Raw genomic sequence first — 72,089 nt, 5'->3', positions numbered from 1 at the left:
GTGTCAACGGTGACGAAGCCGAAATGGCACATATACTTACTCTAGTGACTCGTACTCGGAGGAGAAGTCCACATGAACACTATTTCCTCTCAGCTCCAATGGGTTGGAAGCATAATGATTCACCAGAGCTTCTGCATCGGCTTCATTGACCATCTCTACATAAGCCTACGGAGGAATTGGTATATCAGTGAGTGTTTTATCCACTAGAGGAAATATGCCATCTGATGCTGTTAGTGGGTAATAATACACTGCTAGTGATGTATTTATTACCCGAGACGGCAAAAGCAGTGTGTTCTTCAAGGGGCCGAATACTTTTGCGGCAGCATTAAGCTCCTTGGTAAGTCCACCTCCAGAGGGCAAAGGCGATAAACACACCACCTTGGAACTCTAAAATGAACGCATGATGGACATTCATTCAACTGCTTACTTGACAAAACAGGATATTGATTGAAAAATAAAACAAGTTAAAAAAATGATATTACCTTAAGGAACTTAAACGCGTCAGATACAGAGAAGACAACCTGGCTCCGCTCCACTTCCAATGGATTTGAAGTGAAGTATTTCACAATGTCTCCAGCTTGATCCTTAGAGCCCATTTCCACAAATGCCTACGTTGAGGAAATCCACACGGAAAAATCAGGGTCCAGTTGGTCTTTCACGGTTGCAGGCAATCATTATAAACAACAGGAAAACTGTTTTGTCTTACATACAACCTTGGCTAAGCACAACCCAACCACCGTCTACTGTTGATTCTACTTTCAAACCCACAAGGCCAAAGAGAACACACAGACCCAACCCAGTGTCCGCTCATGTAACGCCATGTAATATATATATATATATTTGTATAAAATACTAATGCAGATGGTTCCGTGAGACTGGTCACCTTATCAGTGCTCACTTATATCATTCTGCTGACTGCTCAGGCATTCTAATGCCTTTGGAGACGTGAGATGCTCTTACTCTGCCACCAAGTTAGGCGGGGACTCACAATGACCAGCGGCAGGACCGGCAGAAGCACCACATTCTGTTGTTTGCTATGCAGAGTTGACACCCATTAACACTGACATTTTCACACTGAACACACTGAAAACTTTTCCAGGATTTTTCACAGACCCTTAATGGAAATTCCATGACATTTCACAACCTACAAGCCCACAACATTGCCAAGCTTACTTCATTATTGTTGTCATGGCATCATATACTTCATCATTATTGAATGAAAACATCAACCTTTGCCTTTCCTTTTCTAATAGAATAATTAAGCTATGGCTCAATAAAAGAGGATACTGTATGACACGGCAAAAATGATATGACTTCCAAAACTTTCATTGAATTTACTGAAAGTCATGACTTTTCCTGGAATATGAACTTGAACTTGGTTCAACTTTCTGAGCGTTACACAAAGCTCATCAATGTCAGTTTAACATGTCGGGAACATTTCAGGCATTCTGACATATCGAAGCAGTAAGATTCTTTATGGGGTAGGAGGACGGTCTGTTGTAGAAAAATTAGTACTTCATATCTTTTAGGAACAAAACAGAACTTTGTTTAAACTAAATGGTATTATTATGGTTTAAATGTTTCGTTGCGCTTTGCCGCGTCGTTCTTTTCAGTGTGATCCCTGCCTGACAGTGTTATAGACTGTTTAATGTGAGAACAAGTGACATATTACTGGTGGCATTCGACGTTTCAGCAGTGATGGGTGTTGATGAAGAACAAGCACTGCTTACCAGTGATGGGAAGAATATAATTTTGATGATTGCCCCAAACTGTCCCAGGAGCCTCCTCAGATAGTCCTCATCTATACTTTTGGCAGTGAATTTTACAGAAATAACTTTGCCGCCATTCTAAGAAGAGAAATAATATATTATGACATGTATTACCATTACAGTAAGTGTAAGTACATAGTGAGGTGGATTTCTGAAACTTACCATAGGTTTGTCTGGAACTTTTTTCAGGTTGGGTCTTTTTTTATTATTTGAGGGTCCTTCTACAGGGAAATAAAACACAAGAGATCAGATATTAACACGGAATAATGATGATGCATTCAATCTCAAAGGACTCTTTCTGCTACATTCATGGGCACTTAATGGTGCACATCCAACATATACGTCTGTAGGCAGCCATGGTGAAATGGGGACTTAATGTGGGTAGGAATGATTACAGCATTTAAGGTAAGTTATCCTACACTCAGAGAAAGACAGTTGAAGGAGCTGTGTACTGGGGCATCTGGTAGTTCCACAACTTAGGTGTTGCAGCCAAGAGCGCCATCTCCTGTTAGCTGCCTGACACAGCAGAAGAAAAGTCTAATTTAAGGCCAAGCACTTTTACCCATGGGCTGGCTAGATCTCTTCTGTGGTTTTGCCGGTCTCGCATGATCAGAGGCAGCGGGTCTCTCCGGAGGATGGTCATCACCCCTTCAAAATGCTCAGAATTAGACAACATTATAAACAAACTATTACCAAAAACATCTGCATAATAAGCAACGTCCTACCTTCTGACTGAATTGATGTGGCAGTCCCATGCTGGATACCTTTGTGAATGCATAAAAACAAGTCATTGAGCCTTAATGTTGCCATTTCTCTCACCGTGAAATGTCTTGGTGGTCTCTGACACAATTTAAATTAGGTTAAATATACAAACCAACCTCTGCAAAAGTTTGAGCTGACTGTCAGCATGATGACCAGAATTTACGTGTTGATTCCAGTCCTTTATAAAAAAAATACAAACACTTTTAGCCACTTACATGCAATGTTAACACTTCCCATTATAAAACGTCTGGACATATATAAAGACACCAGGTTGAAACATGCCAGCTCTTCTATGCTACCTGCTTCTCCTAAGGCCATCCACGGGAACGGATAAACACAACGAAGATCACGGAGAGAGGGAGAGCACGAATGAAAGTGACACTACTTACCTTGTTAGAAAGTACAACAATGTTGCAGAGTTGGCAGGCATATGGGAAAAACGGTGGAGTTTTGCCATGGAAATCAGACGCCTCCTTCCTCAACGGCAATGTGTGGGGTGTGTCCTTCTTTGTGATATGCGGTGGCTCACGATTATCAATCACTGGTTTGTTGCGGTAGTCAACATCTCGCCGGGAGGACGATGAAATGTGGCTCTGTCGTGGTTCTGAGCTGTAGACTGGAGCATGGTCATCATAATGCAAATCCTCATGTCTGGGCTGACCATACTCTACCGCATAGCTGGGAGCGCCCCTTTGCCGAGGATGGTGAGGAGAAGTGGTGGTATGCCTCTGGTCAATGTTGTGATCTTGCCGAGTCTCTCCAAAGTCATGTGAGCTGGCAGGAGTGGGATGAGATGAACGATCTGACCGGTACTCTGCGGGATGAGAAAGTCTCTTCCTCTCGTAGGCTGGCGCTGGAGCACTGGTGGTGAAATGAGAGGTAGAGGCAGGAGGTGCAAGCCTCTGCTCCTTACTGTCCCTGATCTTCTTCAGCAGATGGGGTAGGGTATCAACAGTGATGAGGTCCTCTGGAAGTTCAGCAAGAAGAGAGAGATCACTGGGCTCCAGCCCACAGCTGTCAAGGATGTTTATGACATCAGGTCTCATGGATGGATGGGGGTCTGGAGCATGGCTGCTGGAAGGTGGGTAACTTGGGGCGGGAGAAAAATCTCGAGGTGTTTGGTAAACATCCCTTTGTCCAGTGTACTGTGAACCGGAATCTTCATAGAAGTCGTCTGGACATCTGTATCCCGTCCGGGAACTTCTATATGGATGGTTCTGAGACATGTCGTAATGCCTTACCTTGCGTTAGGGATCTGTGCGTTAATATGTCCACAGTTAAGGTAGGTTGTAATTCACTCCCTAAGCATTCATTTAACGTCATCTGAACTTCGCTTCACTTCGCTTGTAACCTGACGTTTGTAAAAATTAAAGAAGAGCTATGTGGAAATTGCATTCTTGAGCGCCTGAACTGACATGATGTTTTGAAGAGGAAGTGTTCTCAAAATCCCGAAGACATCCAGAAAAAGTTCCTGAACAAATTGAGGTTGAAATAACAACTACTACAAATTTGACGATGTGAATTTATAGCTAACTAACAGGCTCTAGGCTAGTACAGTAGATAGCTAACGTTGCGAGCCAAGTCACTCTTCACGGTAGCTTTGCAAACTATCCCAACAAGTAAAACAAGAGCAACTTAACATGCATTGGTAAACTGTTGATGATAACTTAATGCGCCGTACTAAATCTTAACATTATGTATCGTTACCCAGCTAACCAGCTACTTCGCCAATGCTACGTGAAAAACGGCACTAAATAGAAAAAAAAACGTAGCTTAACTTGAGCATTATGCGGTTACCCTAGAGTTGTAGACAGGGACGATGTCAAGTCGTGGTAGAAGCATGTCGCTGATTGTAGCCCCTGATCAGTAACCTTAACTTGAATTGTATGTTTACTGTTAGCTAGTATGCAGCTCTCAGTTACAGGATAGTAACGCTATCCGAAGATATAGGTCTATAGCCTCAATCTTTAGCCTGCTTGCTTGCTCAAAGGCACACAGCGCAGATATCTGATGTGATTTAAAATAAATGTTCTTACCTTTCGTGAACAAATCACGATTTCTTCAGAACATGTTGGATCACTTCTTGATTCTGAACGACGACAAAGCGGTTTGTCGTAACGTAACTTTCAGCAGCTCTGAATACACACCGCCACCAACTGGGCTGGAGCTGCAATCACCAAAGCAGTTAGGTTTGTTGTGTCAGAGGTTTCTGAATGTAGAGCAGTGATCTGTCCTGTGATTGTATCCTGTGGGTTCACATCACCACAGAACTGAGAGGCAGTGTGTGAATTTTCATAGTATGTGCATTTGGGCATCTTGTTGTCTTGTTTCATGATTTATATGTGTGTTATGTGCTTGTATTTGTAGCAGTCATATTCACAATCATAAGGCCCTAATACATGTGCCAATGTGATCAGAACAGTTTATCGTATCGTATTCGCGTGTAGGTGTGAAAATTTTCAAGGGAAACGGCTCTTGTCGTTACGTGTTTACATGTGCAAAATGTAAAGCGTTTACATTGCCTCGGGCATGCGCAAAGACCACGGAGATGTGCTCCCACCTGGTTTGTTTACTAACAACATCAACGTGGATCCGCATCGTGCACAGGCAGTGTAGTGGCTTAAAGTTCCCTTATTTCTATCAGCATATAGTTCTTAATATTTTCTTTGAATAACCACTCTCAGATGGAAAGAAAATGAGTCTACGCGTGGATGTGTTTCAACAACGGTAGAAAACTGTGTTTGCTCCGTCTTTTACTGAACTCATAATTATATGACAGTGGTAGGCTATTAGTTACAGTTGAGACACCCGAAATAACTTGCATGCGCAGCAATCCTGAGACGTGATTTTTAGTTTGCACATGAATACTAACGTCTTCTTTGATCCCAGGAAATTTGAGCACACAACCCATCTCCCTTACGGAGATATTGGCGAAAGTTGTTTTACCTACTTCATTGCAAACGTCTAGTTTTGCAAACGTGTCTAGTTTTTGTGCAGTAGTGAATAGAGTCTCAGTCTACTACACCATACATAGCATATCATGTTTGTAGAAAATGATTAAGGTGCAACAAATGGCAATAAGCATATTTAAATTAAAAGATCACATTGCAAGCAAAATGGTGCGGCTGGAGCAGATACAGGGAGAGACAACGGTGACGCAGTTTGGATGTAGCAACAAACGTTTATGTGCTGTAACAAACACTAGCGTAACCAGTAGGCCTATGTGAGTAACGTGGGTTTTATCAAAACATAGCGTGTGTAATGTGTAGCTATTTCATTCCGTTTATTAACCTTTCCGGCTGTCTGTATGTATTTACTAGACAGCAGTAGACGTAAAGGAAAGGGAATTAACCCCGGCAGCGGAGCATTTTGCGGAGTATTTTACTCCCCCGCATTCTCTCTACAAACTTCCATATAGACGCGGGATCAGCAGAGGAAAATCTTTGTTTCGTTTAGGCTATTAGTTATATTTGAAAACAGCCAGTCATTGTAGCCTACCACTCGTGGAATAAGGAATTTCAAAGAGATGATGGAGTGATTTGACTCAGAAGTGACATTGGGCATTGGCAGCGCGATATGTTCAGAACAACTTAAACTTCTAGCTCAGTAACATCAACACCTAAGAAAGAAGGTAAGAAAAATAGTCGGAAAACTTTGATTTGCAAGGGAAGCAGGCAAGTGTTGGGGTTGTTACAGTATATAGCCTACAATGTGGTGAAATTTCGGAATTAATAGGCTCGTGGCGTTCCTAAATATGCTTTCTTTCATTTTGCAAAAAACAGTAGGCTATATTACCATATTAAAATGGTGTACCAAATTGCGTTTTATTACTGATAAAAAATTGTAGGCCTACTAGCCTATTGGATCAGTCTCCTTTCAAGAACTGGCAAGAACTTTCTAGCCTCGAACTTTCTAGCCTCCTGTCACCGTCTCCCCCCAGTCACGCAACAACTCCCCCATGACACATCGGCCTGATTTGACACGCCCTTTTCTGAGCCGAACGATCGTGGTAAACCACCTCTCTCGAAAGGCTCAGACGATCGGCGGAAAAACGAACAGTTCACATCTAGACCCCTTATACATGAGGCAATTGTAACACGTTCGCGAGTTTCTATCGGTGCAGACGCGATGTAACAGCTTTACATTGACGCATGTATAAGGGGCTAGTGACTCATAAATATACTGACCTAATCACATAGCCTGTGAATAGCAGGTTGTAAAATCACGTTCACTTCTGTTAAGCCTATCACATTTCAGGAAAAGACCCATTAAAGAGCAAATTAAATGGTGTGTGACTCTTTTGCTCTGTGCAAAAAAAAAAAAGAAACGGGATCTCCATGCCTTTGCTAAATGTGACTTTCTCCTACCTGGAGATGCGCTTGAACAGAACGACACGGTTGTTTGGCACCACCTTGTTCATTCTGCAGACGGTGAATCACTTCATTTCACTCCCCTACTCTGAACTTACACATGCTTTAGCAGAGGGGTTCACCCTCAGTTGCTCATAATTTCCACTCAACATACTCAAGGTACCCACACACCCTCTCTCTCCCTCCCCGTCAAATGACCACACTCTCTGTTTCTCCCCCTCAAACACACACACACACACACACACACACACACACACACACACACACACACACACACACACACAAACACACTCTCTCCCTCAAACCCACACACACACACACACACACACACTTTAGGACAAGTGACTAGATAGCCTACTAACTGGCTAGCCTGCTAACTAGCTCACTAGTCCAGTCTGTTTTGCTATGTCCATACGCTACACCACTCCCACTGTATATATAGTACAACAATTATTGGCACCCCTAGTGAATATGGGCAAACAAACAGTCTATGAAAAATATGTCTTTGATGTTTATCCTCTTGGTCTTTCACTAAAAATATTCACAAGTACAATTATTTAAAAAAAAAACGAAATAAATATTTTCCCCAAAAAAACATGTGTGCTTAAATTATTGGTACCCCCTAGAAAAATTATAATTAAAATCTAAGTGAAGTATATTTCTAGTCACGTTTTACATTTTTAAGTTCACCTGTTTGATTATGAACTACGGGAAATAGTATGGTAAAAAATGTGTAAATAAATAGAAAAATAAAAGGAGGAAGAAATTAATTTGGGAATTAATGTAAGCGTAAATAAATGTAGCAGTAAATAAAAAGGACTCATTTTCTATTTCAATTCACATAACTGCATGATATATTTTTTCTAATGCTTTTCTGTGGTGCATTTTTAGTCATTTTATTTATTTATGACTCACATTTTGACATATGTATTTATTTTTAATTATGTCATTTTTGGCTTTCCATAGTTTGATTATGAACTTCTAAGAGGTCAACCATGACTTCCGGTTCCACTGGCGTACAAATATGAGGTGACACTCCACATTTCATTAGTCATTCATCATTCTATGGGAAAGACCCAAGAACACAGTGACGATGTAGGATGAAAAGTTGTTGAGCTGCACAAATCAAGAAATAGACACAAGAAAATCTCTAAGCAGTTGGAAATACCCATTTCCACTATCATGGAAATAATCAAGAAGTTTAAGGTGGCAGGAGATGTTAAGAATCAGCCTGGAAGAGGAAATGTGTGTACATTGACCCCACGCACCGTGAGGAGGATGGTTCGACTGGCAAAATAATCTCCCAGGATCACAGCTGGAGAATTGTAGACATAGTTTAGTCTTGGTGTCAGAAACTCTCCAAAACAATCAATTATTTTACCTCAATGAAAATGTAAGATTTGTATGAATATTTGGAGTGGAAGACAATAGTTAGATTAGTTTCATAATTCACAAACAAACGAAACGCGATTCAAACAAACGAAACGGGTCCGTGTAACGCTTTGCAGTGCATTGCAAGACCAATTTCTAGATACCAATGCTGAACCTGAACTACCAAGCTACTGCCACACAATTTAATTATTTTGACATGCCACACAATTTAACCATGTAAGATAGTACCTTGCTAGAGAGAAAACGAATGCAGCAAGTGAAGCTCTATCCATTTTAGCATGGCCAAGGACAAGGTTATGTTAGACATTGACTAGCTAGCTTGCTAAACGTTAGCCTAGGAAACACTTTACTAAACATGGATCCTGCCACGCTTTGCAGTACATTGCTCCGCTTGCTCCACCCTCTGACACAAATCGATAATTGAGTTGAATTTCAATTTTTCATTTTTTCCTGGTGTACTCTGCAAGTGATTCGTTTTTTTTAATGTTTGTTAATTTATAGTCGTACTTCTTCCGAAGGAAAATGCCTTCATAAGAAATTGGTAAAATGTATTTTTTGAATTTTAAATGTGTGCCTGGACTGGTCCATTGCCAACGAAGGGAAGGCTTGGATGAGGTGGGGCGGGGTTGGGTGGTCATGAGCAGACCGATTGTATTGACCGATTGGAAACCGTGACCCGCCAGGGGAGGCACCCTGTCACTGCGACAGGTCCCACCTCCCCACCACCACGGGTCAGCCTCTAGGCCAGGGACGCCGAGGGCTCCACGGAGCTCTCTGTCACCGCGCCGAACCCCTCTCTAGCGAGACCCAGACGCCCCGTCTGCCCGAGCCGTCCGAAGCAGGTGGCCGTGGCGGGAAAGGCGGTGTTGGCTCCGGCTATCACCGCCCCAACCCCCCGGCTCTCCTTGAAACGCACTCTCCGAGTCCTCCCGGTACCCTCTCTGCCCAGAGTTGGTCATCAACTCTCTGCTCGCACAACACTCCCACGGGGGTGGCGACTTCCCTTCGGGGAGGTCACCGCTCTGCTCCGGTTGTCGCAGCTACCTGGTTCATCCTGCCAGTAACATACTTGTCTCAAATATTAAGCCATGCAGGCCCTGGCGGAGCGCCGAGAAGACGATCAAACTTGACTATCTAGAGGAAGTAAAAGTCGTAACAAGGTTTCCGTAGGTGAACCTGCGGAAGGATCATTAACGGTATTCGACGATGAGGCGTCTCGCACTCGGGCTGCCACCAAGCCGAGGGCGGCCGGGCAAGGTAAGGCGCGGAGGGACTTCGGTCCCTGCCAGACCTGCCGGACCCGTCGCTCTCTGTGCTTTGTTTTTTTTCTCCTCTCCAGCAGAGAAATCAACACCTCCGGGAAACACTCAGAGCTTCACAGACTCCGGTCTGTGTGAGCAGACCGAGTACCAACTCCGTCGCGGCGGGTCTCGGCCTGTCTGCGGCGGGTGGCTTAATAAAAGCCTCCCCTTCGTTGGCAATGGACCAGTCCAGGCACACATTTAAAATTCAAAAAATACAATTTACCAATTTCTTATAAAGGCATTTTCCTTCAGAAGAAGTACGACTATAAATGTACAAACATTAAAAAAATTCAACTAATCACTTGCAGAGTACACCAGGAAAAATTAAAAATTGAAATGTCAACTCAATTATCGATTTGTGTCAGAGGGTGGAGCAAGCGGAGCAATGTACTGCAAAGCGTGGCAGGATCCATGTTTAGTAAAGTGTTTCCTAGGCTAACGTTTAGCAAGCTAGCTAGTCAATGTCTAACATAACCTTGTCCTTGGCCATGCTAAAATGGATAGAGCTTCACTTGCTGCATTCGTTTTCTCTCTAGCAAGGTACTATCTTACATGGTTAAATTGTGTGGCATGTCAAAATAATTAAATTGTGTGGCAGTAGCTTGGTAGTTCAGGTTCAGCATTGGTATCTAGAAATTGGTATTTCCATGCCCAATGTAAAGTATAGCAGACATCTGAATGCTGGGATGGTCCACTCAGTTGAATTAAGGCTAATATTCAGTCGAATTCTAAAGCACCTTATGTGTTTCTGTACACTGTGTATTTACAGTTGTTTTACAATTGCTAAAACACATTTCTTGAAACTAATTTTCTCTAAACTCTAAACACAAAACCTCATCTTCAAGCACTATTTACAAAACCTCTGAATCCTCTTGCAAAATGAATCTTGCGCCTCAAAACTGTTTTACCTGTGCTCAAAATCAAACACTGCTCTCAAATCATAAACAAAGTGATCAAAATGATATACACTTTCAAGCAGTCAGTAAACAATACACCAAAAAATTGAAAACACATTGTTCAAAACATATAGTTATCAGGGAGAAGTAGCCTACTTTTTGTATTTATCTCAAAACAAATTTCATATTTATCTATCATTGTCTTTTGATGAATGAAAACATGTTCTCTCATAGTAGCTATACAAATGTATCAGAAATTACTACTCTGCTTTGCTCTAATTTGTGTTGGTTCTTTCTTCTGCTTGTACCCCTATAGTACTGTACCCTGCATCTCACTACTCACAACTCACTCTTGTTCTTTGTTGGTATGAACCTGCAACCAGTCAAAATCTATTGAGCAATCAATACTGTTACTGTACCAAATAAAAAGCACAATGTTCAGGGCCATACAACTTTTTTATTGTACATTATACAGCCTACAATGCACTGTAGGCCTACTGCAGTACACACTACTACAGTAAAAGGGACAAAAATCGGGAGTCAACGTGGTGTTCACTTGTCCTCGTCCTCTCACATTGTTTCTTCTATCCATTCTCAGACTTTCTCCTTCCAACCTTCAACAACCTGTTTGCTCTCTAAACTGGCTTATATTGGATGTGTCACATCATTTGATACAAGTTTTAAATCAATTTTGAGTGGTTGTGTTTAATCAATGACATTTGTTCTCTATTTGTATTTGATTGTTGCCACTTGTGTTTACTAGTATGGATGACATGTGCATTAGAGTGCAGAATGTGTGTTTTGAGACTGAGAATGTGTTTAGAGTTTTGCTGAAAAATGTAAGTGAGACCTGCAAATTGTGTTTTACCGTGTGAAATAGTTTAAGGTATTGACAACAGACTGCACAATTAGCTTCATGAGTTCAGGCAACTGAGAACTTTGTTCAGCTGATGGGTTTAAGTGTTTTAGCAATCGTAAAAAACTGTATTATCTTCTCATAGCCTGTCTCACTAGTATTGTCGGCATTGGTGGCATTAGAGGGGCCATAGCTACAACCCCAACTATGCTCTCTGCTGCTCGGCTCTCTGGCATTGGGGAAATATTCCTAGCCATGCACGGCGGCAGGATTTTTTCTCTCCCGGTGCTAAGGGGGGGCTTGACCGATACGTGGGGTAGCTAAGAAAATAATTTATTTTCATGACGTCACTTACTTTATTAAGAGGTTCTTGTTTTTTTTTCAATAAAAGCAGCTATGATACACAGCACGAGAATGTAATACAAGCGGCAATGGCGGAAATGTTTCACGTGCGTGCAAAGGTGACATTCAGCTCCGGACAGCGACCATGCGCCTGCCCATAACTAGACAATACATCCAACATGCAACAAGTATTTATTCCATATGCTTATTATACGGCTCTTCAGAATGTTCCAAAAAGTACCGTTGATTTGAATGGGCCATCCCTACGTCATACCCATACATTAATTCCTGCTAACAGACCTCTGCGAAAGATAATCACCGCTGTCATTGGCAACGGGTTTTGTACTTCTAATTCACATCTTTCATATCATTCCGCCAGAAGTCCAGTCATTTTAACGCAACAGTAGAGAGTAATTTGAAGTCAGCAAGTAATGGGTTGCTATGCAACACCTGAAACTTCAAAGTTCTATTTGCTTGAAGAACTATTTATTTCTAAACGGGACACATGAAACGGCACCTAAATCATTAAAAAGAGATATGTTGGAGGAATGTCTTCTATCGTTTTTGGCAAGTACCCGTATAATAAGCGGGATAATGTATTGTCCGTCAGTCATTCTACAAAAATAATTCCCTTCGGTACAAAACAACACCCTCCGCTGCGCGTCGGGGTGTTGTTCGCCCCGTCGGGAATTATTTTTGTAGAATGACCTCCGGACAATACATTATCCCTTACATAATAAATGAAAACAAACAACTATGCATTGACAATATTGTCTCGGATCACAACATCATAACTTACATTAATAGTAAATCTCCAACGCTACAAAGTGCAGCCGCAACTAGAAGTGCGAACAGCTTGTTTGAATGATTCCAAAAAAAAATAAAAATAAATAAATCACCAGAGTTGTTTTACAGTAGGACAATGCGTCTGTTGCTGTGGTTAAGTGCAAATGAGTCCATGATCTTCTGGATCTTCTGGACATCCAGAATCGTATTACGCTCTGAAGTTCTGCATAAAACAAAGACGTATCAACAATCGACTGGAACTTCAGCGACGAACTTTTTTTTGGTAGGTTAGCAGGACTCCTTCTTATTTATGAGCTAAAGATTGTGTAGATGCCAGACAGTGGAACGGGTTGAAACGAAAACAGTGTTCACCTTATGGCCTACTCCCCCCTCTTGTCCCCTCTCTCTCTCTCACACACACACAGCACAGGGTAAACGGGGTACAGGCGCAGTACAAACATGCAAGCATGGATTGTATTGGAACAGAATGCATACGTTACGTATGAACCTTTATAGTTTTTCTCAGTCGCTTTGGTACATTTCTCAAATCATCCTCGACATTTGCAAAACAGTGCTTAAATGCTAGAGGGGCTTAACTGGGGCTACACATTTTTTTTGCCGGGGCTATAGCACGAGCTAAGGTCTTGTCTGCGAATGGGTACATTTCGCATGTGCGAGAGTCGCCATTCGCTTGGCACAATTCGCTTCACGCGAGAGTCGCCACTTTGTGAATTAAGCGCGCTTCACTTAGGACGCGAACTACAAACAAATAGCTACACGTAACCTATAAACGTTGTTGAGACTTTTATTAAAGATAACAATAACAAAACAGAGACAAATAGCCACACGGTCAAGCAATGTCATTTATTACGTTCTACGAATCCAACTGATACAAACATGTAGTCTACTGTTCGGGTAGTAATCTACAGCAACTCTTGACTTCTATTGAAAGAGATTTTGAAATCCTCAAAACCTGGTTTGATGTTAATAGATTGTCACTCAATAGAAAAATAAAAAACTAATTCATGGTCTTTGGAAATCGAAAAGGAAATAGGTAAGGACATTCAATTAAAAATAAGTGATGCTGAACGAGTGACCGAGATAACATTTCTAGGAGTGGTCATTGACCATAAATTAACATGGAAACCACATGTTTATTATATCAAAGGAAAGATCTCTAAGATGATAGCAATTTTGTACAAATCAAGAAGCATGTTAAACTATAAGGCCTTACATATTATTTACTGTTCACTTATACTTCCCTACATATCATATTGTGTGGAAGTCTGGGGATTGACATATAAAACAACTGTCAATGAAATCATTATTTTACAAAAACGAGCCATAAGGATAATAAATAAGGTTGATTATTATGCACCCACTAACCCATTGTTTATGAAATCATTTGTTATGAAATTTAATGATCTGGTATATTATAAAATAATGCAAATAATGTATCGAGCTAAATCAAACCAACTCCCAGTCAGCATACAAAGGTTTTTTTCATTTCAAGAGACAAAATATAATCTCAGAGATGTCTGTAAATTTAGTGTACCAAATGCCAAAAAATTAATTAAAAGGAGATGTATATCTGTTGTTGGAATTTCATTATGGAATGATGCTAACATAATCTTAAGAAAGTGTAAGACATTTTTTGTTTTCAAAGGGATGGTAGCTAAAGCAATTTTTGAGGGCTACAAGTGTCCATAATGTATGCAGGATTTTGTGCTGTTTATTTGAGATCTTGCTTCATTGCTCTTCTTGTGACTAACTTTTTGGAGGCAATTCTTTTGTTTGTTTTTTTATTTCCATTACATGTATTACTTGTAAAAAATAAAATAAAAATGCATATGTTGATGGGTAGCTTAAATTGGTCAAACAGGACAGGCTTAAATACAAGCATTATTCTTCAGCTTGTGCCTTTTCAGTCACTTTGAATGTATTATTATTTGTGTTGAACTTGTTTGTTGTTACTGTGTGTGACTGAATAAAAACATAATCAATATAAACTTACATTACCACTGCACACTCACAACCTTACAGATAATGTATTGTATAGCATTTGTATTCAGTATGATATGGCAGCGCAAGATATATGGGGTATGAGTAGTTGTAACATTGGCAGCAATAGTTGGTCATTAGCGCAGATATGATACAGGTACAAGTCAAGTCAAGTCAAGTCAACTCTTTTATTGTCAGATACACAGAACAACAGAGTTGGACTGGGCACTGAAATGCTTAAGACAGGACACCATACCACACTACCATAGATACTAAACATAAATACACATATTAAACAGATACTAAACAGATAAACAACCTACATGAGCTAAACTGAACATGAGCTGGACTGAGAAAGTAGTGCAAACAGCAGTAAAAGTGAGCCAGTGAAGAGTAAAGTGGCAAGTGTAAAGTGAGGAGTGCATTATTGTTCATTTAGGAGTCTGATGGCCTTAGGGTAGAAACTGTTCTCCAGTCTGCGGGTGCGAGACCGGACACTTCGGAACCGCCTACCAGAAGGCAGCAGGGTGAACAGTCTGAAGGATGGGTGATGACAGTCTTTTAGGATCCTGCCAGCTCTTCGGAGGCATCTTTTAAGGTAGATGTCCTGAAGGGATGGGAGTTTCCTGCCGATGATGAACTCAACGGATCTGACCACACTGCGTAGGGCCTTACGGTCCATGGCTGTGCAGCTTCCAAACCACACTGAGATGCTAACAGTCAAGATGCTTTCTATAGTGCATCTATAGAAGTTGGTGAGGATGTCTGGATTCATGCCAAACTTCCTGAGTCTCCTCAGGAAGAAGAGGCGTTTTCGGGCAGCTTTGACCACCTTGTCAGTGTGGGCAGACCAGGTGAGATCATTGCTGTCTGATGTTGATATGATATAAGTACAATGCAACGGAATCTAACCAAAGGAACCATAGCAGAAGAGTGCAGAGTATTCTGCATAGTGGTAATATAAAAATAAATGGATGGGATGTATACAGTATGATATGACAGTACAAGATATATGGGGTATGAGCAGTAGTAACATTGGCAGCAATAGTTGGTCATTAGTGCAGATATGATACAGGTACAGGTGAAGGTAGCAATAGAGGTTATGAATGAGGTAAGACATGATAAGATATATAAGTACAATGAATATGAGGTAAGAGTCATGAGGCATGATATGACATAAATAGATATGAATACACTATAGAATGTTAAGTGGCTGAACAAAAAAAATACCAATTCAACACCCACAAGCTAGTTTACACAGCACCAGGTTACAACCATCAAGGCGGCTCCTGGCCTATTGTTTAGGTTGATGGGCCATCAGACCTGGTTCCTGGCTTTTTTGTGTCTTGGAACCAGAGCTCTTACACTCTGATTGTTTGTTTTTGAAATAAATGACATGAAATGACATTGCTTGAACGTGTACCTATTTGTCTCTGTTTTGTTACCGACTTTCAACCACGAGAACGAGTAAAATCTTTAATAAGAGTCTCAACAACGTTTATAGGCTACGTGTAGCTATTTGTTTTGTCTTTGTGAGTCAACAACGTATATGTCTCATATGCGCCCGTCTCTGTGCAATTCTGTACCGACTTTCAACCACGAGAATGAGTAAAATCTTTAATAAGAGTCTCAACGTCTCATATGCGCCCAAAGTGTCGACTCTCGCCCACTCGAATTGTGCCTGATTCGCGTGAAGCGAATGGCGACTCTCGCACATGCGAATTGTACCAATTCTGAAGCGAATGGCGACTCTCGCACATGCGAATTGTACCAATTCCCAGCTTTGGCCTTACCTGATAGCACCCCTTAGCCCCGGTGTAGCGCCGTCGCTGTTCCTAGCTAGGGCTTGCACAAGTACTTGCTGTTGACTCCACTTGACTTGACAGCCCCTGCTTTGGAGAAAATCGTTTTAAAGATCTGTTCACTAAAGACCCATGTAAGATGTTACCTGGCTAGAGAGAAAACTAATGCAGCAAGTAAGGGTCTATCCATTTTAGCATGGCCAAAGTTATGTTAGACATTGACTAGCTCGCTTGCTAAACGTTAGCCTAGGAAACGCTGACTAAACATGGATCCTTTCTCTGGTCATCGCGCCTCCTTTTCCCGACAGATCCTGCCATTTTCAAGGATATTCAGCCACGTATGATAATCGTTTTAATAAGATTAACAAGCTATATTTCACTAACATTTGGTGGCAGAAGCCATTGCTCGTGATCTCAGGCAGGACTGAGAATGTCCGTCTTATAATACCGTTGTTGTAGTCCACATAGACACGATAACGTGATTGGCTGAAATTAGAAGAGCTCTGATAGGCTGCAGAGAATATCTTTTAGAAAAAAATGCATTTGTGAAACTATGTGCGTTAGAAAAGTTCCAAAAATCCACACGAACGAACTCGTGTTCGTCAGGTTGCAAACTAAATGTCATGGTGTCATTTATTTGTGAATCACAATATACATTTGTGAAACATGAAATACATTTGTGAATCGCGTTTCGTTTGTTTGTGACTCGCGTTTCGTTTGTTTGTGAATTATGAAACTAATCTAACTCCATAGAAGACCAAGAGGATAAACAGCAGACATATTTTTAACATTTTTTTTTACCCTCATAGCACCTGCAGAAAAAAATGGAAGTAGATTAATGTCTGGATTTTCTTGTGTGAATCATTCCTCCTTCAACTGGCTGGTCATCGGAGGGAAGCCTTCATGCTGTTACGTATTCCTAGCTGTGTGACAACGGGGCCGGGTCTTTAACGTGCGAACGTGTTTTAACCACATCTGAATAAGTAGGCTATAGCCTACGCGAAGAAAAGCGGCAGATGTGTGGTCAGTCGCAAAAAAAAAAAAAATGATTGGATAAGAAGGAGCCAAAGTATTAAGTGAGCTTATTGTCTGGATTTTCCTGTGTTGAAGAATTCCTGGATGAGTCAGCGATCGAGTAACGAAGCTAAATTCTCCTTACTGTTCAATGGATTAGATGAAAAATGTCAAACTTCAGCTATGAGAGCATCCAAATAGGTGAGATCAAGAAATCTTAAAGTAACAGTTTGCACTTTAAGGCACTACAGTTTGCCATTTTTGATAGGCAACTAGTTTTGGTATCATCCTCAAATTCATTTAGATGATATTATCATGTAAGCCTAATGGACAGATAAACATACATGTCGTACCCGCTAGCCAAGCTAAGCTCCACTTATGTTGAAATGTAAGGTTTTTGCATACACCTGCTAAAATGGAACCGTAACAGGAACCACATTGACAATTGTTTAGTTAACTGCGAGTTAATTTGTCTGATATGTTGATGTTCATAGGTAACTAAGAAATCTGAAATGGAATGCTATTTTGAATTTGCATCAGTACATCTGAAATAATATCCTGAATTGGAATTTTTTAATTGACAGAAGCATAATTTATGAAAACGGCTCATTATATATTCTTTAATGTCTCCTAAATGCCACAATGCATACATTGATGACTATTATGCTAAAGTCGATAACCGACAGATGATTTACTTAAATGGTTTAAAAAATACTTCAGCCTATGTGCCATATACTGGATTATGATCTCATTATTTTGTCGGATTTAACACACCTCAATTATGATTAGTTTACATGGAAGACAGAGCCTTGTAGTAGGCTAGGCCTAGTCAAACATCACATTTAGTAATAATCTCGTTTAATTAGTAATTTATAAGCCTAGCCTATATTAATTGTAGGCTATATTAGGCGTGAGAGAAACTATTTAACATTTCACCGTCATTTGTTGTAATTTCTCTCGTGTCCTTGTTTGTTGACGTGTGTTGAAAAACACAACTGTGTCCTGCATTGGCCCGCATTGGTTGTTTGAAAGAAAGTGTGCTATTATTACATTATTAAATGATCGTGCTCCTGCAGGCTGCTGTGTTTTCAAAAGGTGAATTTTTAAGAGATATTTTAATAATAATTGAAACCATCACACATTTACAGTATTTCTACAAATAAATATATAAATAATATCCGTGGAAACTGGTCACAGATTGCATTTGAAGGGTGAATTCAAAGAATCTTTCTCTGGTAAAACAGCACCATTTATGATTATAATCTTTGATATGGTTACAGAGTGACAGAGACAAACTCACTCACAAAAACATCAGACCGAATATAGACCACAAGCATTACTTTAAGATGGGAACTTAACACTGTTGTGAGCACAGCTGTGAGCACATCTGAAGGGTTCTCTAGTTCTCCCCATGACAGCCCACATTCCCCTGGCAACCATTGTCAGACTGTGTCATGTGAGGAGTCCCCTTATGCATGTGATGGCTGAATGCAGAGATCTTAAAGAGGATGCTGTCGGCAGAGGAGCTAGTTATCATGTATGGTGGCTGGGGGCATGGTAATGGAGCTGGGGGTTATGGGTACATTAAAAAAACCTAATGGCCTCCCTGCTATTATATCTTACTTACCAGTTCCAATTATCCACCTCTCACTGAATAAATTGGGTCGTCATAAAGGCAATTAAAAGTGCAGGTGTGATCTCTGAGAAGGGTCTTTCTTCTTCTGATCTGGGCTCCCAGAGAAGCTTTCATAGTAACTTTTTCAGCCCACAGAAAGTTCTTCTCGGGCATCGGGAGACCAACTCCAAAAAGACCTACTCCGCCACTTCAGACAAGCTCATCTTCAGAATCAGCCATTTGTAGTTTTTTTTTTTTTACATTTTATTTTTACATAATAATAATAATAATTCATATTTCTATAGCGCTTTTCTAATACTCAAAGACGCTTTACATATGGCAAGCAAACAAGACAATAGAAAAATAAGAAAGACAACAGATCAAACAAAAAAAATAACAGACAAAACAAGTTCGAAAAAAGAAAACTGAACATAAGAGTCTTAAAGTGGAGGGGAGGGAGCAGGGGAAATCAGGTGAAGGCGAGGTTGAAAAGGTGTTTAAAAAGATGGGAGCCTGACAGATGTGGATGGGGAGGTCGTTCCAGAGGGAGGGAGCAGCAGCCGAGAAGGCCCTGTCACCCCAGGTCCGGCGCTTAGTCCTGATGGTCTTGAGAGTGGTTGCGCTGGCGGACCTGAGGCAACGGGTAGGGGCGTAGAGGGGGAGGAGGTCAGAAAGGTAGGGAGGGGCCAGGTTATTTAGGACTTTGAAGGTGGTGAGCAGTATTTTGAAATTGATCCTGTGTTTGACCGGGAGCCAGTGAAGGTTTCGGAGGACCGGGGTGATGTGTTCATAACGGCGGGTGGAGGTGAGCAGACGAGCGGCAGAGTTCTGAACATATTGAAGTTTATTGAGGACAGTGGTTGGGGAGCCGTATAGGATGCTTTTGCAGTAGTCCAGTCTGGAGGTTATGAGGGCATGAATAAGAGTTTGGGTGGTGGCAAAGGACAGGGATGGCCAGAGGCGTGCAATGTTCTTGAGGTGGAAGAAGGCGGTTTTGGCGATGTGATTGGCGTGGGGCAAGAAAAAGAGGGTGGGATTTAGGATGACACCAAGGTAACGGACCTGTGTGGAGGGCAGTGTTGGGAGTAACACGTTACAAAAGTAACAAATTACTGTAATGCATTGCTTTTTGCGGTAACGCGGTAATGTCAGGCGTTACAGAAAAAAAATTGGTAATATTTACCTCGGTACAAATGTCAGTAACGCACGTTACAATGCATTTTTAACCTGGAATGAAGTGTTTTATTTTCCTTCATCCAAATTCGCCAAAATCACCGCGAGATCAGCAGAGGTGAAACGTTGGCGCAAAATGTTTCACTTCCTTTTCCTTAAGGCTAGTCGATGCTGCTTTCAACGGTGGAATCGCCAGCTTTCCGAAAAATTGGCAGCAAGATCCCTGTGTGGCCATTAGCAGCAATGATAACAAGGTTAGGCTAAAACGTTCAGATATGGTATCCTTGCAGATATGATACCCACACTACCATTGCGTCAACATGTTGCAACAAGGCCGAATTATGCTCTGTTTTAGACGTAACGCGTAAGCACGTAAGATACACAACCCCCCCTTGCGCGGTAAAATACCCCCCCTTACGTGCTTAAGTGCGTCGCCCAAAATTCCTGACTATGCGACTAAAACACTACGGCCCTACACAGCTCGCAAAGGCTGTGATTGGCCGGCTACCACAGCCTTTCACACAGAGTCTCACGTTTCCGGGTTAATAGCATACAGTCTTTTTTAGACCCAGACATTTTTTTAAATCATGAATACCCTGCAGACCGTCTCACAAGCCTTTTCTTATGGATTAGGAACAAACATAACAGAAGAGGTCCGAAGACATGAACTCCTTTACAAATCCTCTTTAAACACATATAAGGACGCTCAAATTACCGCGAATATCCCATTCTCACCCGCGATTGTTTGGAGAGAATGTGGTCATTCACGAACAAATAGGTACTTTCATATTCATTTTCCGCCACTTGTGAATCATGGTGATATCTTTCATTGAGTTCATATTGACGTGAATCCATCAATTGCACCAGCGAGTTTGATAGAATGAGCCCGCCTGCTCATACAAAAGTTAACAGTAACCTGCCGTTACCTTGTGGCCAGCACCATTGTAGTTACAAGCATTGACAACATGATGAGATTCTCTCGCCGTTTACCACCTCATCTTTGAATAATGTAACTCATAAACACATCGTTTTAAAGCCTGTCGCAGTCATTTATCCTTTGTCCTGCTGCAATAAATAGGCTTACTTAACTAAAAAAAAAATCTACAGTTCTGGCGTCAATTTGCTTTGCAACACGCAACACGGCTCACAAGCCTTGCAACACGGCTCTGCGTCTAAAACTAACCTTAAATCAAAACTTGTCTAAAACAAGTTCCTTGTGTAATTTACGTGCTTACGCGTTACGTCTAAAACAGAGCATAATTCGGCCTTTACTGGGCTAAGGTAACTTTCCTTCTGAAGCCATGTCACAATTAAATTAAATGTGGTTTGGAGCCACAAATTCATTGGTTCTAACAGACATGAATGAAAATGTACTTTTCCATTCTCAGAATATAGCTTAAAAAATGAATCACAAACGATTAAATATGTGGCCATCAACATGATCAGACAAGTTCAGAGAATTAACGTTAGCCTAATTTAGCACCAAGGTTCTCCCTCCTAGGCTAGGCTATGTGATGTTACTTCACCCGCCACTGTGGCTGTATCGTTTGACTTAAGACTCTTATCAAAGCAAACAAATGTATTGACAGTCTCTAGTTCCGCTACATATCTAACTGAACACAGGGATTTTGTTTCATATCAAAAATACGCCTAAAAGCCCACCTCTTCACTGAATAACCCGCTAGCTTGTTAGCTGAAAATACTAGGTAACGTTACTAACTTAGCTCTTTTACCAAACAGTGTACATGTAGGATAAAGCGTCTTTCTGTTAAAGTGCACTTTACCTACAAATCATTAAACACTAGTTTAGCCCAGAGCCATAGAATCTTTCTATCTTTCTAGAATCCTTCTATGTATCTGGTTTAACCTACATGATAGTTCTAGATCAGAACAGATACATAACGTAATTGTGAACCACGTCAATGTATTAAGATGAAACGTAGGGGCGTGCTGAACATGAACATTGAAACATTGGGGTGCACTAGCCTGTGCTACCTGTCCCATAGAAAAAAATATTTTGACACACATTCATTTTTCAATGTAAATGTTCTCATGGGGCACCCAAATATTTCAATCTTCATGTTCAGCACAGCCATACCTTACAAAAATAGTTGGTTTCATTTGGGTTGTACATTGTAAGGCCCCTTTATATGTAGTGTTTATATCTTAGACTCTTGAATTTGAAATCTGGCTATTTTCTTTTATTTTCAGCATGTACTTCAAAACCGAAAAACCTTCACAAAGGACTTGGATGCCCAGGTGCTATGTGTACTGCCACCCCACCATAGGTGTACAGCCCATACACTTATCCAGTTGCAAACAATTTTTGATTTTTTTATGACGCATAAACTATGCTTAATGCTGTGAAGTTGGAAATAATAAAGGCATAGAAATGCTAATTTTGTATCCTGTCATATGTTAAGACATTACAATACAGTCCAATTATTGTTAATATGAATAGGCCTAAAGTTACAGTATTTCTATCACAATTTGCCAGACTTTGACCTTTTGTCTGTTCTTGCGATGATTGTTCTTTGTATTGTGCCATGAGCCATCACTGTGGCTATTATGTTCTACTGTTCACCATAAGTACAGATACCACATCTCCTTCCACTGGATGTGTGATTCACTAATTGAGCGTCTTGAGCTTCATTACAGTAAGATTGCCAAATCCATACTTCCAGTGATTTTGGTGCGAGTAACTTACAAGTAATACAATAGTAGTGTAATGCCTTACATTTTAAAAACAGTAATATTGTAATGTAACGAATTACTTTAAAATGACAGTAACAAGTAATAAATAATGCATTCCAGTTTTGAAGTAACTTGCCCAACACTGGTGGAGGGGGTGATGGTGGAGCCGTCAATGTTGACATACATCGGTCATTTGTTGAATAGTCTAAATTTGTTTGCTGAACTTAATTCGAATAGGTAAAGAGTCTTTATTTATTTATTAATTTATGTATGCTACCCTCAGCCTTGTCATTAATTGACAATTGATAAATAAATATACTTTTACAATATTAGGTTTCTTAAGGGACAAATAAGGTACCGGATCCAAAAATGTTTCCGTATTCAGGCAATCCAGGCTCTGTGTGGACGTAGCCTCCGAGGCCTATTTTCATGAGGGGGTAGGGGTATAAGGAATACAAAGACACTTTGAAAACACTCAAGCAGCAGGGCTTATTTGTTGCAGGTCTCTAGGCTCCTGTAGAATTATCAAGGCATCTCATCTAACAGGATATTCAACCAGAGACTCGTACATTTAACCTAGGTTCAACTAAAATGGAAACAAATACAAATGAATATAAGATTCATTGGATTATTGATGATAGTCATTCATTAATTTATCTGGTCCTTAATTCTGATTTTGCAACTCCTTCACCTCCTCTCCAGCTACGTAGTCAATGTAATTTTACCCTATGCTTTCTAACTGTCAACTAGTCCAAACCCTGCTCTTCCACTCTGTACATGTCCAAAGATATCCCTATGCTGTAATGCGCCTTTTTAATGTTTAACCGCTTCTTGCTGATTCCACGTCTTCCCTGTTTTTACCCTTGGAGCAGTGTTAATGACTACTGGAAGTCATCCCTTAGCTGGTCTAAGCACATTTGAACTCCTCACCATCATTATAAATCCTCTCTTCCACCAGTTTCCCCTTACTGATAGAAACACTTCTACATTTGCTAGGTTTCACTTTCATCCTTGCCCATTTCATCCAATGTCATTCAACTTGGTTAACAGCCGATGGGTACATGGAGCAGTTGTTAGCAGTGTCATCATGGCATCCGTATAAGCTGAGGCACAAGCCCAGGAGCATACAGGCCCTAAAAACCAGCAACAAATAAGCCCTGTTGCTTAATAGTGGATCATTGACACCCCCTAAAATGCCCCTAGCAAAACACAAAGGGATACATGGGCCCTGTAAATCCTGTATGATGGGCTTTACAAGTGTCTTTTTATTTTGTCCATTAATGTGCTATTTGTTGGCAAGTCAAATACATTGTACATTAATATAGCTAATTGCATCATGTGTTGATGTGGTGTGACTCCTGTAGGCAATCATCAGGTATTAAATATCCCTCATTAAATATATTAAAAAGGTTTTCCATTGGTCACCAGCCAATGGGCCTGCCTGCCTGCCCTGCATTGATGCTCTGTCTTATTTAATATTAGTCCTTTATTAACATGTAAATATATTCAGTTTCAAATACAATTTGTCATAGTTATTCCCATATTATAACACGGGTAGATGAAATCAAGCATTCTGAGAGTGAGTTCCGGGGTGTGCTTTAATCAGCGATAAAGGTACTGTACGACCTCAGTGCACACTCAAAATAACAGTAGCTTCGAAATCGAACCAAGATGGCGGCGTCTTGGGAGCCTGTTAGTGTGAAGTATTTTTATGTGAATTAAGCTATCTGCACGACTTTTTATATGTCTATATTGACTCGGTTAGTTGTTAATGTGCTACACGAATGTTGTAGAGTATTGTAGATCTTGACTTAAGCTCTCGAATATTATTTGTAGGTTTTTGCTAACGCTTGGAGCAAAAATCCATTGAAACTCATAGTAGCTAGCTAGCCTCGCTGCTAATAAGTATAACGAGTCTCTGGGCTTTTTCACTGCTGTTTTATGTAAGGTCAGCCATTCTAAATAGGTTCTACACATACGTGAAATACATTCCCTATGTAATGGATTGAGAGCAACGCTCCCATCATTACGCCATAGCAAATTACTTTAGTTGTCATTTCAAGCTTGCTGGAGAAGGCACTTCCAACACCGAGCCACCAGCAGAGAGCAACAGTGGACATCAGATCATCAGAGACGAAGGGGACATGAGAAACGTTTTCCACGGATGCACAATTAGTGGCGATATCCAAATCAATATAATCAAATATTAACAAAGTTGAAAGTGTCCCATTGTCGTTTTTTTTATTTTAATGGCAACTTTTTAAAATGAGCAATGTGAATGAATAAAATGGTGCGAAATCAATGTCGATCTCCTAGCTAATCATCAACAAACGTTTAGTTGTAGGCTAACAGACTTGATGTCCCCAATGCTGTGTGTCTGTTGCATAGCAAAATGGGGACTATTTTCTCTAGGCTACTGAAATGCGATACACAATGTTTGGCAACTTTTTTGTGCTGAAAGGCAGCTTACTATTTACAGTGCCCTCCGCAATTATTGGCACCCTTAGTGAATGTGACCAAAACAGGCTATGCCAAAATATATCTTATGCCAAAATATATCTGTTTATCTTCTTGGTCTTTCCCTCAAAATATTCACAAAAATCTTACCTTTTCATTGAACAAATACCCTTAGTCATTCATCAAGATGGGAAAGACAAAAGAACTCAGTGTCAAAGTGCGCCAAAAAGTTGTTGAGCTGCTGGAACCCGGATTTAGGGATATAAGAAAATATCTAAACAGTTGGAAATACCCACTTCCACTATCAGGGCAATAGCTTAGAAGTTAAAAGCGACAGGAGATGTAAGGAATCAGCCTGGAAGAGGACCTATCTGTAAATTGACCCCACGCACCGCGAGGAGGATGGTTCGACTGGCAAAAGAATCTCCAAGGATCACAGCTGGATAATTGCAGAGGTTAGTTAAGTCGTAGGGTCAGAAAGTCTCCAGAACTACCATCAGACTGCACCTACATCACCACAAGTTGTTTTTGAGGGTTGTCAGAAAAAAGCCTCTGATGTCAATCAACAACAAACTAAAGTGCCTACAGTTTGCCAAATGAAAGTCAGACTTTCAATGGACCAAGTTATATGATGTATGTCAGACTTTTATATTAGAGTTATATGGTCAGATGAGACAAAATAAGGCTTCTTGGCAACAAACATCAAAGGTGGGTTTGGCGTAGACAGAAAGATAACCATACAGAAGAGTACCCCATACCCACTTTGAAGTATGGTGGCGGATCTCTGATGTTGGGGGGCTGTTTTTCTTCCAAAGGCCCTGGACATCTTGTTAGGATACCTGGTATCATGGACTCCATCACATACCAGCAGATATTAAATGAAAACCTAATAGCCCCCTCTAGGAAGCTTAAAATGGGCCGTGGTTGGACCTCCCAGCAGGACAATAATCCGAAGCACACCTCAAAATCAACACAAAAATGGTTCACCGACAGCAGAATAAAGGCTTTACCAAGTCCATCACAGTCCCCAGACCTAAACTCCATAGAAAATCTGTGGAAAGAGCTGAAACCTATTGTACCAGCGTTGACCTAAGAATCTGAAGGATCTGGAGAGATACTGTATGTAGGAATGGTCTCAGATCCGTGCCATGTGTTCACCAACCTCGTCACGCATTATAGGAGAAGACTTGCAGCTGTTTTCTTGGCAAAGGGAGGCTGCTCAAAACATTAAATTAAGGGGTGCCAATAATTGTGGCACACCTGTTTAGGAGAATAATATTTATTTAATGTACAAGTAAAATGTTTTCTTTCAATAATTTTATTTCAATGAAAAGGTAAGATTTTTGAGAATATTTTGAGTGAAAGACCAAGAGGATAAACAGCAAACAAATATTTTATTCATATTATTCATAGCCTGTTTTGGTCACATTCACTAAGGGTGCCAATAATTGCGGAGGGCACTGTATAATTGAATTGTACTTAATATTTATAATGTCGCTGGTTACCGTGTTATGTAAGGGATAACGGCCGACGAGCTGTGCAGTTCTACAAAGTTAATGGACGCTGCGGGGCAAAGAACTCCACGACGCGAAGTCCATTAACTTTGTAGAACTGCAAAGCTCGTAGGCCGTTATCCCGCTTATCTCCCGTTTACAACATCCAAAAATGTTTTTATTATTATTATTATTATTTAGAATTTCCTTTATCTTTAGGAAATGTAATATGCATAATAACCTGATGAATTCTTGATTTGAAGCCTAGTGCTCCCGTTAGAAAGTAGTGCCTGGAACCGGCTGTTTTTCAAAAAAAAAAAACGTTACGTTGGTTGTCAATGGTAACCATTCAAGAGCATTGATATGGAACGGCGATTTAACTTTTCTACTGGGACTACGTCCAAGGTGTGCAGTTCCACAAACTTAATGTACACCCCATTAGCCAATCAGAAAACAGTATTTCGTTCCAGAGGGAGATAAAAAAGCATTATGCTTCAAATCAAGAATTCATCAGGTTAATATGCATATTAAATTTCCTAAAGATAAAGGAAATTCTAAATAACAATAATAATAATAATAATAATAAAAACATTTTTGGATGTTGTAACGGGAGATAAGCGGGATAACGGCCTCCGAGCTGTGCAGTTCTACGAAGTTAATGGACTTCTGCGGAGCTCCGCGTCGTGGTGTTCTTTGCCCCGCAGCGTCCATTAACTTAGTAGAACTGCACAGCTCGTCGGCTGTTATCCTTTACATAAGGTACTCGAGTCAGTACTGTATCGTCAATAATGTATTTGTTCGAGGGTTTGCCAGCCCTCCGCTGCGCGTCGGGCCTAAGAAGTACATTATTGACGATACAGTACTGCCTCTCGAACCTTATTGCTTAATTATATGAATATCCCACAATTCAAATGTTTTAATTTCAAGATTTTGTTAATTCCGAAATCTAAAGCTGCTATATGCTAATATTTTAAGAAATGAAATTTCTAAACATGTTACTGTACATTTTAAAGGAGCTATTTCACTCAGTCTTTTTTGTCCAGGGTCATCAAACAGTTCAACCCTGCCGGAAGGACTAAAGACACTAGAGACGGTGAAAGCCTATGCATACTCCGGAGCCTTCCTGGTTACTGGACTACTCACCTGCTTAATTTTGGGGATTGTGTTTGGTACCAGAGAGCTCAAACAGAGCAACCACTACATCCTCTTGTGTCAGCACTGTGTCTGTGTAACTGTCTTTAATGCAGCAGGGGCAGCATTGCATGGCATCTATGTCCTCCAGGCACCCATCGCTCATCTTGCCTGCTGGCTGATTGTTGATTTGAAGGTGCTCCTCGGCCGCGCTGTCATTATCACCCTCACTCTCATGTCCATGAACATCTCCCTGTCCATCCGCTTCCCATTACGCTACTCAGAGCTCGTTCAACGAGTGACCGTTTACATCCAGCTGACAGCGTGGACCCTGGTACTCCTTAACCCAGTGCTGTTCACCATCGTGGCCTGCTTTCAATCCTCATGGGAGTATATGGTGGAGCCTGCCACTCTCTGCTCCGGCCCAATGGATGGCTTTGTGCCACGAATCACAGCCCTGACATTACTGGTTTTCCTTATTCTTCTCATCTTGGTCAGTTACGTGGTCATTTATGTGGAGGGCCACAGAGCAGGAATCTTCTCGCACTCCAACAAAAAGGGACGTCGCACCATCCTCATAATCGCCTTACAGCTGAGCCTACATGTTTTTCCACTTATGATCATCATAGTAGATGTGCCAGTTAACCATACGGCACACGTGGTCAACTTTTTGTTTTTCTGTGTGGCCCAGTCTCTGAGTCCATTTGTGTTTGGACTGCGTTGCCATGCCATTTGGTCTCGGCTGCCAATGTTCCTGCCTAATTTTCTGCTGCCCCTTTTGAACTTAAGAACACAACAACTACAACTGCTGCCCCTTTTGAACTCTGCTTGGAGGGAATCAAACCGCAAGAACACAACAACTACACCTGCAGCACCCATAGGCAACACAGAAACAGCTCCAAGCACCGCTGTTTACACCACAGACAAATCAATGACCAGCACACTGAAGGGACTGGTTAGTTGCATTAATTCCAACTTATTTATACCTAGTATAAATATATTACTTTTATTGGCATTTAAACATTTCTTGGTGAGGGCTCTTTGTTCAGACCTGGGGAAGGAGGTGAGAACTCCCTTCCCCCCAGGTTTGGGCAAAAGTGTCTGCAGCCATGGCCTATTTTGAATAGCTGGTAACACCCCTTAACCATTATGTATATAAGAGCCTGTTCTCTAAGGAGTAGGTTAGATAAGCTAAGGTGAAACACTGTGAGTGAGTGTGTGACTTCAAGCCTCTGTCTCAACAATGTGTGGCCGCCATTGTTAAGAATAAACCTGGATCATCACTGACAAATCCATGACTGAGTCTTCCAATATATGGTAGTAAACTAATTACCATCAGATGGAGGTTCTGGACCGAGAGATAAATTCTTGGATTTCGCTGAGATTTCAGCTCTGCTGTAAGAGTCCTACAACTGCCTGGTTTTGACACAACACATGGTAAGTACTTAGATTAAATTGCTTACCTAACCTTAGGAATAATAGGATAGCAAGTGCCTGTGCAGTATCACAGAAGATTTTTGGGTGCGGTAACGCTCAAGGGTAGCCACTGTCAACCGCTGTCTGAGTTGATGGGTTGACATGCTACAATGGATTGCTGTCTGTCTCAGATGTTAGGTCCAAAGGGATTATATGTGTTGTGAACAAAAACGGGTGTTGTGAAAACAGGACACAGCATTATTTTAAATTTAAGTTAATTTGTACATTGTTACATTAAATTGTGGAAACTCAGTGCTTGGATTTGACCAGTCATGTTTCAAGACATAGGATTCTCTAAATCCAGATTTCAAAATGCGTTTGAGAAGGTCAGATTTTAAGACTGCTAGATTTTAGACTGTAACTTCTCACAGAAAGTTACAGGCAACTTTCACACATTTCACTTAATTCACACGTCAGGTCCAACCTTGACTGAGACCCTCAATAGCCCATCAGGCTTAAGTGACCACACCCAAGCCACATAGCAAGACTAATTATTTTTATGCAAGACATTATTTTCTTAACCCATTGTATGAAGTGTAAAACATTTTTACCAACAATTGTAAGAATATTTTTGGTAATTTTTTTTTTTGGGGACAGTCTTCATCCTGCATATACAGTAGGTGTTTAAGATAACTACACATTCCCTGAGTAATGATCTTACAGCAACAAAAGTGCTGTAACATCAAAAGGGGGAGGAGCTGAGGCTTAGCTTCAGAGCGATTTAGATCCTACAAGTCATACATATCATAAATAAGATGATAACTGCAGAATTTATTTTATCTAAACAGGTTTAAGCTGCTGAATGTCTGACCTCATCAAAAGGATGCCAGGGACATTGATTTAATTGAATGCCTTGGATGGTTTGGCATTTCACTGGTCCCTGAAGTCTGGATGAAAAACTGAATCTTATGAGACCATCTTTGAAACTAACTTGTAAACTGTAACTTACTTCTTTCCTTTCTCTAGGCGTGAACATAAGTCCCTGCAATAAGCAAATGAATGTGTGTGTGTGTCTGTCTGCCGACCGGCTGTATGAGTGAATTACCATGACTTCTCACTAACTCTTTTCAGGGTCAGCTTTCATATGCAAACCGGAATATTTGGCCTCCTGTCCTTAGGAAAGCTGGTCACATCTAACCCAAGTTAAAATCATTATATGAAGTGTTACAATTATGAACAATTGCAAGCATATCCCTGAGTAATGATCTTTTTGTTTTTTTTTGTGTCTTTTAAGCAGGTCTTAGTTGCTGAATTCTGACCTAACAAAATGACGCCAGGGGCGCTGAATTAATGAAATGCCTTATATGGTTTGGCATTTCACTGGCCCCTGAAATCTGGATGAAATAAGGGTTTTTATGACATAATGCTTTAACTAAACTTGTAAACTGTAACTGGAACTTTAAATAACTTATTTTCTTTTAGGAATGGAAACATTGTCTCCTGAGCAAGCAAATTAATCTGTGTATGTGTGAATGGGCTGGCCAGCCATAGAATGAATGAAGTTACAGAACTGTTAACAACAAATGTGACCACTGCTTTTGTTTTCAGGTGAAATTGTTTGATTAACTTTCAAATATTCAAAGTCTTGCTCTAAAGGATATCTGTGAATTTTTTAATGACATTTGCTAACACTGTTTCTTCCTGAAAACCTGCTTCTTAAACCGCAAGGGCGCCACATACATTAACATCCAATGGCGAATCTGGGCGCAGACATACCATCAACAGCTTTTCACACCCAATACCAAATGTCTATTGTCTAATGTGTGGAGTATGCTAAGAGGCTTCCTGCCTCATGTAAGTGTTGTCCAGTATTATCTCCCCCAAAATCTCGTTACAGGATATGGAGATTAGCGGATGAAGGACAACTGCACCATTCAACCCAGATCAACCCCTCTGGAAGAAACCATCAGACGGGACAGCCAACACCTTATTCAGCCTCGTCACGATGACAACAAGGAAAGGAGATGTCAAAAAGGGGGACATTTGAACCCAAATCAACCCATCTGGAGGAACAAAACCATTGGACCATCAGACGGGACAGCCATCACCTTCAACCATCAAAGAAGATCCACATCTCTTGACCAAAAGGAACCACTCAAAGACGATCAACACCTCTCACCCTGAAGGAATCACTCAAGAGCCATCTCCTGATATGCTAAGGAGTGAATAGGCTGGACGACCCCATATGGAGCAAAGAATGGAGACACTCACACACACAAGGACACTCGCACACACACACGGAAAAACACAAGGACACTCGCACACACACACGGAAAATCACAAGACACCACACACGCACACACACATACACACACACACACACACACACAGACTCACACACACACGGACACTTGACTCAAGACACACACACACACACGGACACTTGATTACAAGGACACTAAAGCGTATTACCCTTCAACCGACATTATAATAAAGAAATTTTACATGGCATGGACCACTTAGTAACCAGAAAGGAAATGTTTTAAAATGTTCTGTCTTTTGTTTAATCCTAAACATTTTTGATTTGTTTGTTTTGTTAGTTTATTTTAGTTTAGGATTCATGTGATTTGATTTTTAAGCTTTTGGTTCACTTTTTAATTTTATTTCCCTGCTGGCTACAATGTACTGTACATGTATTTATTACTGCTGAGAATACTATGCCCCATTTGTGAGACAGAGATTGAACAAAGCCACTCACACAAGGAAAAGAAGAAAATATAGTTAATATCTAATGTTATGTTTAAGACATTCTGTCTTAAAAAGGGGGAATGAAGGGACTGGTTAGTTGCATTAATTCCAACTTATTTATACCTAGTATAAATATATTACTTTTATTGGCATTTAAACATTTCTTGGTGAGGGCTCTTTGTTCAGACCTGGGGAAGGAGGTGAGAACTCCCTTCCCCCCAGGTTTGGGCAAAAGTGTCTGCAGCCATGGCCTATTTTGAATAGCTGGTAACACCCCTTAACCATTATGTATATAAGAGCCTGTTCTCTAAGGAGTAGGTTAGATAAGCTAAGGTGAAACACTGTGAGTGAGTGTGTGACTTCAGCCTCTGTCTCAACAATGTGTGGCCGCCATTGTTAAGAATAAACCTGGATCATCACTGACAAATCCATGACTGAGTCTTCCAATATATGGTAGTAAACTAATTACCATCAACACACACACTCACTAGAGAGCCACCTACGCAAGAAACTTTAATAGAAGTGTTGAAATGAATGTATACACACACTCACTAGAGAGCCACCTACACAAGGAACTTTAATAGAAGTGTTGAAATTAATGTATACACACACTCACTAGAGAGATACCTACGCAAGGAACTTTAATAGAAGTGTTGAAATTAATGTATACACACACTCACTAGAGAGATACCTACGCAAGGAACTTTAATAGAAGTGTTGAAATTAATGTATACACACACTCACTAGAGAGATACCTACGCAAGGAACTTTAATAGAAGTGTTGAAATGAATGTATAATAGACATAGCTTGATGGCAGAATTTGACTTGTAGCAGAGTAGGACCCCTTTTTAGCATTTTTACAGGCCTCAAATGAAGGCTCCTTTACATAGGGAAGAAAATGTACCACTACTCTGTTGAAGATACCTAGAAAAGTGCAGTATTGTTTACAGTTAATTTGTTTTTATGTTCTTAAACAAGTTTTATTCGCTATTTATATGAAATTACATTAATCTCTGAATAGTAGCTAAATATATGTATTTATCTGTTTAAATTTGATTATTTTTTTGTTGTTACTTTATTATGCTGTGCAATAGTTAACTGTCCTTGTTTTTACTTTTCTGAAACTTTCCCTATTTGGACTTTATATATTTATATATGTAAATGTATATATGTAATTCACAAAGATCCCCAGGCCCGCCGGCTTGGTCTAGCTGACCTCTTGCGGTAAATGTACAGTGTGTGGTTTGATGGTGAGGTTTGAGGATGTCAATGCTAAAGAGCATTTAAACATTGGAAACTAAGATGTATTGTAATGTTGGTAAAGGCTTTAAGCTCTGACTACACAAGTGGATAATACATATATATATGTTGTTTATATGCTTTGGCTACTGCACATGTCCAATCTTTTTATCAATGCAAAAACATTTGAGCTTGAATGCCACACCTGATCTACACTACAGACCTCTTTTGGTTGATGTACTGGTATGGACAACCTAGATATTTACTACATTATCCTTTTTATGTAGTTACTGAAATAATAAATATACCTTTGTGTGCTTGATGTAAAAGTAACAGTTTGCACGTTTTTAATGCATGTATTCAAAGGTGTTTGGTGATTTATCCTCTACAGTATGAGCTGTTAAACTAGCTTTGCTGTTAACATGTTGACATTTGTGGTAATATGCATTTGTAGTAACTTAGTAACTTATCACTTTGCCTGATATTGTGCTTCTGGTCTTGAAGTTTAAGTGTACATTAAGGACTTCTATGATGTCAAAGTAACGGTTTGTACGTTTTCAATGCATGTGATATGCATTTGTTATAACTTGTTATTACATCATTTTGTCTGATTCTGGTCTTTAAGTTTAAATGTACATTAAGGACCTCTATGAGTCCATGAAGCTGGAGAGGGAGGACATGCAAAAAGTATACTGCTTGAAAGGCGTGCACACACACACACAGACACACAGACACAGACACACTCTGGATTGGAAACTTCAGTGCTGTCTTGTTGAATCTCTTTACCCTCCTTGTTCACATCTTGCATATTTGTTACATTTCCATTATATTGCTCCTTAAAACATCCACATAAAAATGAACCTTTATTCAAGTTCTGGTTACATGTATTGCTATATATTGCTTTGAAACCACCCTTGTACACACAACAGATTGATTAGCTGGCATTTCCATTATATTGCTCCTTAAAACATTTCTTAAAACATCCACATAAAAATGAACCTTTATTCAAGTTCTGGTTGCATGTACAGCCGCGGAAAAAATTAAGAGACCACCTCAAAATGATCAGTTTCTCTGGTTTTACTATTTATTGGTATGTGTTAAAGTAAAATGTACATTTTTGTTTTATTCTATAACCTACTGGCAACATTCCTACCAAATTTCAAATAAAAATATTGTCATTTAGATCATTTATTTGCAGAAAAATGACAATTGGTCAAAATAGCAAAAAAGATGCAGTGTTTTCAGATCAAAGAAAACAAGCTCATATTCATTTTTAAACTACACAATACTAATGCTTTAACTTAGGAAGAGTTCAGAAATCAATATTTGGTGGAATAACCTTGATTTAAAATCACAACTTTCATGTGTCTTGGCATGCTCTCCACCAGTCTTTCACATTGCCGTTGGGTGACTTTATGCTACTCCTGGCGCAAGAATTCAAGCAGCTCGGCTTCTTTTCATGGCTCGTGACCATCCATCTTCCTCTTGATCACATTTCAGAGTTTTTTTTATGGGATTCAGGTCTCGAAATTGGGCTGGCCATGACAGGGTCCTGATGTGGTGACACTCCATCCACACCTTTACTGGCCTGGCTGTGTGGCATGGAGCATTGCCCTGCTGGAAAAAACACTTCTCAGAGTTGGGGAACATTGTCAGAGCAAAAGGAAGCAAGTTTTTCTTCCGGGACAACGTTGTACTTTGCCTGGCTGAGGTTTGTAAAAGACCATAAGGATTGAACCAAAGCGGACTGGAGGGTCTCCTAGTTCGTCTTCTCTGATGAGTCCAATTTTCAGCTTTGCCCAACACATGGTCGTCTGATGGTTAGACGGAGACCTGGAGAGGCCTACAAGCCACAGAGTCTTGCACCTACTGTGAAATTGGACTCATCAGAGAAGACGAACTAGGAGACCCTCCAGACAGAGCTGCTTGAATTCTTGCGCCAGGAGTAGCATAAAGTCACCCAACGGCAATGTGAAAGACTGGTGGAGAGCATGCCAAGACACATGAAAGTTGTGATTTTAAATCAAGGTTATTCCACCAAATATTGATTTCTGAACTCTTCCTAAGTTAAAGCATTAGTATTGTGTAGTTTAAAAATGAATATGAGCTTGTTTTCTTTGCATTATTCGAGATCTGAAGACACTGCATCTTTTTTGCTATTTTGACCAATTGTCATTTTTCTGCAAATAAATTATCTAAATGACAATATTTTTATTTGAAATTTGGTAGGAATGTTGCCAGTAGGTTATAGAATAAAACAAAAATGTACATTTTACTTTAACACATACCAATAAATAGTAAAACCAGAGAAACTGATAATTTTGAAGTGGTCTCTTAATTTTTTTCGCGGCTGTACATGTAACCAGAACTTGAATAAAGGTTCATTTTTATGTGGATGTTTTAAGAAATGTTTTAAGGAGCAATATAATGGAAATGTCAGCTAATCAATCTGTTGTGTGTACAAGGGTGGTTTCAAAGGTCATAGTATAACATTTAATTTAAAATGTGCAAACAGAACGATTGTGAGACATATAATCCAGAGCAATAAGGAGTGAGGGAAACTAATCAAACCTTAGATGGACATAACCAAAGGAGTGCATTTCCTAGGGATTATATTCCAATTAGTCAGGTGGTTTAGCAAAAAAATGGGGACACGGCAGACAAAGGCACCACATTTTTTCCACATGCAGTAAAGATGTTAGGAATATCAGTAAGTGATGTTTTACCAACAGTAGATAATTTTTTGCATGATATTTACACAATTAGGAAAATTGATTGACAATTATCTTAGTTACAATGGCCATATTGTCTTCTCCTTTTAATTTCTCAACTATTTTTGTCAGAAATAAAGTGAGTGAATGTAACAGGGTTTAATATGCTTCCCTAAATTGTCCTCCCTTCATGGGTTTATTCTCTAGCACGGTGAAGGTGCAGATTATTGGTTCCTGAGTGTTATTTGGATACAATGTTTTGAAGTGGGTGTGATTGAGAGGTTGAAAAATTAACTCCAACCACTTTCCTGTTTACTACCTTATTTATGGAGTCAAGTCAAATTTGCAAAAACATATGTTTGCTTTTTGCCTATTGTTAAAGAGCTGATCTTGTCCAGCTGTCAAGAGCTCTACTGTCATTTAATAACCATAAAAATAACTAGTATGACAAAGAAACCTCTCCTGCATGTCAACGGTATTTGTTATTTTGGTGATAATAATTATCCGTCCCGCATAAATTTAATTTGAATTTAATTTAATATTTAAAAGAAAAGAAAACAAAGTGGTATGACACAAATATATCTACATTTCAACTTACATTTAAGTGCCAAATACATTTAATAGTTAATAGTACGTCATCTTCCATTTGATTGGTTGTATAATTTATTATGTAAGAGTTGCCACATTTGCCTTTTGTATTTCTGTCTGGAAACACTTGAACCTGATAGCAGTTTCACTGAGGAATGGTATGTCTTATTCCCACCCAGTCCTTGTCCAGTGCTTTGCTGAGGTGTCTCTTCGCTTGGCTCTGGGACTCCTTGCTCAGTGTCTGTGCTCCCTCTCTCTGTCACCGGCGGCACCTGTTGAAAGTGTCGCCAGTTTCTCCTTACCTCTCCTCCTCCTGGCGACTTCACCTGGTAGGAGCGCGGTGTGCTGCATTCCCTCAAGACTGATGCTGGTCCTTTCCACACCTTTTCTCCATCGAGCTCTGTCAGGACTTGATCGCTTGGGCGTAGAGTAGGTAATTCCTTTACTCCCGGTCTCCTATTGAAGTAGAATGCTTGTCTTTGTTTGGCTTCCCCATCTCTTCCGCGCATAAGGTCTCTGTCTGGGCACTTTGGAATGAGGTTCTTCCCGAGGGACGACAGCGTCATTCTGATTTTGCGGCCCATGAGCATTTCTGCCGGGCTGACTCCAGTGGATGATGTTGGTGTGGCGCGGTAGCACACCAGAGCCAGCAGGGGGTCTTCCTGCTTGAGTATGCGTTTAGCTGTTTGAACAGCACGCTCCACGTGCCCATTTTCTTGTGGATTGTACGGGCTGGACGTGGTGTGCAGTATATCAAACTGTCTGCAGAAGTCTTTCCAGACCTCGCTGGTGTATTGAGGTCCATTGTTGCTGACTATCTGCTAAGGGATGCCAAATCTTGCACATGTGGCTTTCATCAACCTGACTATCTGCTCTGCAGTAGTAGTGGGTGAGTGTAATATATTTCTAAATAGCGTGAGTAATAGTCTGATATCACTAAGTATTGTTTCCCATTATAGTCACAGATGGCAGTGGCTATCTTTTGCCACGGCCTCTCTGGAAGAGGTTTTGGCCGTAATGGTTCTTTACGCTAAGTGCGCCTGTTTGCCTGACAAAAGTGGCATGTTTGAACAGTTTCTTTGAGGGCCATCATTACACTCCCCATGACATCCTGCAGTGTCGAGAGACTTTTCTCCGCCACTCACAGGATCCATACTCGCATCACTTGACCCTTTTGTCTTTTGAACGACAACTGACAAAAACACTTGATTATGACGAGATCATCGGCGTCTTCAATTCAAAACCCAGGCGACTCCGCCTGATGTAGCCGGATAAGACGCCGATGATCTCGTCATAATCAAGTGTTTCATCACACTTGATTTGACTGACTATAAGTGAAATGAACACTATTGACTGACTTTACGAGCAGCACGAATGGACGGATGGACTTTGGACTTCGGTAGATGGACTTTGGTGCCGCATTATAGCCTTAGCCTACTACACTGCACTACACTACACTACACACTACACTTTGAACTAGAGCTGTGTTGATTTTCCGATTTTTAATCGATTCGCATATAGGGATGGGAACCGAAACCCGGTTCTTGTTTAGAACCGGTTCCTAATGAGCCGAATCTTTGGAATCGTTAGCCAAATTCATAACCGGGTCTGTTAACGGACCTCTGTGCCGTTTGCGCGTGCGCGAACTCTCCCTTTAAAAAATCAGACCGCAGCAGAAATGGCAACTAGACAGAAGCGATCTAAAGTGTGGCTTTATTTCACTCGAACAAATGCAAACATGGTCACTTGTAACGTCTGTACAACATGTATTTCGTCAAAAGGAGGAGGTACATCTACTATGAATAAGCACTTGAGCACACAACATGGTATTAAATTACAAGATTGTCATGTTTTTGATGCCTGCAGCAGCTCAACTAACGACGGCGCTTCATCCCTAACTTACCAAGGTAAACTCCTCAAAATGTTTTATCATAACGGTGTTACTCGTGTGTTATCAGCAAACGTTTGCGTTGTCGTGTTAACCATAACTAAACTTAGCATTTAATTGCTTAACAGAATGGGCGATGTTGGACATTGTCATATAACTTAGGCTAGCTTAGCTGTAGAATCTTCTATTTTCAGCTGTTGGCTTTGAGGCAGAGGCAGTGCTTGCCTCCCCTCTGTTGGTTCTAGAAAGTTTGCCGATAACACACGAGTAACACCGTTATGATAAAACATTTTGAGGAGTTTACCTTAAGTCAGGGATGAAGCGCAAAAGACTCCGTTAATAATGGCGTTGTCTAGCAACGCGTGCAGCTCCCTAGATATGGATACGTTTCTCTTTCAATTCAGTGGCAGCAATAGTTAAGTTTTAAATATACTGAATGCCTAGTTTGCGAATCATCTTTGTTCAAATACGTATGTGAGGCATTGTGTGCATGATACAAGTAAGTATGTTTCAGTACGTTATTGTGTTTGTAGTGGGTTCTACATTGCTATTAGAAGCGTTAAGCATAATAGTTCGCGATTAGCCAAACAACCAAGCAACCTACAAAAAAATATACAGTCCTTTACTCAATAACAAGGGCTTCATGTCAGATCAGAAAATTCAACGATTTTGTTAGTGCCATTTTATTGCCAGATTTAGTTTATCTCAAGAGTGCAATGAGGGAGGGGTTTAGATTGGACTAACTTAAACTAAACCTGGATGTATTGTAATATTCCAACAATTATGAGACATTTCCTGAGGTATATCTATATAGGGGTTGTTTGCTATTTCACTCATACACTCATCTGATACAGTATAGATGAGTGTATGAGTGAATGAGTGAAATAGCAATCAACAGTACTCTGCAATGTCAATGTATAGCTTTAGAGTTGACACTCTCACCACATATGCATTTTAATATTGTTGTTTTATATTTAGTGGCAAGAATGTCTGTTTTTTTTAATAAAAGTTTTTGGTTATTTATGTAAACATTCTGTTTATGGTGTGTACAGTATTCTAGATATTTATATAAAAGAACATTAATGTAAAAAATCCGTTTGTGCTCTTTTTTCACCCCTTACCCAATAAGAATCGATAAGAGAATCGATAAGGAATCGAATCGATAAGCAGGAATCGATAAGGAACCGGAATCGTTAAAATCTTAAAGGTTCTCATCCCTATTCGCATATTAATGACCGATTATCTATTCGTACGTCCAAAGATCGTTTTTTTTTTTTTTTTTCAAACATAATAATAATGCACTGGTTAGTGTCCCAGTAGGAATCCACTGTTGCAGATATAGTCACCTCAATGATGTCCTCCATTTATTGTCCTGAATTATCTTTCTTGAAGGTAGATTGACCCTTAACCTTTTCATCAGTCTTCCAGTAACTACCAATACTTGTAAGATTTGCTGTTTAATATTGATATAATACTAGTTTTAATATGTTGTTTCTCTACACACTCATGAAGTGAAGGAAACGGTTCAAATACATTTTTCATTTTTGATAACATTAACCCCCGAATCGAATCGAAATCGGATCGAATCGGAAATCAGATCGAAATCGGATCGAATCGGATGGAATCTGAGAAAATTAAAAAAAAAAAGATTCTGAACTTAAAAATCGGAATCGAATCGATTCTTGAAATTTGAATCGAAACCCAGCTCTACTTTGAACTGTGATACATTTGTATGTTGTTAGCCACTATTCGGCGAAATTGAATTTACTGGATTTAGATGTTTGCTACTTGACTGTATTATAGGTTAGTGTAGGGCTGGGCGATAAAACGATAAAAATTATTAGCGCGATAATGACTTCCCTCGATAAAGCTATCGTAACATTAATTCATTTTCAATAATATCGATAATGTTGATAGAGAATTAGGAGAATTAGGAACAGCAGTCCATTTAATTTCTGTGATGCAGCCGGAAGTTGCAGAGAAATGGTAATTCAGGGTGGCCGCGGGGCATTAAAAAGTCTGAAATTGCTGCGTTGTCTATGGTTAGGTCAGAGTGTAGACTACTGCGCAGCTAAAGCGTCTACATACATGACTAGATAGCCTACTAGCTGGCTAGCCTGCTAGCTCTCTAGTCCTGTCAGCACTGTTTCCACACGCTACACCACGCCCGCTAGCAATGTATTAATTTTACCTTACAACGAACCAACAGTTTATGGAAATTAAACGGTGGTCACTTAAACATATTCATCACAGTGTGAGGCAGAAAAAAAAATAACGTTACCACTTATTAGCCAGCTGTGCTGTAATTTGCTGTTGCTCTGATCTTGGGAGGTGGTCTACCTGTTGCTTTGATCGCTAACTTGCCAATGTAACTCAATCCCTGGAATACTTTGAGTAGTAAAACACGAACAATGTCCTATGTTTCCATTGTGCACTTTATTCGCAAATGTTATTTTCTTGCTGTCGTTCAAAATGATCGGAACTTCTTGCTTTGTTAGGGCTGAATCTCGTAGCCTAGACTCGAGGCAGAGCTGCCAAGCGTCACGCTTTGAGTGTGACAGTCACGCAATTTGACCCATTCTCACACCACATGCCACACTTGACATTTCTCACGCTTATTTCCCCTTTCAATACTCTCAATTTTTTTTCTCCATGATATTAAACTTTGGTCCTTGCGGCTTCGAGTCACTCTGATTGACTGACCGAGATAACCAATCCGTCAGTCCTTTGTGCCTAAATGTAACCAACCACGGAAGGCACCACGCAATATAAACCAATCAGAAGCAACGTAAGGCGGGTCTTGAAACCCACTCACTGTTCACTGTTGATTTGCTGTTTCTCCTAGACGAACCGGTTATTATCAGACATCAGTTTGTTTACTTGGAAAGATTACTGTATATTTCCACTTTTGATTTGTTTTGAATTTGAGAAATGTTGGGAGTTTACAATAAAAAAGAGAAATGAAAGAGAAATGAAACAGACTTCATTTATATCGTCTTATATCGTTATCGAATGAAAATATAAATATCTATCGTGATAATTTTTTACCCATATCGCCCAACCCTAGGTTAGTGTAATATTGTATATTTATGGTGGGGGATATGTTTTGTGAATTGTGTTAGGCATACCTGTGTTAATCAATCGGTAGCCTCGATATTCAGAATGTTTTGTATCTTTCGCATGGTTAAGGTAGCCTAATGTTATGATTATTACCATGCTGTCTGTGATGACATTCTGGATTCTTTTGAGTTGAGGAAATTAAATGTCTTTATTTTCCAGCAAAGGAAGCCTGGTCTGTGTGTCTTCAGGAAATAATTAGACTGATTAAGTGTGCATTCATTTGAATTAATACAGAACTGTCTGATGGGGATTCCCACCTGTTGCGCACGTACAATTCTGACCTAAGATCATAGAGCGCTACGCGCGTATAGTGCTCCAAGATCTTTGATTCTGACCCAGTGGCGTTAAGCGAAGCCCACCATCGATCGCGAAATCGCCTTCATCAGTGATGAAATACAAGTTCTTACTCAATTTACAGATTGTGATTGGGACGTTTACATGCTCAATAGATCCTATAACGTGGATATCATATTCAATTCGCAAACATTTCTCAGTTATGATGTCCGTTTTTCATACTTATGAGTCACCACCTGCCCATTAAACATTTTAACAATAGTCTTAACGAAAACCTGTCTTTTCATTCAAACTTATTGTGGCAACCCTTAATGTGTATTCTAGCCTACATAAGTAAACAATCCTGTGCCTCTCTTATAGAGTTATGAGAACATTTCCCGAACGATAAGCCAAATAGGGGGCTCATTGGCGAGCATTACACTCGAGTTAGCCCAAGTTACGCCCCTGAAATTGCACGTTGAACAGGCTAGTTAAAAACTAAACCCCCTATAAGGAAGTGGTATGTCTGAACACTGGCTACTAGGGGTGTAAAAAATAACCGACACGTATCGATATCCGTTTTTAGCTTGTAAGATACGATTACATCGATGCGTGAAGTCCCGTATCGGTTTTAAAATGTCATCAACCGCTCTTTGCCCGTTTTAAAAGTTATGAATCGGTTCATAAGAGTTTGTCCCTCAAAAACAAAACACTCACTGGCCTGTTGCATTTTTATCTCAGTCAGAACAATGACAGCTTGTCATTGGCCAAAGCCCGCATAGCATAAACCAATCAGGCTCTATTCTCACTATTAACGCCTGAGAGAACCTGGAGAGAATGACAGATTACAACTCTCAACAATGCTATGCTATTCAATGCTATTCATTTTCAATGGCCGATGCGATACTAGCTACTTCAGCCAAGGATGGTACATCGTTGTTGATTGCGTGTTTTTACAGACATCCTCGGATTTAAATAATTATAAAATAATAAATAGGAGAATATTTGTATCATTTACAATTATGTTTAACATTTATAGGCATGATTCCGAGACCGAGCCATCATGATGTCCTAACATTTAATATAAGCACTGTATGAACAGTGCAAATGGCAGTGCAGACATCCCAAGTATCCCGGAAGTCCCGGGAGTCTCTCACATATTGATAACGACTCCCAGATGCCCGCAAATTACTTAAAATCTCTCGGAATCAAGAGCAAGCGAGCAAGACCGCGCACACGAGACAGACGTGCTCCAAACAGCATTAGCATCTGTGTAGCGCGCGCACGACAGAGAGGGAGAGGGACCTAAAGGCCAATTTAGGGTCGTTTTAGACGCAGAGCCGTAAGCACGTAATTTACACAAGGAACTTGTTTTAGACAAGTTTTGATTTAAGGTTCGTTTTTCGTGATTTAACGCTCTCTTTTAGACGCAGAGCCGTGTTGCAAGGCTTGTGAGCCGTGTTGCGTGTTGCAAACGGATTGACGCCAGAACTGTAGATTTATTTTGAGTTAAGTAAGTGTATTTATTGCAGCAGGACAAAGGAAAAAAACTTACCGGAGCATAAAAGTGTAGCGGCGAAAGGCTTGATGTTATGAATACATGTGTTACACAAAATACAAATGTTGGCAATTCAGTACCAGTGGCGAAAAAGACAGATCACATGACGCAAAAGTTTGTTTATTGACACATCTTTTAATGACTGCGACAGGCTTTAAAACGATGTGTTTATGAGTTATATTATTCAAAGACGAGGTGGTAAACGGCGAGAGAATCTCATCATGTTGTCAATGCTTGTAACTACAATGGTGCTGGCCACAAGGTAACAGCAGGTTAATGTTAACTTTTGTATATGAGCAGACCGGGCTCATTCTATCAAAGTCGTGGGTGCAATTGATTGATTCACGTCAATATGAACTCAATTAAAGATATCACCATGACTCACAAGTGGCGGAAAATGAATATGAAAGTACCTATTTGTTCGTGAATTACCACATTCTCTCCAAACAATCGCGGGTGAGAATGGGATATTCTCTCCATAAATTTGCGGTAATTTGAGCGTCCTTATAAGTGTTTAAAGAGTATTTGTAAAGGAGTTCATGTCTTCGGACCTCTTCTGTTATGTTTGTTCCTTATCCAAGAAAAGGCTTGTGAGACGGTCTGCAGGGTATTCATGATTTAAAAAAATGTCTGGGTCTAAAAAAGACTGTAGTATGCTATTAACCCGGAAACGTGAGACTCTGTTAAAGGCTGTGGTAGCTGGCCAATCAAAGTCTTTGCGAGCTGCGTAGGGCCGTAGTGTTTTAGTCGCATAGTCAGGAATTTTGGGCGACGCACTTAAGCACGTAAGGGGGGGTATTTTACTGTGCAAGAGGGGGTTGTGTATCTTACGTGCTTACGGCTCTGCGTCTAAAACGACCCTAAATTGGCCTTAAGAGACTGTGCGTGTGTGTGTGACGAGGCAGTGTGCGTGTGTGCCTCAGGAGCATCCTGATTGGCCTGCTTCGGTAAGTCAACCAATCAATTTTCAGTGAGGGCGGGCTTTTATCTCCTCTCCCGAACCGAATTAATCAGTTCAGTGTATCTAGGAACAGGGGCACCATGGCACAGGGAGAGTGCCCCCTAAAAAGAAAATATAAGACAATTTACAACAGACTATACAAAGGTTTAACCCTGTCTTATAAAAGTAAATCACAATGTCCGTCTTGCACGCTGAACTATCTGTGATTTCAGCATTGCCCATGGTGGGTTAAATTACTGTAATAGACATGTTGAAGTTTCATTTCATGTGCATATTATTCATGCCAGCTAGTTGCCAGGGCTACATGAAAACAACAAGCTCCTTAGACTTGTTTAAAGTTGCAATGGAATACAAATAAAAGCAGTTTACATAAATAGGAAAGTATTAGCAGCATATAATAAATAGTAAAAGTAATCTAGCCTACATAATTAACAAAGAATTGCATAGGACTATAGCCTATAGAATGATATTATGCTTATAGGGACCACAACAGAAATATGTAGGCCTAGGGGGGGAATACCTCCCTGAAATTATTTTTTTGCAGGTTGGGATGTCTGACTTAGTGTTTTCAATAATTGAACGGCATCGAATCGAATTGCATCACATCAAATCAAATCATATCGTACTGAATCGTTTTTTATCAACATGCATCTTTTCTTGAATCACATCGTGCCCATGTATCGAGATACGAATCGAATCGTTTTTGTCATGAGAGATTTGCACCCCTACTGGCTACCAATACATAGGCATTATCAATTTCAGCGAAGTGGTGATCACGCCCACCCATCTGTCACGTTCTGCATCCGCCACTGTCTCTAATGTGTTCATTTTTCTTTTCGCCGAAATCACAATTTTCACTTAATTCGTGTAGTGCTCGAATAAACATTCCCACCGTTTCGCCTGGCTTTTGATGTCTCGGATTAAAGCATGCTCTCTCATGAATTGTGTTTCTTTTCGGTATGTAATATTCATCAAACTTCTCTAGCACAATCTCACAATCATTATCCTCTTCTTCCTCCCGCGAAGACGAACGTCTTGAATATATTTTCGGCCTCATTGCCCATAGCATAAATGAGTGTGCAAACCTGAACGTCACCGTCTTCATAACTTAGTTTTGTCGCCGACCTGAATCGTGTGAACCTCTGTCTCCACGCAGACCACTCTCCCGGCTTCTCAAAGTTGAAGTTTTGTGGTGGTTTAAATTTCGCCGTGGTGTTGATTCTTCCTCAGACCACGTCTGACACCATGTCAAATCAAACTGCTGGCGAACACAGTCTATTTGAACGCCTTTGGATGTTCGTTTATTAACTTATAGCTAACAGTACGCATACACACTTTCTAATATGTCACGAACTTAACATCAACTGGCAACTTACTACTTCTGGCCACTAGGCTGCCTCGCAGCCTAGTGGCCAGAACACACCTTGACACACCCGCCTTGACACACCTCAATTGCCATAGCAACATCCTAGCAACGACTGCTTCTTTTCCTTTGCATGCACTGGTATTTCCTTCCGGGAAATAATATCTAGTTCTGCCAACCTATTATCTTTGTACCGATTTCTGTGATTAATTCAGCTCAAACTGCTCAGAAGTGGAATGAACTCAAAGATCCACACACGGATACCCAAACTTTGTGAGTAGTGAGTAGTTGTTGTCAAATTATTCATTCTGCAGTAGATTCATTAGGTTGGCTTCGTACTGTAAGAGGAAATTGCTCTGATTTATCATCATGTATTTAATCATCCTATTCAGATCTTTAAACTTTTTTTCCTGAATTCCACCTGTATTTTTGTTGTATGAAGACAAACTAATGTACAATTATAGTTTTCAAACTGAGGAACAGCTGTAGTTTTGATGAAAACGAACGGAGTTACAATTATAGTTTTGATGAAGACAAATTCAGTTATAACTGTAGTTTTGATGAAGATGAACTGACCTTACTTTCTTGTTTTAGCACTCGGGTGTGGTCAGATGGTGCAGTATGGGTTTGTGATTTTGTCACTCGGACTTCTGTTTTCCTGGGTAGGTTGATATTTGTATGTTTTAATAATGATTTATTTTGTTCTATTTTAATAGGGTTGAAGCACAGAGACCAATTTGACCATTTGGAAACACAAACGGGAAATAACAATTCAACTTTACAAGGATGAAACGACACAAACACACACAGAGGAAAATTTCGGTGTCCACCTAAATATTGCTCTGCTGCAAAATAGCAGACATGGTTTTGCATGACAATGAGAAATTACTGTTTGTTTGTTTGTTTGTTTGTTTATGTCTGTTCAGGTGATGTGGTCATACACTTTTGGAGACAGGAAAGGTGACGGGCCTCTTCCCAGGCCCCTCCTGCAGCTGCACTCCCCCAGGTCCGACGAACTCACTGACACAACACCCAAACTCAACAACCCAAAGGTCTCTCCATCCTCCGCCATAAATGACCCGGGCTTCAGTGCGGACGAATGGGACCGGATGCTGAAGCTGGTCCACTGGGGCGAACCGGACCGCCAGATTACCTCTGCAAAAATGAGCACCAGTCCGGACCACTCAGCCTTCGTTATTAATGACCTCAAGGGCCGTTACTATCTGGGGGACCAGCTCCACGTCACCATCGTTGCCAAGGACTTTACCAAAACTCCCAAAAGCTACGGAGGGGATTTCTTCCAGGCAAAGGTTTATTCAGACAAATTAAAGGTGAATGAGCTCTCTCCTCCTGCATGAATCTCAACTGGCAATCACTCAGCTCAGCTGCTCACCGTGCCTCGATGGCACTGGCTAATGGTATGCCCTCTTCCTTTACCTCCCCGTCTGCGCGTGCCCTCATTAGCGGCATGAACAGGGACTCATCTCTCGACACATATTTTCATATAGCAGCTTCCTCCCTGAGTCCTCCATGGGATATCTCCCCATCGCTCCCACCATGAATTACTCCTGAGGGACCTATACCAGGGAGCACACAGTTATTGAATGACATCTTTATCTATACTGTACAAGAGGTCACTCCAGTCTGATGAGTGCATGTTTGCTTTCCTTTCCCCCATGGATGTTAGGCCAGTGTGTTTGGAGAGGTGCTGGACCACCAGAATGGTACCTACTCGGCCCGGTTCACCCTGCCGTGGGCCGGCCTGGCGTCGGTGGCGGTCCGCCTGATTCACTCCAGCGAGGCCGTGCAGGTCCTCAGGCGGCACCGGAGTGCGTACCCCGACCGTGTCTACTTCCATGGCTTCTACGTGGGCGAGGACCCCCAGGGTGGTCGAGTGGAGGAGAGGGTGGTGTGCAACATCAAGTGGGAGGGGGTGGTGCTGGGGTCGGACCAGAAAGACTGCTGCTGTGAGTACCAGGATGCCAACAGCGGGTTGACGTGGCAGTGCCTCAAACCCCCAACTTTGCCATGCAGCGCCCTGGTGTACCACTCCATTGGTGGCTATGCCAATCACATGACCCCCCTCGAGAAGGTACTCATGGACAGGTGAGCAATAGGGGATTGGTATTAATTGAGATGCTATGCATCATTAAGGTATACAGTTCTTCATGTATCATGTACATAGCTCTGTTGTTTATGATGCTCAACTTTATGTTGCCAGGTTGGTAGTAATAGAGGTAGAGATTGGTATGAATGCTTTGCTTCTGTTGTTTTGAGTTTAAAAGTAAAACATTTCCATTAATTCATTCAGTAGGCACAGTTGTTCACAGGTTTGCATGTTCACAGGTATGTATGCTCACAGGTATGCATGCTCACAGGTATGCATGCTCTGTTGCTCTCTGAGTATTGAACCTATGACCTTGGTGCTGTGAGAGTGAAGCTGCAGGATGCTGAGTGTTTTGTCTCTCCACAGCCAACATGTGAACCGGTGGCTCAAGGGGGATTCACGCCTGATTAGAGTCATGGCCTCCAAATCAATCATTGGTATGTTTTTCCACTTTCTTTGGAACTGACTGCAGAGCCACCCTGGCGCAAAACACACTGTTATGACCCTGGCAGGTCTAGGCCCCACCCTGTGATATTGCATGCCTGTTCTGTCTCTGTCTCTACAGCAAGTAATTGGAGGCAGGTGTACAGCAGGTGATTGGAAACAGGTGGACCCATGATTGGACGGGCTACAAAAGCCCTGATCAGTCTGCACTCATGCATTCCTTTTACTTTAATAAACTATTTATTCTTATAAAACCAGCGTGGCCTCTCCTTTATGTTTCGTGCATTGAGCCTGTACGTTACATATGGGGGCTCGTCCATAATTGTTCCAGAATTGAGTATATAATTTTTTTTTTTCAGAATCAGGTAATACCGATTTCATCCACTAAGTAGCCAAAATGGTGGTTGTAGAGCTGTCAGCAAAAAATTATTGGGGAGACCCACGCTGGAAAATTGGAGAATTATTTAAATGGAAAGTACATTTTGGTAAATTGTTTGATTAAGAATTTAATTGAGTAGCCTTTTGTTTGGAAATTGATTGTGTTAATTGCTGGCGATTTAGTTTGACTTCTTTTGTTTGCCGTGGAGGAGGAGAGCCATTTTTAAAGAGACTGCAGCTTTTGGCTTGTGCTGCAGGCAGGGTGCGCCGTGTGCGTACTGGTGAAGGGTGAGTACAGGTGTAGTTGGTAACTGGGTGGGGGATAGTAGTTTATACCCTACCGAGCTAATGTGAACCCCTGCGCACGTGAAGAGCGCTTACTGCTGTTTGTTTTTTTGCCTTTCTTATTTAAGTTTGTTGTTTTTCATGGGTGTGTCGTACGCACTGGGGATGCTTAGCAACTCAATTGCAGGAGGGCACATTGAAGACTAGCACTGGAAATAGCTAGGACTGTTTTTTGAGATAGATGCGGGGCAGCTCTAGTCTTTGGGTTTTATGATTGGGTGGCACTACACCTGTGCTTGATTGATGATTGTGCACTGTCGCGTCTGGGCCTTTGGAGAAAATATGATTGGTGATCACGTCTAGTGGCAGTTTAACCCTTACCCACTCTTTCCTTTGGGAACTATGCAGTGAAGCTGGTAGTTCTAACCTATTTTGTCCTTTGAGAACTAGCCAGTGAATCTGGTAGTTCTATTTTGTCCTTTGGGAACTAGCCAGTGAATCTGGTAGTTCTATTTTGTCCTTTTGGGAACTAGCCAGTGAATCTGGTAGTTCTATTTTGTCCTTTTGGGAACTAGCCAGTGAATCTGGTAGTTCTATTTTGTCCTTTGGGAACTAGCCAGTGAATCTGGTAGTTCCATTTTGTCCTTTGGGAACTAGCCAGTGAATCTGGTAGTTTAATTTTGTCCTTTGGGAACTAGCCAGTGAATCTGGTAGTTCTATTTTGTCCTTTGAGAACTAGGCAGTGAATCTGGTAGTTCTAACCCATTCTTTCCTTGGGAGCTATGCAGAAATAGGGTAGCTCTAACCCTAACCCTTCCCATTGGGAAATATGCTGTCACTGAGGGTGATCACAGATTTTATCGTTGTCGTTCTTCTCCGATGCAATGACATGCACTAATTTCTCCTCTCCTGTCTCTTCCCCTGTCCCTCTTAGATTGCTTTTCCAGGGCCTGGAATTGCTGGGGGGCAGCAGGTTGTGTGACTGGTGAGCGTGAGGAGTGAGTGAGTGTGTGAGTGAGGTGGTCTTGTTACATTCTGACCCCGGTATGAGTGTTGTGGGACTGTTTGTAATTTGTGACTGGCACAGTCTAGTATTGTGTTTTAAATAGTACAGAATCCCATTTAGGTGGGCTTCTGTTTTAAGGGGGGGGATGTTACGACCATGGCGGGTCTAGGCCCCGCCCTATGAGTGTAATGCCTGTTCTCTCTGCCTGCTTTTCTCCACCTCTCTCTGCAGTAGGTGAGTAGGTGTGTTCCTGATCATTGGTAGATTGATGACAGGTGTGTTCCTGATCAGCTGGGCAGAAATTGAGGACAGGTGGCTTCCTGATTAGCTGGGCTACTTACACCATGACCAGCCGGCAGTCAAGGCTGCTCTGGTCCTCCTGGCTCTTTGGCTTTTTGGCGCTTTGGTTCTTTGGTTGATCGTAGGTCGTAGGTCGTAGGTCGTAGGAACTTGGGTTTGTGTTTGGTTCTTTGTTGGCATGAAAGTTTGATCTCGTTTGTTAACCCCTAAACTGACTTTGCACGACACTTTGGTTTACTCTTCACAATACTGAATTGCACCACACTTTTGCATTCCTTTTACTTTGAAGTAGCCTTATCCTTTCAATAAACTATTTATTCTTATAAAACCAGCGTGGCCTCTCCTTTATGTTTCATGCATTGATCCTGTACGTTACAACACCCACACACACATACACATGAAAACCCTCATGTCATGCTCCCATACTGTCTCTCCTTAGGGGTTAGAGAGTCGTGTAAACCTGGGCTGCCCACACCAGTACCATCAGGCTTCTACATGGACAACGTCTGGACGTCGTTTATGTGTGCCGCCCGTCATTTTGCAGCGGATGACACGACCCAGTGTCTGAAGGACAGGCACATCTACATTATGGGAGACTCCACCAGCAGACAGTGGTTTGACTTCCTCATCCAGGCCGTGCCTAGTAAGACACACAAATATCACACGGTGCTGCTCACAGGAGAATTAGTTCTCTCTTTAAAGATGTTTACATTTCAGGAACTGAACTGTGTAAATGAACACTTAAAAATACCTGAAACAGAAGGAGATTGAATAGAATTCACGGGAGTAGGGACAAACCTGTTTTTATATAATTTTTATCTTCATATTATACAATGCCCTCCACAATTATTGGCACCCTTAGTGAATGTGACCAAAACAGGCTATGAAAAAATATGTCTGCTGTTTATCCTCTTGGTCTTTCACCCAAAATAATAACAAAAATCTTACCTTTCATTGAAGTAAAATTATTGAAAGAAACGTTTTTTTTTTTTTACATTAAATAAATATTATTCTCCAAAACAGGTGTGCCACAATTATTGGCACCCCCTAATTTAATGTTTTGAGCAGCCTCCCTTTGCCAAGATTACAGCTCTGAGTCTTCTCCTATAATGCGTGATGAGGTTGGTGAACACATGGCACGGGATCAGAGACCATTCCTACATACAGTATCTCTCCAGATCCTTCAGATTCTTAGGTCAACGCTTGTAGACTCGGCTTCAGCTCTTCCCACAGATTTTCTATGGGGTTTAGGTCGGGGGACTGTGATGGCCATGGCTTAACCTTTATTCTGCGTTCGGTGAACAATTTTTGTGTTGATTTTGAGGTGTGCTTTGGAACGTTGTCCTCCTGGAAGGTTCAACCTCGTCCCATTTTAAGCTTCCTGGTGGGGACTGTTAGGTTTTAATTTATTTTCTGCTGGTATTTGATAGAGTCCATGATACAATGATGTATCCTCACAAGATGTTGAGGGCCTTTGGAACAAAAACAGCCCCACAACATCAAAGATCCGCCACCATACTTCACATTGGGTATGGGGTGCTTTTCTTTTGTATGGCTATCTTTCTGTTTACACCAAACCTACCTTTGATGTTTGTTGCCCAAAAGCTTTAGTTGTCATCTGACCATATAACTTGGTCCATCCTCTTCATTATGTACATGCTCCCCCTCGGACGCGTCATCAGCAGACATGGGATGTCTTTCCACTGTTATGCTGATGACACACAGCTTTATATCAAAACTGCCCCAAGCCCCACTGCAGCCATGTCATCTCTCAACGCCTGTCTTGGGGAGATAAAGGCATGGATGAGCAACAACTTTCTCCAGCTTAATAGTAGCAAAACTGAAGCCCTTCTTGTTGGTACCCCACACCAGGTTCAGTCATCCTCTTTGACTCATCTCACCTTCGACAGCCAGGTCATCCCCCTCTCCTCCACAGTCACTAATCTCGGAGTTAGGTTTGACTCTCACCTGAACTTTAATGATCATATAAAACACCTGTGCAAAACCTCTTTTTATCATCTAAGAAACATCTCCAAACTCCGCCCCACTTTAACCTTATCAGATGCAGAGAAGCTTGTCCACGCCTTTATCTCCTCAAGACTGGACTATTGTAATTCACTCTTCTATGGGATCACTGGCAAGAACATCCAGAAGCTGCAATACATCCAACAGCGCTGCCAGGATTCTGATGAAGGTCCGGAAATATGAGCACATAACACCAATATTACACTCACTACACTGGCTCCCTGTCTCTTTCCGGATAGACTACAAAGTCCTTATAATCACCCATACATGCATAAATGGACATGCACCTCCCTACCTGCAAGAATTAATTACTCCCCAAACCTCCACCTGCACCCTCAGGTCTTCAAACAGCTTGCTCCTCCGCGTCCCCAAAACCAAGCGTCGCACCATGGGCGACCGGGCCTTTTGCTCGGCAGCGCCACATTTATGGAACAGCCTCCCTGACCACCTAAGGGCAACGCAGACGCTGGATTCCTTTAAAGCTGGACTTAAGACTTTTTTATTCAGGAAGGCATTTCTGGCCTTGTGTTGAATCTTTTCTGTTATGCTTATGTTAATATTTAAATTTGTTTTTAATTTTATTGTATTATTATAGTTATTTTCTAATATGTAGGCACTCTGAGATTTCCTTTGAATGAAAAGTGCTTTAAAAATAAATTGAATTATTATTATTATTACTATTCATTGAAAGTCTGACTTTCATTTGGCAAACTGTAGGCCTTTTAGTTTGTTGTTGATTAACAGCAGAGGCTTTTTTTCTGGCAACTTACAAAACAACTTGTGGTGGTGTAGGTGGCGTCTGATGGTAGTTCTGGCGACTTTCTGACCGTAGGACTCAATTTACCTCTGCAATTATCCAGCTGGGATCCTTGGATATTATTATGCCAGTCGAACCATCCTCCTCACTGTGGGTGGGGTCCATTTACAGACAGGTCCTCTTCCAGGCTGATTCTTTACATATCCTGTTGCTTTGAACTTCTTAACTATTGCCCTGATTGTGGAAATGTATATTTTCAACTGTTTAGATTTTTCTTATATCCTTTTTACCAGATTTCTGCATCTCAACAACAAGAAAATCATGACTGGTAATATACTTCAGTTAGATTTTAATTATAAGATTTTTTAGGGGTACCAATAATTGTTGCACCTATGTTTTGGAGAAAAATTATGTATTTAATGTAAAACAAAAAATGTGTACTTCATTGAAAAGGTAAGAATTTTGTGAGTGAGTGAAAGACCAAGAGGATAAACAGCAAAGACACAATTTTTCATAGCCTGTTTTGCCCTTATTCACTAAGGGTGCCAATAATTGTGGAGGGCACTGTATATAAATATTATTATCATCATCATGCTTACATCTTTATAATATGATCATATCACTGTCTAAATTATACTTTGAAATCGGTAAAAACATGCATCTTAAATCTTTGACCAACTTACTGTTATTTTTTCTCATAGAACTCACTGATACATATATATATATACCTACCACTATCTGTCCATTAAGCAAAGGCATGGTTATCACACTATTGTTGTTTCTCCCAGCTCTGAACCGTATGAACCTCCACTCTTCGGACCAGGTGGGCCCCCTGCTGGCCGTGGACGTGCACAACAACATCGCCATGCACTTCCGCTCGCACGGCCTCCCTCTGCGCTGTGCCAAGGCCCCGGTGGCGTCACTGCACTACATGAGCAATGAGATCGACAATATGGCCGGGGGCCCGCACACCGTCATTGTCTTCAACATGTGGGCGCACTTCACCAACTTCCCGCTCTCCTACTACGCCTACCGGGTGTTGCGGGTGCGCCGCGCAGTCGTGTCGCTGCTGAGGCGGGCGCCAGAGACCAAGGTCATCATCAAGTCCGCCAACACGGGGTACAAGGTGAGTACTGGGAGCAGACTTCTCTTACCACATGTACTGGAATTCCACAGGGGGCAGTGTAGACTCACATGTAAGTGTGTGTTTACCTATGTGTCTGTCTATGTGTGTGTATCCTTGTGTGTGTGTGTGTATGTGTGTGTGTGTGTGTGTGTGTGTGTGTATCCTTATGTGAATGAGTGTGTGTGTGTTCATCCTTGTGTGGAAGTGTGTGTACTGCACTGGGAGCAGCCTGCCCTTACCACATTCACTGAAACTGGCAGTTTAGACTCACATGTGAGTGTGTGTATCATTGTGCGACCTCAGATTTGTCAGCTTAAAGGTGCAGTCTGCAAAACTAATCCGACTGTGTTCATACTCTCTAACTGGGTAGCAACCATAGTGGCTTGGACTGAGCCATTCCAGCCAATCAACACTTTACTTCAGGTGCAAGGACGTTGAGCTCAAATATCCACAGCCTTTCACCAGAATCACAGATTCTACCTCAACACAAATAATCTCCTCCCTACTGGCTTTTGTTCAGAAACAGATATAGTGTGAACCCAGCATCAGCATAAAGCGTACCTATGCAACTTGCTACTCGGGTAAAAATGGAGGTCTGCTTCTCTGAAGTCTTCCTCCTCTGTTTGATCTGTTGTTGCTCACTCCCACACCCATATTTTCTAGCTTGTGAGCTGAGAGTACCATAAGTCTAACAAGGCCATTGGAGTTCAGCACAAAGTGATTAATGGATTATTACCAAATTCCCTAATGATGTGCGTGTGTGCGTGTATAGGTGTGTGAGCATGTGCGCCTGTGTGCCTATGTGCTTTTGCATCTCTGTGTGAGTGTGTACGCATGTGTGTGCAGCTGACAGTGGGACTCAAATTAGACACACCCATACAAAAATGCATATCCACACCCACACACACCTACACCCAGAGATGGGCAAAACTACATCAAAATGTATTTTGATACAAAATACAAAATACCCCTCAAATAAATGTATCCAAATAAAATACAAAATACTGTTGCCAGAAAATGTAACAAAATACAATACATGTATTTTGTATTTTTAAAATATAGGAAATACTTTTTCTGAATTTTATGTTTTCTCACAATTTGGTATAGCAGAACATTCAGGTTTGGGCTATAGTGGCGTTACATAGTTACCACAGGCCCAGGTGCAGGCTATTATGACGGGCCCTTGTCAGTGTTGTAAGGCAGTGGTTCCCAAACATTTGAGTCCCGTATCTTTTTTTTCATTTTTGTAACCGCCGCCACCACGCCCCTCCCCCCGCACACATATTCCGCCTAGTACACCTGTCAGTGTAATATTTTCGCTGAATATGGGTATACATCAGTATTTTTGGAAATGCGACATGGCTATTCAGACTATTCAGTTTTACATAAATATGTCTATGGGCCCTGGCTACAGGGCTATATAATGTACACAAAGCTCTGGTGAACCCCGTAAAAAAGGAAGAACTGTCACAGAATGTCAGTGTAACTAAGCAAAGCTATTAAAAGACAACAACTTGAGTACCTCCCTCCCTCCCTCCCTCCACCTCTCTTTCTCTTCATCTCTTCATCTCCTTTATGTCTCCCTGTGTCTGTCCGTCTCCGCAGTAAACACACACACACTAGTGCAGTGCCCGTAGGAATTATGCATTCTGTAGTGTTAGCAGACGTAGGTGTAGGCTAGCTGTTGTTCAGTGCAGAACTGGGAGGATAACATGACGACGTGGCCCGACATAACTTACAGCGAGAATTGCGCGTATTTCGTGGACTCCATAGCAACAGATGGGAAAGCAATGTACAATCTGAAAGCCTCCGAGGCTTATCAATATAAGCTACCATTTGTAGCGGCCACTCTTGCGTTGTGATTTTGATTGGCACCCAGCCGTTTATTCATACACTCTGACAGGTTTAATGAACACAGAGCAAAGGCGATCACACACAGTATCTTCCGAATGACAGCCTCTCCCAGCCAGGGTAAATGCAGACTGAGGTTTATAATATTGCAATAATGAGAAAACAAAGTCTACACACGAATTACAACAGATACATCGGGACACATCTGAAAACCTCTCTCATTGCGTCAGTAGATGCATGAACGCACACTGTAAAATATTTCACCGTAATTTTACAGTAAACTACTGGCTAATAATTGCATTAATTTCACGGTAATTTTACAGTAATTTATTGTAAATATTTCACAGTAATATACTGCACATGTTTACAGTAATGAACTGTAAAAAATGTACAGTAAAATGCAATGCAACTACAGCGGTATATTGTAATTTCAGTTGTCATGCCATTGTAGCTGTGGAATTACATCGTCTTGCTTTAATAATTTACAGTATTATACTGTACATTGTACATTTACAATTATAGTACTGCACATTTGACTTGTTTACTGTGATTTTACCACACAAACGTGCTTTGGATTTGCTAAATTAAAAGTCAAAGCAAGAACAAAGACAACTCTAATTTTAACTTTTTAAAGTCATTACTCAATACCCAAATACATACAAATTCATGAAGGTTTAAAACACGTCATATTTATTATTCAATACCTAAATACATAACAATAAAAAAGGTTTAAACACCCCTAAATCAATACCCAATTGACCCTTCCGCAAACTCCGCCCTCCTTAGCAACGTTTGGTATATCAGTCAAGCATTCACGTTTCCCAGGTTCTCAGCATTGGTATGAATGGGGTGGCAACATGTTTTCAACCGTATCAATTTCAGCTCTACCCAAATAAATCATAAGCATTTTTTGGAAAAACAGCAAGATCTCAGATCGAAGCAGGCAAAAGGGTCTGCAATATGCTTATATAGGCTACAACCACGACATTACATGCCGTGTTTGTAGACAGACAAATGCTAAGGCTAACAGGTTCATTCCAGCTATGTTTATTTGTTCTATTATCTACACAGTCGCCGCTACGCAAACATGTAAGGTGGTAAAACTGAATCGTATTTTAAGCAAGGGTTTTCTCACGTTTTCGATGCAGTGGGCAGATTTTAGCGACATAGCTTCTTGGAACAAAGTAGCTGTTTACGTTGCTGACATTCAGCTGATGGGGGGGGGGGGGGGGGGGGGGGGGTCGTCTACATTGTTTGATCCACAGCAGGCATTTCTCTCTCTGGGTCTTGGGTTTCGGGAAGGGATAAAATGTTACCCCTCCCTCCAGCCTTTTTGGATATCGACTGTCAGAATTACACACTCCATAAGCACAACGTTCCATTTTCTCTTCTAGAGCAGACGTCTCTCTCATTGACTTCCATTCATCAAAATGGCTCGCTTGACTGAGGTCCCGAGCTTAGTCACCGTTGCTATGCTATGATTGATCAGTTACCGTTTTGGGGAGTGGTCGCTTAAGGGTCAATTACATAACAATAACTGAAGGTTTGAAACATGTCAAATTCATTACTCAATACCCTAACCCTAGAACTCAAAACCCAAATACAATTAGTAAAAGTTAAAAACACGTCAAATTCATTAATCAATATCCTAATACATAACATGAAAAAAGTTTAAAACACATCAAATTACACACAACACTCTAGAACGTAGACTCTCCTAAATAACTCTGTCTGTCTTCAGACCATATAAAATATAAACAAAACTTCGGAACATATACAATATAAACAAAAATGAAATGCAATTACAATTTTTTTAACAAATTTACAATGACCACTCGAAGTCGCCAAGCTTTCTCTGGAGTGTGCTGACTGCTGACATTTGCATTTATCCCTCGGCGCCTCTTCTTTGAGCCTTGCTCTGCGTTGATGCCCAAGAAGCACCTGTAAACAATAAGCAAAGACAACTTTTAGTTTTACAGATTTAATATGGCATTGTTTATCCAAGGCACATGCACCAAATAAATTAGTATTGAAAGCCAAGCAAGATTGATATAAGCAACGCAAATCAGGAGGCTAAAATTAGCTCCTTTGAAATGACATAGCCTAGTTGCTGCATCTGGATGCTAACGTTAGCTTACTTTAACTGTCACGCTAATTAGTGTATTCTCAGTCGAATAACACACTCTATACCTGTACACGTGGAGAACATTAATTGAGAACACATAATTTGAGCTTTTCAAAACAACTATACATTACTTGTCTGTGAGGAAAATCTTGGCGGGGAAAATGGCTTTAAAATGACTTAGCTGGAGGCTAATGTTAGCTTACTATAACTGTCATGCTTATTTGTGTATTCTCAGTCGAATAACACACTCTATACCTGGACATGTGGAGAACATAAAATGAGAACACATCATTTGAGCTTTCCAAAACAACTATACATTACTTGTCTGTGAGGAAAATCTTCGCGGGGAAAAATGGTTTAAAATGACTTAGCTGGTTGCTGTAGCTGGAGGCTAACGTTAGCTTACTTAAACTCTCACGCTAATTCGCGTATTCTCCGTCAAATAACTAACACACTATGACTAAAATTGACATGTGGAGACCATTAACGTTAAATGGAAACTCACAATTAGAATTTTACAAAGATAAGTTTCTTCTCTGTGAGGCAAAGCTTCGCGGAGAAAACAGCTTTTGGAATTTCTTAAAAAGTGGTTCATAAGTGACCTGACCTTGATCCAAAAGATCGTTAATTTACTAACCCAGACAACGAACGTTATTATAACGTTATTATTATAGAGTTGTGACAAGCTCTCTGTCAATCTTACCGTTATCTATCTATAAATCCAGGAATCTCTGTGTGTCTGTTTAGTTTAGTTTAGTTTATTAGGATCCCCATTAGCTGGGGCACAGACCCAGCTATTCTTCCTGGGATCCAACAGTAAAAAGTATATCGTAGCCCGACCTATTATCCCGCACGACCTATTATCCCGCAAGCGCTGGTACACGTTACTTAATATTGATTTTGGTGTCATCCAGGATCGCGGATTTCGGAAAACTTAAGTCCCTGCCCAAAAAGGGTATTTAAATTAGCTTTGTAGCAAAAATGGCACATATACAGCATATTGAAGTGTATAAGATAGTGTTGTAATACTGCGTGTACAAACCAGCCTGATACAAATAGTAGAATTTTGATTTCGCGACGTTCAGTGTAAATTCTTTTTCTTGTTGAGCTATATTTCCAACGGCATTTTAAATCAATGCGGGATAATAGGTCGTCGCCAACTTTGTTGCCATTTCGCGACTGTACAAAACAAATAGGAAAATACGGTAAGAAATGACCCTGCTGAGAGTCAAACAAGACTTTGTGCATTGTCTACACACCTGTCACTTCTGAAATATGTAAGGTTGATTCATTAAACCATATTTATATTGATAAAAACATGTTTGTTAAGCGGATTTTTTGGTGGCCCGCGGGATAATAGGTCGCGTTACGATACATGATATATATATATATATAGCCTGGATACCAGCCTGAACTCCGCCCACAAAATTTTTGGTCTGGAGATTCAGTCTGGAGTCGAGTTAGTTGGGAGGGTTTAAACGGCCCCGAAAAGTGATCTGACCATTCAAATTGTAAGGGCGGGCTTTATACGTTGATGGACAGATTTAGATAGAATACCGGTATACATCGAACAAAGATGGCGCCGTCTCGGAAGCTTAGTGGGACATATTTTATATGATTTAAGCTATCTACACGACTTTTATATGTCTACATTGACTCGGTTAGTTGTGTATACGCAAAACGAGTGTTGCCCAGAATTATGGGTCTTAACTGAAGCACTCTAGAGCATTATTGATAGGTTATGCTAACGCGTAGAAAAAAAAAACATTCAAACGAATGGTAGCTTCTAGCCTTGAGTGCTAATTAAGTAACGTCTCAACAGATATGACAGCGCATTCATTTTGAAAGAGGAACAGAGAAACGCGATCAAGGCATTTGTCGATTGAAAAGATGTTTTTGCCGTCCTTCCTACGGGATCAGGTAAAAGTTTAATCTATCAGATGGAAATACTACGTTGCTCTGATTGGTTCTAGGTATCCAATTCAGCGAAGAGGAATTTTCTTTCCTGGTTCGTTGAAACACGCCCCATAATCACAGCCCAATAGTCCGGTCTCAGACTCATATTCTGACTAGAATTATGAGTATGACATCGTCAGGCTAATATATATATACAGTGGTGGCCAAAATTATTAGAACACCTTACAGATCTGAGAATATTGACCTTTTTTTTGTCTCCAAAACATTATTTAATTTAATAATGTAAATGAAACATGCAGATGGTTGTTCTGAGCACAACAAATATCAGATGAAGTGATTCTTACTGTTTTTATCCACTTTTAACTCTAATATTTGGTACGCCCACCATTGGCAGCAATTACAGCAGCACATCTCTCTGGCATAGAGTCAATATATTTCTTGAGAACTTCAACACTTATGTTATCCGATGCCTTTTGCAACTCAAGCCAAGGGCTTTCCTTTGAATGTACAATAGATCTGTCCAGTTTATTTTCCAACTCGCCCCAAATTTGCTTGATGGGTTTGAGGTTCGGACTTTGAGGGGGGTGGTCCATAATTTTCAATGTTCCAGAAGATTCCTTCTGTCACAGGTGGTACTGGCAATAGTTACAAGAATGTTTAAGGTCATTGTCCTCTTGGAAAATAAATTCAGGCCCATTGACACCACTCCCAGAAGGTACTCCATGCCTCACCAGAATGTTATGGTATACTTTCTTATCCATGATGCCATCAATTTCGCAAAGTCATCTGTTCCTAAGGATTAAATGGCACCCCACACCATAATACTACCCCTTCCTTGTTTAACTGTTGGCCAGAGACACTCATTTTTATATCTCTCCCCCTCACTTTGTTAAACATACACTCTTCGCTTGTTGCCAAACTATTCAAACCTGGACTTATCAGTCCACAACACTTTATACCAATCTTTCTTTGTCCATTTCTAATGTTCTTTAGCAAATGTCAGGCGTTTCACTCTATTCTTCTCTTTCAGTAAGGTTTCTGTGCTGCTATTTTGCCAAAAAGTCCTTTTTCTCACAGCTTCCAACGCACAGTTCTTGAGGACACTATTGAACCATTAGTTATTGTGGTGTTGATCTCGTCACACAGTTCTCGTGAAGTCTTTCTCCGGTCCTTTCTTTGGAATTTGAGATGCTTCACTTGTCTGTCTGAAAGTTTCTTTTTTCAGCCTCTCCCCTTTCGGATCTGGTGGCTCGGCAGTGCTTGGACTGCATGTCAAGTCCTTGGCTATGCGGCGGTAACTACAGCCAGCATCAAAAAGGGCCTTTATTCGAACCCTAGGCCTAGCTTGTTTTAGTACGGAAATTGACCTAAATCTACTTATGATGGCTCTATTCTATGGTTTATAGAGCATAATGATGACTTGTAGGTATTTCATTAGTTTTAAGGGTATTTTAATGGCAAATTCAACAAAAACAACTGAAACCTCTTAAATATGCCTAGTGTTCTAACAATTTTGGCCACCACTGTATATATATATATATAAAAAGACAATACATACAAAAAACTATTACAATATACATTTACAAGAATTCATTAAAAAAAAACTCATTACGCATCCGAAAATGTTCTAGACCTTTTCCAAGTTTGCTTTGTCTAATGCCATGTTCATTTGATGTATGATAGACCTAGATGCTTTTTTACATGTTTTTTAAAAGCTGATTTATTATTTAATTTAGTTAGGCTGATTGGCAACTTGTTCCATGCTATTATTGATCTATATTCAACTGTACGTTGAAATGCATTAGTGTTTGTTTTTGGTACACTAAATCTCCCTGTTGCTGCATGCCTTGTATTATATGTATGGCTGTCACAACTTTTGCAAAGGACTTTGTATTGTTGTACTGGAATTTTCTTGCATAAAACTGCCCAGGTTGATGTTAATACAGCAGCATTCAGTCTGTCCTCAACTTTTAACCACTGCAAAGATGAGTGCATGTGGTTGATGTTTGTCTTGTAGTAACATTTAAGAACAAGCCGCGCTGCTTTGTTTTGGACTCGCTGAAGTTTTGTAAGATGTTCTTTAGTGGCATTTGACCACACAATATTACAGTACTCCATTTGCGCTAGAACCAAAGTACAGACCACTCTCTTTCTCAATTCTTGGGTGAGAAATTGGCCACAGCGTCTCAGTAGTGCAAGACCACTACTCATTTTCTTCACTGTGTAGTCAATCTGTTTAGACCATGACAGTCTACTATCTAGGGTGACACCAAGCAGTTTGGTTTCCTTTACTTGTTCTATGGGTTTATTATTAATATACAAGTTAAGCACTGGGTCATGACTTAAAGCATAACTGGAACCAAACACAATCATTTTAGTTTTTGATATATTGAGGACAAGTTTGTTTTGTTTTACCCACCTTTCTATTGTTCCTAACACCTTGTTTAAAGACTGGGTCAGTTCGGCTGGTGTCTTTGCCGATGTATACACCGTAGTGTCATCTGCATACATGGCTACTTTTGCATTTTGTATAGCTGAAGGTAGATCATTGGTAAAAATAGAATACATAAGTGGACCTAGACAGCTCCCTTGTGGCACACCACAGTCAAGGTTCACACTGTCAGAGAAACTGCCATTAAAAATACTTTTTGAGATCTTTTTGTCAGATAACTGCTTAACCACTTTATAGCTGAGGGTTTAAAACCATACTTCCCCAACTTTTGAAGCAGCAATCCATGATCAATAACATCAAATGCTGCGGTGAAGTCTAGCAGGACAGCACCACAGATGTTTTTATTATCTACTTCTCGCAGCCAGTCATCTGTCATTTGGGTTAAAGCTGTACAAGTCGAATGTCCTTTCCTGTAGGCATGTTGGAACTCTGTTAGCAGGTTGTTTTCATAAAAGTAATGTTGTATTTGATTAAAAACTACTTTCTCAAATATTTTACTAAGTGCTGGAAGTAAACTGATTGGTCTGCAATTTGATGGGGTGAAAGTTTTCTTTTTATCTTTAGGTAGTGATATTATCTTGGCCTCCTTCCAGGTTTGAGGAAAGGTACGCTTATTTAAGCTGGTATTAAAGATGTGGCATATCGGATCAGAGACGTAATTCACTGCCATTTTGAGAAATTTTCCATCTATGTTGTCAAGACCTGCCTGTTGGTCCTTGCAACATGATTTAATTATCTCGCTTACTGTATCTTCCTCCACCCTGTTGAACTGAAAGCTGCAAGAATGCTCTTTTATTAGATGCCCTGTTGTAGGAGTCGAGCCATTACTCCCCTCTGATAATTGCTCATTCCTTAGTTTGTCCACTTTCTTATAAAAATAGGCATTGAGGTGATTGGCGATTTTTGTTGGATTTGTGATGAAGGTCCCATCATTCTCAAGGAATGTTGGTTGTGAAGATGCTTTTTTCCCTAATATCCCATTTAATATTTTCCATAGTTTTGTCCCATCCCTGCTAAATTCACTTAACCGTGAAGTCAAGTGTGCTCTCTTTTTCTTCAGATTTAGTTTTGTGACGTAGTTTCTCAGTTTACAGTATTTTATTCTATCAATGATACTTCCAGTCTTATTAGCTATTGCCTTTGCTTCATTCCTCAATGACATCTGCTGTTTCAGTTCCTCATCCACCCAAGGTGCTCCAGAGGTTCTGACAGTCATCTTTCTGAGTGGAGCATGAAAGTCTATCACCGGCACAAACTTGGACATAAATGCTTTTAATGCTATATCTGGTTCCTCTTCCTTAAGCACACTTGACCAGTTTATCTTACTTGTGTCACTTAAAAAGGCCTCCTCAGAGAACCTTTTATTGGACCTCGTCAAAATGACTTTTGGCTTAGCCTTTGGTACACTTCCCTTCCTTGCAATAGCCACCACATTGTGGTCACTAAAACCAACAGAAACAGATATGGCTTTTGAATATAATTCTTTTCTATTAATGTAGATGTGGCCAATGCAGGATGATGTTGAAATACCTCTGTTGTTCATGCTTATTCTAGTTGGTTGTTTCACCATCTTCTTTAAATTACATGAATTGGCTATGTTCATAAGCCTCTGTTTTAATGGACAGTTGGGTGATAGCCAATCTACATTTAGATCACCTGTTAGGATGACCTCCATGTTTAGGTCACATATTTGATCAAGCATAGTGTCAATCTTGTCCAGATAGCTAATATTTGCACTGGGAGGTCTGTAACATCCAAACAATATTTTTTTTTGATGCGGTTAGTGAATTTGCAGCCACATTATTTCAATATCAATTGACACAAGGTCTTCTCTTATTTTTGCTGGAATATGATCTTGAACATAAACAGCCACTCCACCACCATGACAGTTTCTATCTCTACGGCACATGTTAAAACCAGGAATATACATCATAGCATCACTAAAAGTTTCATCAAGGTGAGTCTCTGAAATAGCAAGAATGTGCACAGAGTTAGAAGTCAAGAGTTCATAAACGTCATTGATTTTGTTCCTCATGCTACAAATATTCAGATGAGCCACCTTCAACCTCTTTTTGGGTAGCCCTGCAGTTGAAAACATTTACACCAGTAAAAAGCAAGTCCTTTTTTAGTACAATGTCCAATTATTAAGATTCTTTTGTGGATTCTTTTTCCTTGTTTTGTCGAATTATTAGTTTGTCGTATCGCAGAAAGGCAATGTCCCCCCTCTCTCTGGCTTCTTTCATTTTAGGCAAGAGTTCCCTTCTTTTCTGTCTCACAGCCTCTGGATAGTCCTCGTTTATGAAAATCCTCGTCCCTTTCAGTTTTCTCGCATTCTTTAGCACCATATCTCTGTCCTTTGTTCGCTGGAATCTCACTATGATTGGACGTGGTCTGCCTTGTGTGCCGTCATTGGAGATGTTCACCTTTCCAGCACGCATTGCCTGTTCCATTCCGATTGTCTTTGTGTCCAGGTTGAGTTTCTCTTCAAAGATTTTCAGAACTTTTTCCTCAGAGACTAAATTGTTTTCTTGTTCTGCCTCAGGAATGCCATCAATGATTAAATTAGCTCTCCTTGACTGACTGTCAAGTAAGTCAGATTTTGCACCCAGTATCAGCATGGACTCTGCCAGTCTCTCAATATCCGATTCCTGTGATCTGCAGCTTGCTTGAGTTCCATTATTTGCACCTTTTAGATCATCCAACTCCTTTTGTGAGAATTGCAAACTTGTTCTTAAGTCTTGCTGATCTTTCAGCATCGCATCAATCCTTTTATTGCATGTCTCCAAAATAGTGCAAACACATGCTTTGAAATTGTTTTCTTGCTGTTGTAAAAGTTCTTTATAAAAAGTGATTTGTTGTTCAAGCAGTTCTTGTACTTGTGCCATTGATACAGTTTGATCATTGTCTTTTTCCCCTTTGTCTCTGCTCCCCTTTCCACCAGCCATTTTGTCTGGGCCCGACAGACTCTCTTCAGAGTCTTTCAAGTTAGCACCAACAAGATTTATTTTCTCTTGTTCGAGAGCTTTTACAAAACGTTGTCGTATTATAAGTAAGGATTGCAGCGATATTTATAGATTTGCTTTACCCAGTTCAGAAGTACAATAGGTGTTAGCTGGGTAAGTGTACCCAGCTTCTTTATATTAAGTTTCAAAGTAATGTCTGTCTGTCTGTCTAGGGCGTATCTCACTGACGGTAGTTCCGTTAGTTATGAGATTTCGCATGTAGCTTACGCATGTCATGAACCTGTGCATCCTTGATTTTGAAGATTTTTGAATTTACAGTTTTCGAGATATTTGTATTTTACCGTTTCCCGTAGGAGACAATGGGTTATCGTCTCCCGTCCCGTCGGCACTATGGGTAGTGACGTCACAATCAAATGCGTAGCGTTATTAAACTATCCTGCCTTCACTCAAAGTTCAGAATAGCGTTGGATATGATACAGATATGATACAGGAGGATATGGATATGATACAGGAGGTTCGCATTCAAATTCTTCTTGGTGAACAGATACAGACTTTTGCTCAGGTAGCCTAATCTTAAGACAGTGATTGATTTTATCTATTCGTTTATTTTTAAGCTTCTTTATATTAAGTTTCAAAGTAATGTCTGTTGTACAGTCATCTAACAGACAGGGAATAGTAATCCATCAAAAATAGTCATATTGTTTATTAGTATACCGTTTGCCGTGCATTGAAATGCATTGGGTTTAGCGACGCGATTTCTAAACCCAATGCATTTCAACGGGAGCCAATACATTGTGACATAGACCAGAGATTTTGGCGTAAAATGTCCAATAGTGTGTAGGCTATTCATGAGGAACACACACTTCGATGAACACACACTTCGACGTCTGGAGTAGGCCTGCTCATCTGTAAGTAAATTTAACCTGTTCACGTTAATTGCTGTGAAATTAGCTAGCCTATTGACGTGCATCGAACGTGCACTGTGCACTGAATTCGGGTGGGGGATAGTAACGCCATCTCCAGTCAGCGCAAATCTCGCTGTAAATTATGTTGGCCCACGTTGTCATGTTATCCTCCCAGTCCTGCACTGAATTCGGGTGGGGGATAGTAACGCCATCTCCAGTCAGAGTATTTAAACTGTGTTCCCATTGTAAGGACATTTATTAGCTTACGATCTGTCTGAGAGTGGGCTGTCAAAGCTAGCATCATCGAAGTCATACAGTACAGTAGGCTACATACATTCAATAAAATTAACCTACATTTGAGTCCAACTGCATGACCATTCTTACCCTACACTTACCCTTACAATAAAGAAGTGATCCTATTTCATGACACTTTATGACATTTAGTTTATAGTTTAGACAGCAACGTTGACATCTATATTCAACTGCATCCACTACATAATCTCAAACTTTATTTGTTGGTATATCTCCAAAAAGGCTAACATTAAAACATTTCTTAATGAAAAGGAAACATGCATCACAATAACACTTCAGTGTAACCTGTAGCCTACCTATGTGGAGTGCAAATATGTCTTGCTATTACACTACCCAACAGCTACACCTACGTCTGCTAACACTACAGAATGCATAATTCCTACGGGCACTGCACTAGTCTATCTATAAATCCAGGAATCTCTGTGTGTCTGTCTGTCTGTCTGTCTGTCTAGGGCGTATCTCCCGGACAGTAGTTACGTTAGTTATGAGATTTTGCATGTAGCTTACGCATGTCATGAACCTGTGCATCCTTGATTTTGAAGATTTTTGAAATTATAGTTTTCGAGATATTTGTATTTTACCGTTTCCCGTAGGAAACAATGGGTTATCGTCTCCCGTCCCGTCGGCACTATGGGTAGTGACGTCACAATCAAACGCGTAGCGTTATTAAACTATCCTGCCTTCACTTAAAGTTCAGAATAGCGTTGGATATGATACAGATATGATACAGGAGGATATGGATATGATACAGGAGGTTCGCATTCAAATTCTTCTTGGCGAACAGATACAGACTTTTGCTCAGGTAATCTTAAGACAGTGATTGATTTCATCTATGCGTTTATTTTTAAGCTTCTTTATATTAAGTTTCAAAGTAATGTAGCTTACGCATGTCATGAACCTGTGCATCCTTGATTTTGAAGATTTTTGAATTCATAGTTCGCGAGATATTTGTATTTTACCGTTTGCCGTAGCCTATAGTGCAAACCCATGTCACCGTTGTAGCGGTGTAGTACTCCACTCTTGCGTTGTGATTTTGATTGGCACCCAGTCTTTTATTCATACACTCTTACAGGTTTAATGAACACAGAGCAAAGGCGATCACACACAGTATCTTCCGAATGACAGCCTCTCCCAGCCAGGGTAAATGCAGACTGAGGTTTATAATATTGCAATAATGAGAAAACAAAGTACAAACGAATTACAACAGATACATCGGGACACTTTTTTGTGAATGATGTCATAGTCATAGAACAGTCGTCGTCATAGATGTTACCCCCTACGGGCACTGCACTAGTCTTCTATAATGTGCTGTATCCACCTTTGCGCTCTTCTATCATGTGCTGCCTGTGTCTGTAGTCACTGTGGATCCAACTGTCTCTTCTTGAACCCACAATGCAGCGTAGTGCAAGTGCAATTCAAATTTACATTTAATGCATTGGGTTATCACAAAGGATGATTTGAATAGAGTATTTTACTGTGAAATAACCCTATACAATGCTGTGAAATACCGGTATCGTTTTTTTTCACAGTAACTTACTGTGTCTACATTGATTTTACAGTAAAGTCTACATTACAACATGACATTGTGATTATTACAGTCAAAGCCTGTAAAGTAATAATACGATGATTTATTGTGAAATATATCAGTTAAATATTGTAAAACTCTGGTAACATTTTACAGTGCATGGTCACTGGTCTAGGCTTACCATCAACATTGAATAGAAAGCTAACTCTTATACAAATACATCAAACTACAATATACTACTTAACATGGTAATGAGAGTTGGTTACATGCCAGGCCCATACGCATCAGCTGGGGTAACATCTATGACAACGACTGTTCTATGACTATGACATCATTCACGTCGCGCGGGTCCGCTACATAGTGCCTCACTACAGTGCCTATACCGCAAACGGTAAAATACAAATATCTCGCGAACTATGAATTCAAAAATCTTCAAAATCAAGGATGCACAGGTTCATGACATGGAATTACTATTGGATGGATTACTATTCCCTGTCTGTTAGATGACTGTACAACTCTAGACATTACTTTGAAACTTAATATAAAGAAGCTTAAAAATAAACGAAACGAAATCAATCACTGTCTTAAGATTACCTGAGCAAAAGTCTGTATCTGTTCACCAAGAAGAATTTGAATGCGGACCTCCTTATCGTATCCAACGCTATTCTGAACTTTGAGTGAAGGCAGGATAGTTTAATGCTGCTAGGCGTATATTGTTTGATTGTGACGTCACTACCCATAGTGCCGACGGGACGGGAAACGATAAGCCATTGTTTCCTACGGGAAACAGTAAAATACAAATATCTCGCGAACTATAAATTCAAAAATCTTCAAAATCAAGGATGCACAGGTTCATGACATGCGTAAGCTACATGCGAAATCTCATAACGTAACTACCGTCAGGGAGATGCGCCCTAGACAGACTGACAGACAGACACACAGAGATTCCTGGATTTATAGATAGATATATATATTTGCAGGCAGCAGCTGTGTAACTTTCATGGTTTTACAAAACAGGGCTCTCATTGCAATCTCTATGGCTTCCGGGAGGGCTATCCCCACCGTGCTTTCGCCATACGTAATTGCGTATAAGGACATCATACGGCTTTGATCAAGTCACATTCTGTCAAGATGGCTAACGTTCAGTGCAACAACTCGATTCAATCTTTGAAAGAACCTCCTTTTAGTCGGTGTACTAATGAAGATACAGTACTGTGCAAAAGTTTTAGGCAGGTGTGAAAAAATGCTATGAACTAAGAATGCTTTGAAAAATGTAAACAATAAATGTTTATTTTTTATCCATTTACATGGTAAGACTGAGCACAGCAACAAGACACAACGTAGTTATACTGCATCAGCAGGGTCTCTCCCAGACAAAGATTTCAAAGCAGACAGGGGTTTCAAAATGTGCAGTTCCAGCTCTTTTGAAGAAGACGTTGAGGATCGTAGACGCAGTGTTCAGCCAAGGAAACTTAATGCAGCTGATGAAAAACACATCAAGCTTATTTACCTTCGAAATCGGAAGATTTCAAGCAGTGGCATCAGCTCAGAACTGGCAGAAACCAGTGGTACCCAGGTACAGACATTTACTGTCCGGGGAAGTCTGGCCAGAAGTGGTCTTCATGGAAGAGTTGCAGCCAAAAAGCTCTACCCCGACAAGGAAACAAGGCCAAGTGACTGAACTAAGCACGTAAACATAGAAACTAGGGTGCAGAAACCGGCAGAAGGTGCTCTGGACTGATGAGTCAAAATTAGAAATATTTGGCTGTAGAAGAAGGCAGTTTGTTCGCTGGAGGCTGGAGAGAGGTACAATAATGAGAGTCTGCAGGCAACAGTGAAGCATGGTAGAGGTTCCTTTCCAGTTTGGGGCTGCATTTCTGCAAGTGGAGTTCGAGATTTGGTCAGGATGAATGGTGTCCTCAATGCTGAGAAATACAGGCAGATACTAATCCATCATGCAATACCATCAGGGAGGCGTATGATTGGCACCAAATGTATTCTGCAGCAGGAACATAACTCCAAACATACAGCCAATGTCATTAACAACTATCTTCAGCTTAAAGAAGAACAGAAAGTCCTGCAAGTGATGGTATGACCCCCACAGAGCCCTAATCTCTACATCATCGAGTCTGTCTGGGTTTACATGAAGAGATAGAAGAATTTTAGGAAGCCTACATCCACAGAAGATCTGTGGTTAGTTCTCTAAGATGTTTGGAACAATTTACCAGCCGTGTTCCTTCAAAAACTGCGCAAGTGTATCTGGAAGAATTGATGCTATTTTGAAGGCAAAGGGTGGTCACACCAAATATTGATTTAATTTAGAATTTTCTTCTGTTCCTTCACTGCATTTTGTTAATTTATGAAGAATTGATGAAAATAAACTGTTAACACTTCCATTTTTGAAAGCATTCTTAGTTTACAGCATTTTTTCACACCTGCCTAAAACTTTTGCACAGTACTGTACATTGAAAAGGATCAAGACAGCTATCTAAGTTTTGTGAAAAAATGGATATACAGTAACATGAGAGTCAATGAGAGAGATCTGGAGTGATTTCCTTTTCACCCCCAAAAGAGGCGGGCCATAGGAAGCACCACTTTTGGCAAATTGACTGATGCCTGATTCGACAATGAAATTCAGAGGCAGATCAGATGGTCTAGTGGTAGAATCCGAAAGAAAAAAATCTCCTTCTGCCTAAACACTGGAGAAAGTATTTTGAGTATTTTAAATACAAAATTACTCCACTCTAGTATTTTGTTACAAATAACATTCGATTTTGTATCGCCCCTTTCAAATACAAATTACAAAATACTCAAAAGTAAATTAATTAACTGGTATTTCAAATACAAGTAATTGAAATACTGCCCATCTCTGCCTACACCCCACACCTCCAGGGCTGGATCTCTAAGAGCCTCTGGGCTGCTGTATGCTCATCTTATAGTGTGTGTGTGTGTGTGTGTGTGTGTCTGGCTGCGTGCGCGCGTGTGTGTGAATTAATTGAGTCACCGTCTCTTAATCCTGCATGTCGCGGTAAAGCACATAAACAGTTCGGAATGTTCGTAACGGTGAGAAGGAAAATGTTCAGCTTCTCACAGTGTGTGTGTGTGTGTGTGTGTATGTGTGTGTGTTTGTATGTGTGTGTGCATTTTGCAGGATATCTATAGCAGTGATTGGTTCTCCATGCAGCTGGATCGAATCCTGCGAGAAGCGTTCCATGGTGTGGGAGTTTACATCCTGGACGTGTGGCAGATGACTGCCTGTCACTACAACACAGAGGACATCCATCCTGCCCCAATGATCATTCAAAGCGAAATTGACATACTTCTCTCCTTTATCTGCCCCAAGTAAGGATACTGCCCTTCCTCTTACCACCACTACTGCCCCCCGGATTCCATTTTGTCTCTCTGGTCCACACCCAACGCACAGCCGGACAAAGAAACATGCAGGTCGAGGTACCCCTATAATACTCCAGGCCTGTGACACCCTGACGTAAAACACAAAGGCAATGAAAGACTGCAACTCTGACCCCAGTGAGCCATAAATGCCTGTCAATCACGACACAACAGTCTACTGAACTAACTAAACACAGAACACATACATCAGCTGGATCCTGTTCAACCTCGTAGCGTGATGCATCGCACTGCTTTTGACTATTCCTGCTAGATATATACTATTTACTGTCCTGTGGTGCGGTGTGTAGTCCCGGTTGTCAAAACAAAAAGCCACCTGACACTTGAATCTGGTGAAGCTGAATCTGATGAATGTTCTACAGCACCTGACAGGCTGCGTGCGGGTGTTGTACCTCACTTGAAAGTTACTTTGGACGAAAGTGTCTAGCAAATGGGAAAAAAGTATGTGGAATATACTGACTGGGAGTGAGTCTTCACCCT

At 40.6% G+C, this 72,089-nt stretch overlaps 2 protein-coding genes across 2 annotated transcripts in view; one reads left to right on the top strand and one right to left on the bottom strand.

Moving 5' to 3' along the window:
* matr3l1.1 (matrin 3-like 1.1) overlaps window positions 1–4,630 on the bottom strand; it is a 10,864-nt gene extending 6,234 nt beyond the window's left edge. The window contains exons 1-10 of the mRNA XM_080841326.1: window positions 4,568–4,630; window positions 2,921–3,786; window positions 2,648–2,709; window positions 2,495–2,533; window positions 2,332–2,417; window positions 1,932–1,990; window positions 1,731–1,847; window positions 483–608; window positions 271–387; window positions 41–165 (exon numbers count right to left, since the gene is read on the bottom strand). Of these exons, the coding sequence (XP_080697452.1) occupies window positions 41–165; window positions 271–387; window positions 483–608; window positions 1,731–1,847; window positions 1,932–1,990; window positions 2,332–2,417; window positions 2,495–2,533; window positions 2,648–2,709; window positions 2,921–3,757 (1,568 nt within the window). The 5' untranslated portion in view covers window positions 3,758–3,786; window positions 4,568–4,630. The remainder of the gene's footprint in view (window positions 1–40; window positions 166–270; window positions 388–482; window positions 609–1,730; window positions 1,848–1,931; window positions 1,991–2,331; window positions 2,418–2,494; window positions 2,534–2,647; window positions 2,710–2,920; window positions 3,787–4,567) is intronic.
* Window positions 4,631–45,959: 41,329 nt separating this feature from the next.
* On the top strand, window positions 45,960–71,547 carry LOC308367100 (NXPE family member 3-like; the record flags this gene model as incomplete). Its single annotated transcript, XM_080840920.1, has 8 exons — window positions 45,960–45,996; window positions 46,318–46,385; window positions 46,650–47,054; window positions 47,411–47,829; window positions 48,197–48,267; window positions 50,683–50,886; window positions 53,814–54,151; window positions 71,353–71,547. The coding sequence occupies 8 exons, from the start codon at window positions 45,960–45,962 to the stop codon at window positions 71,545–71,547; spliced, it is 1,737 nt and encodes a 578-aa protein (XP_080697046.1).
* Window positions 71,548–72,089: the final 542 nt, after the last annotated feature.

Source organism: Sprattus sprattus (genome assembly GCF_963457725.1).
Source record: "Sprattus sprattus genome assembly, chromosome: 6".
Lineage (NCBI taxonomy): Eukaryota > Metazoa > Chordata > Actinopteri > Clupeiformes > Clupeidae > Sprattus > Sprattus sprattus.
Note: the sequence above shows the minus strand (reverse complement) of the source record. Positions and strands in the feature narration are given on the sequence as shown.